The sequence below is a fragment of the Wyeomyia smithii genome, chromosome 1 (assembly GCF_029784165.1).
Source record: "Wyeomyia smithii strain HCP4-BCI-WySm-NY-G18 chromosome 1, ASM2978416v1, whole genome shotgun sequence".
Lineage (NCBI taxonomy): Eukaryota > Metazoa > Arthropoda > Insecta > Diptera > Culicidae > Wyeomyia > Wyeomyia smithii.
In genome coordinates this window covers 129030062-129102150 of record NC_073694.1, presented here as the reverse complement: position 1 = coordinate 129102150, position 72089 = coordinate 129030062, and the positions used below count along the sequence as shown (strand labels likewise).

The window sequence follows — 72089 nt, the reverse complement described above, 5'->3', positions numbered from 1 at the left end:
ACGTCGCAGAATTAGTTGCAATTCAGTACACCCTAGGGATTATCGAAAAAATGCCCAAGGACCATTATTTCATCTTTACGGACAGTCTCAGTTCCATTGAGGCTCTCCGATCGATGAAAGATGTTAAGCACTCTCCGTATTTCCTGGGGAAAATACGGGAACATCTGAGTGCTTTATCCGAAAAATCATTTCAGATTACCTTAGCGTGGGTCCCTTCTCACTGCTCGATACCGAGCAATCAGAAAGCGGACTCTTTGGCTAAGGTGGGCGCAACAAACGGTGATATTTATAAAAGACCAATTGCCTTTAATGAATTTTTCGCACTTGTACGTCAGAATACGATCATCAGTTGGCAAAATGCTTGGACCAGAGGGGAACTGGGAAGGTGGTTACATTCCATAATCCCCAAGGTGTCGACGAACCCGTGGTTCAAGGGGTTGGATGTAGGTCGGGATTTCATTTGCGTGATGTCCCGGCTTATGTCCAATCACTATAGATTTGACGCGCATCTCCGTCGTGTTGGGCTCGGGGAAAGTGGTATCTGTGCCTGTGGTGAAGGTTATCACGACATAGAGCATGTGGTTTGGTCATGCCCTGTACACCGTGACGCCAGGTCTAAATCAATAGCTTCCCTGCAGGCCGAAAGTAGGCAGCCGGCTGTTCCTGTTCGTGATGTCTTGGCGAGCCGTGACCTATCCTACATGTCCCTTATATACGTTTTCCTGAAATCCATCCACGCCCCAGTTTAATCCTATTCCCTTCCGCCTACATCCAACCAAACGACAAGAACACGTTAAGACCCCGGATCCGGAAACAGCAACTAGACCCGCACGATACTCTCAGGTCCCGAGGGAGACAACCCAATATGCCAGTCCGTAATATCTTGGCCCAGCAGCGGAACATATTCAATAGGCTGCTTACCTATGGCGATAGAAAACCATCAAACAACAAATCAGTGCTTTTAATGCAAAACATTCTAGCTTTAAGTTAGATTTAGTTTTAGCTCGTAGTCGGCAGCAAGGATAAAAAATTTGCTTTTAGTTATTAAGATACTTTAGAAAGTAAGCTACCAGATATAATTGGCGCCGTTAAACATTAAATTGTATTTGTGCCGTGTCAAATAAATTATAGATGAAGAAAAAAAAACACTATCGAGCTCTCAGATATTTTGCCTTTCTCCCGTTCAACGAATTACCGAGATTCAATAATTAATTTTAAGCTTGACCAATCAGACGAAATCCAAGCTACAGCTTCGAACGAACTTGCGATCAATACAGTGCTTTAAAGCATAATGGATAACTTAATTTTTGATATGAATTTCAGTTGTGCACGTTCAATTGTCGTAGTTAGATGAGGTTTTATAGAGAGTTGCTAGGCCAGTATCATTCCCAAATCTTTGACTTGCTTAACTCTTGGCATAATTTAGTTCCAGCTATATCATATCCACGATTCGGTGAACAATCAGCTATATTTTATAATCATCGGTCATCTTCCGACCCGGTTGATGACAATAGCTACATTTACTTTACGAACTAATTTCATTTTTGTCATATGACTTACATTTTAGGTTTAGTAAAGCGGGCAATGTATGCAGTTTGCAAGGATGCGAAAATGAACGGGAATAGAAGGTGTGACTTTTAGGCGTAGAAAAAATTTTCCCTCGTCTCGTCTGGATGAGGGAAAAAAATTTCTAAGCCTAAAAGTCACACCTTCTATTCCCGTTCATTTTCGCATCTTCGCAAACTGCATACATTGCCCGCTTTACTAAACTTAAAATAGCTACATTGCCAAAATATATCGAGAACAATAATAAGCCCAAGTTACTACCCTGTGGTACGCCAGCAGAATTTAAAATTACGGCGGAGTCATAATTCCCAATTCGTACATAAAGTTGTTTGCCAACTAAATAGAATTCCAACTACTCACACAATACAAGAAATGCGACTAAAACATAGAATTTTCTATATTTAACATGGAATGCGCGCTGGTGACATCGTGAATGAGTCGGAAAATTCTCGCGTAATGGGTAAAGTTTTAAGCTTTAAAAAATTCTCAAGAGAACTGGATTAGAAGATCATCATTTATGAAAGATTTGTCCGCTATGGAAACTGTTACCGTCACCTGTGAATCGGAAAGAGAGTATAATTCAAATGCAGTAGTACCAATACCGATCATTTTATTTGTCAAAAGAGCACTACTTCCGCTGCTGCTGCAACTAGGAAAATGCCCGAATTATTGCAAGTGAGATGAACTGCAAGATTTTTTGAAGAAGTGAAAGAAGAAAAGCAAGGCAAAAGGTTAAATTCAAATAAATGTCAGCAAGTTACAACCTATCCTCTTGAAGCTGATCAATGGGGGTTGATGGGGCAGCGCTCGAATCGTTACCCGAATACACAAAAGGTGAGGACAGTTTCGCAACATTGGCTGTAAAAAAAACTTATTTTGCCAAACACGTTTCGGCATTTCGCAGTCGAATTTGGTTATGATAAACTTGCTGCATTAGCTATAGACTACTTGAAAATTTCAGCATCTACCGCACAACTGTAACGTCTATTTTCCAACTGGGCTTTCATACACAAAGACATCCGAAACCGACTTTCGGATGAAACATCCAAAAAACTCGTCAATACTTATTTCACGTTCCCGATCAACCACTCTTTATGCACCTTTATGAAACGACAACAACTGAAATCAATCGATATAGGTTCAAACCTAATCGATAGCGATCGTTCTCGTTTCATGAAGAAACTTAAAGAGTGGTTGGTCGGGTTAAGATCAACCGACGAACAAGTAGTTGACTGCTAAACAAGACGACGATTAGTTTTTACACTTTTAATTCTCCTTCGTGCAACCTAGGGTAGGGAACGGCTTAAGCAGTAGCGCCTATTTTAATCAGTCGAAGAAAACAGGCCTCAAACTGCTGCATTTTGATCAATATCGACAATTTCAATGATGGAAACGAAAACTTTCATTGCCTAGCTGTCTTATGAATATAAGAAATACCGTTAATCAGAAAGAAATCTGTGAACAATTCGACCTATATTAACAAATATACCTATATATAACATAATACCTATATATAACATATATATAACAAATCGACCTATATTGCAGCCATTCAGGAGCTTCGGGTGCTGAAAAAAAACGCCTGCAAACAGATGGAAACTGCTCAAAATAGGTTCGGGGTGATTGGAATAGTGTCCCTCGATTGATAACTTTGATTGATTATTGTTAAAGTTTGCTAACTTAGTTTTACAATCTGAAAACAAGTTCTGACAGAGAAAAAGATAGAGAACAGATTGGTATACTACTGTTTGAGTTTCACCGAACACATTTCGAGTATTTTGTCTGAATACACAGGTGGTTCCTAAAGCTGCTTAGAATATGTTCCCTACCCTACATGCTTTCTACAAAGGAAGGTCTACAGCTTCCCATTCACTTGAGTTTGTTGATTTCTTCCTTTCTTTTATGAATAGAGGTAACTTCGTGTACACGGATTTTAGTGAAGCTTTTGACAGAGTAGATATTTCCATGCTGATTTTCAAACTCAAAAAAAGAGGATTTGAGTCAGGCTCACTTGAATGGATTGAATCTTATTCGACGATTAGGACACAAACGGTGAGATTGCAGGGGCACCTTTCTGTAACTATTAAAGTGACATCTGGGGTTCCACAAGGCTCCAATTTAGGCACTTTGCTTTTCATTTTATTTATTCATGATGTTACCTTTGTGTTGAGTCGTCTCAAAGTATAAGCGTTGTTAGGTTGCCTTATCAAGACATCCATCCCAATAGAATCGACTCCGTACAAAAGTAGTTTTCGTTATTTGCACTAAAGAAACTAGGTTCGACTCCATTTCCTCTTCCTTCTTATGAATCACGTTGCATGCTTATTAATATAGAAACACTTGAGAAAAGAAGAAAACTGCTTTAATCACATTAGTTAACGATTTAGTTTCACAATGCATATGTTCGTAAAATTTGTGAGAAAAACTTAACTTTCATTCTCCTACGCCCCAAAATTATTGTACTAAATACTTAAAGAACAGAATATGCTATGACAGGGCCAGTTAATAGTATGACGAATCTTTTTGATAAACATTTTATTGTTATTGATTTAACGATGTCACGAAATGTTCTAAGAAAAAATTTGAATAATATATATATTTGAAATTTTAGCAATAGTTTTAAGATGTAGTCTACAATGATTGACGCAAACAAATCTGAACATATAAAAATGCAGCTCGTCTGTCTGATCCATATAGGCTTGGAAACTACAGAATCGATCGGCGTGAAATTTTGTATATAGGAGTTTGAGGCCGAGAAAGGTGACTAAGATAGTTCGAGTCCTCTCACTCTTCTGGAAGGGAGGGGTCCCATACAAATGAAACACAAATTTCTTTACATCTCGAGAAATAATCAAGTATATGGAACCAAATTTGATATGTTGGGGTTTTCGAGTCTTTTATTTTGGTGGCTTCGATGAGGCGGTTTCTACTATGTCGTGTTTGGTTCCGGTGCGTCGTTGGATTGCTGCTGTCTGGGGAATAGAGGATGGATGGCGAATGTGAGGTTCCGTAAATGGTGAGCGGCTTCATGGAGTGCCGCTTAGATGTTCTATCATCCCAATTGCTGTGTACGGCAGACACGGCCGTGCTGTAAATTGCTCAGCAGTGACGATGATGTTGTACAGAGGGGCACGATTTTTTTTTTCCTGTGTGGACTCATCACTGCGACCAGAGATTAGATCTATTGTGATATTGCCCAGGTGTTTTCTGTACTCCGCACTCCATATTATTGGCAGTATCACTATTGAAGTAAGTGATACGCTTATCATTCATATCCGTGCTTGTGTGTAAGTTTTACCTTTCCGTTTCAAGCTTACTACTCTACTATACCGAGCCTCTGTGTATCCTAAGAATATCACCTGAGTACAATTTCCTGGAGAGAACTTTCATACGTTACTCACACCAGTTTTATTATAATAGGGACTTATTTTTGTTAGAAGGAGAATCAACATAGGTACTGTAGAATTTAGATTGAAGGAAGGGTACTTGGTGGGAAGCCTGAGAATAAACCCATGCTAAAGTCTTTTGGCCTATACCACAATAGATCAAACAATGGTCGCAGTGGTTCAATCTTCTACAAGGGAAAAAAGTCTTTTGGCAACCAAATGGCCTGATTCTACTAAGGTTCGAACCCACGACCACTCGCTTACCAAAGCGGACTCTGTAACCTTGCGGCCTCGGAGCTCCCCGAGGGGCACGATAGGCGCCCAACTTGACCTGTGCCAGCAGAGAAATTTTACTGAAGCGAGTTCGACAACACCAATACAAGAATACCCGTCGCGCTCATATACATCGTCGCAGTGAGTAATAATGTGTGTGTGAGACGAATGAATGCATTTACTGCGTGAGTCGAGAGTATGTAAGTAGGATGTGTGAAAGTAGACGAAGGTGATCACGAAGGTAAGTTACCTAAGTTTCCATATATCTAAATATTCTTAAACATATTCACATCACTCTATCTTGTCAAAATAGAGATCCTTGGAATATTACCTTTCCTACTAACACAACACGCTGATTCCTGTAACGTCTATGAAGGTAGTATTTGTTCCCTGCACCTTCTTAAGTAGACGTTGAACTAACATTCCTACTTCCTCTCCGCGGTGATTGTAAGGACGTAGCCAGGTATCCAATGAAAGGCTTAGTTTGCAACTCACATCATCTGTAAGAAGGATACTGGTCCCAAGTTTCTTTCTTGTGACAACAGATGATGTGTTTGTGGAGTTATTATTATTATTACTATATTTTTCCTAAGCTGATCATTGTATAGCCACCTACAATGTGTGCAATCCCTTTTGCTATGCTATGCTATGCTATGGAAAATGACCAAACACCACCTAAAAATTGACCCCAGGCACCATTTCGAATTGTTAGCTGGCAGCTTCTGGAAAACAGCTAAAAATGACCGAATAATACTCAATATGGATATTTCCAAAATCGAGATGATGCATAGAAACCAAGCATTGACCCTGGACACCATTTTGAATTCAAAGATGACCACTTTCAGTTTCTGGAAAACAACCAAAACAATCAATATGGGTATTTCCGTTTTCAGATTAATGCCAGAAAAAACAGCTGAAAATGACCGAATACCACCCAATATGAATATATTCAGAATAAAGGTGATGTACAGAAGCCAAAAGTCGAGGATGTTGTCATTCCGATAAAACCAATCATTTTCATCATATCCTATTCGTCGTTCTTTTGCAGACTATAAACACATCACAAGGAATCAATGAATTTGGAATGTTTAAAATTACTCAATTAATCACAAAAATGGGCAAGACAAAGTATGCCGGGACACCTAGTAGTTTATTAAAAACTAACAAAACAGAAATAGAGTACCACGTCTTCGACAGTGGTTCTCTTGGGCAGGTTTTCTGCTGCAGTATTATGCAACAACTGGCCAATGAAAACCACTGCTACTGCCACAGCAAAGTTTGGATTGATATAAAAATGAAAAAAAAAATATTTATTTCAAAGCATTAATTTTAATATTGAAGTGTATGTTCCAATCTATTTTACAAATGAGCCGTTGCGGAACAAAGTGGTCTATGTGCCATCGAACAAATTTTCAGGAGAGGCAATTTTCGAAAAAGCTCTAAATAAAATTCTGTTCAACGACTTTTTTTAAATAAAATTCCCCAATAGAAAGAGTCTGAAGCGGTTTAACATGGGATTACATAAAATGGACATTTTTTTTGCGAAATAATTGATTTTACCATAGCAATGTACATAAACCACTATGACTTCATATATATTGTACTGGAATCCTCGAGTCGTTTCGGAACAGAGTGGTCTATGTACACAAGCCTAGTAAATGGCAAAGAGAAAGACGTTAACTCGTATTAAATGGCTAGTGTCACATGTTATATGATACACATAGCATGCCACTTGTAACATGTTACGTGTAGCATTACATGTAACACAACATGTTACGTATTACATGTCATTTCACATGTTACCTTTTTCATGTTAAACTACGTGTAACATGTTACAAATCACATGTGATTTGTAACATCACATGTGAAAAGTTACATATGACATGTCACATGTAATATGTGACATGTTACATGATGGTATTACACCGATCTATGTACATAGGCCCAAGCATGGAAATTTTCACTCACTAGCAATATTTCATGCAAATGTGTTCTTTGATTCATCAGGTGTCGTCCAATTATTTCCACTCGCGTACAAGTTTTCCATAGAAACGCTGCTGATTGTTTTTCGCTTCTAAGAGTTCCGAATACCATAGAAGGAGACTGAATGATTCAAACACGATAGTATTTATTGTATCCAAGTTCACTTGCATTCAACGGTATCGCGAGAATCTTTTAGCGAATTTCTTTATTCCACTGCGTCAGGGCAAATCTGCCGAGCAATAAAAAACGGCATCGCGATTTACGACGCAAGTAAGAAAGAGATGCCGGATAATTGTTTACGAACTAAGCACGTGCGGTGGTGGGTTGAAGCTGACAAATTTTACAGTGCGCTTCGGGCAGCACGCCAAGTCAAAACTGGGTCAATATCGAGCAAATAAAGAAGGGTTTTGACAGCAGCTAGTGCGCTTCCAGGTCAAAACGAGGTGAGCTGGTGGAATAAAGAAATTCGCTATTTGAGATATTATCGCCAGTGATACAAAATTATGAATCCAAATGAACATTAGATTGCGTTTAACTGTTTGCTTACCGGAGCAAGTATGCTTACGGAAATGGTAGCATGGTGCATTGGCATGTGATATTTAAAAACACTAAGAATCATCGCAGTATATCATGGTGAAAGCACGACGTGGAGTAGCCGAATCACGCCTACAAACAACCTACATTTGAGAGAATCGTTGCGATCGGTCGAGTGCAATCGTTTACGATTCTTTCGTGAAACACTCGCTATTTGTAGCTCGCTCCACCTAAAGCAGGCAATTCTGAAACAAAATCATCAAAGAAAACTACCATATATTTCTTTGCTATAAGTTGTCTCTTGCATGCGTGAGAATGTGTAACTTTTAATAGCGATTGTTCGTCGACGTTTGTATTTCGGAATTCTAACAGCAAACTACTCGATTTTATCGAATAACCAGCTAAAGCTAAAATAGGGTTTATTAATTTCCATCCACCAAATTATGTTTATCTACTTACAATCTAGTGTCCGAATTTAATTTCTAACGAACAGAGTAACAATTGTAAATAATTTTAAAGCAATTAGGTTTCTAAAATATAAATGAAATATTGAATATATACTTCTAATGAACGATCTTTAAAGAGATTCACGTGTATCAATCTTCAGTCTTCCGCCACTTGGATGATTGTGCAATCCTAAGCTTGTGACAAGTGGCATCTCACAATCCCTGACATCTGCTAGTTAGTGGTTTCAGTTCAGTGGCTATTTGTTTGTTTGTGAGCCAATATCATCAAGGGGCCTCACTAATATGTTATGCACTGAACATTCTCCCCCACGTGTCGCCTGAGTCTCTTGGTCGGCGTCACATACTCCAACATCTAACAGGGCTAATTTAGCGATGGGTCTTTGTAGAATACCTCCTGTAGTTGACACTTCTGCACACCGGACAATCCCATCACGACCAGGAAACGTACGTAGCACACGACCCCGAATCCATCTGTTTCTAGGTTTCTCGTCTACTATAATCACTAATTCACCTGCCTTGAATTCCCGTACGTTGCTGAACCATTTGGTTCTTCGAGTGAGTGTTGGTAGATACTCCCGGATCCACCGTCTCCAGAATTGATCTAACGTTTTTTGGATCAAGTCCCAACTCCCCCGGATTGTAGCTCCCTCATCAACTGGACTCTTAACCGACTGTTGGACCCCATTTGAACTAAGCATTAAAAAATGGTTTGGGCTTAGTGACTCCTCATCTTCCGAACCCAGTGGAACGAAAGTCAAAGGGCGAGAATTTATCATATGTTCGGCTTCCGCTAATACTGTTGCAAAGGATTCTTCGTCAAATTTGTTCTCAACCGGAATAACTCTCAATGCCACCTTTACCGATCGTACCATTCTTTCCCAGCGGCCTCCCATATGCGGTGCAGCTGGGGGGTTGAATCGCCACTGTGTATATCCGTCAGTAAAACTATTACCTAGTGTTGCGTTCATTTTATTTAAACTTTCCTGGAGCTCACGACTCGCACCCACGAAATTAGTTCCGTTGTCAGTGAAGATTTCTTGTGGGGCCCCCCTTCTAGCGATAAAACGACGTATAGCTTTCTTGCATGAATCTGTGGATAGACTTGCTGCTACTTCTAAGTGGATGGCTCTGATGGTTAGGCATGTGAATAATACTGCCCAGCGTTTTACTGCACTTCTACCAATTTTAATCAAGTACGGTCCGAAGTAGTCGATGCCAACAAACGTAAATGGTCGGACGAACGGAGTCAGCCGTACACGTGGCAGAGGGGCCATTTTCGGCACAGCAGGAACCGTCTTTTGTACGCGACACCACATACACTCTTTTTTAGCCAGTTTAATCAGTACTCTGAGCCTAGGGATGTAAAACTTCTGTTTAATCTCATTCGCTATAGTTTCTTCGTTGGCGTGGCAGTATTTCCGATGATACCAATCCAACAACAGTTTTGTCACTCTGTGATTTTTTGGCAATATTACGGGATATTTTACATCAAACGAAATGCAATCAGCATTCTCCATTCGCCCACCTACTCGCAGAACACCGTATTCATCGATTATGGGTGTCGCTGACGCAATTGGACTACTTTTCTCAATTTGCTGCTCCTGTTTGTTTACCTCCGCATTATGCTTCAACGCAGCTACTTCATCCGGAAACTCTTCTGCTTGTGCCAAACGCCATAAAGTGCGTTCCGCTCTTTGTAGTTCATCCCTTTGCAAATCTACAATTCCATGAAGCTTATTAAATCCCTTATGCAGAATTTGTTTTGTAAAACGGTGCACGTACGCTAAGCTTCGAAGCAAACGTTCCCATTTTGAAAACCTTTCAAATTTTACTATTGGTTGCAACAAAAAGTGTGCGGAGACGTTTGCAGGTCGTAGCTCTTCTGTAGTTTGGTTTACTTCTAGTGAATCTTTGGGCCACTCATCTTCTGTGTCGTATAGAAACTGTGGACCGTTGAACCATCTTCCATTGCTTTCAAAAATCGGATCTTTTTCCCACTTAGTGGCTTCAACAGAAGGGTTGAGACGCGTCGGAACCCATCTCCATTCATCAGCGCTTGATAGGGTCAAAATTTCGTTCACTCGAAAGGCTACGTATGGTCGATAGCGCCTCAAATCCGATTTTATTCACGCTCTAACAGTGCTAGAGTCGCTCCAAAAACAGGTACGCATGATACGAAGGGTGTGACTTTCCTCGATTGTTTTTCTCAAGCGAGCTCCGATTACGGCTGCCATGAGCTCGAGTCTAGGGATCGAAAGTGGTTCTAGAGGCGCTACTTTGGTTATGGAAGCGACTAAGGTGCATCGTACTTGACCCCGATCTAGGATTCTGAAATATGCAACAGCAGCGTATGCCTTCTCACTGGCATCCACAAATATATGGAGTTCCAACGTCTCGAAACTTTCAACGTGGTATGCCGGGAAATAGCAACGTGGTATTTGCACCTTTTCCAAACTCTGTAGCACCGCGAGCCATTTTTTCCAACGAAAATAGGTTCCTTCTGGTATTTTCTCATCCCAACCAATATTTGCACGCCAGACCTCTTGTATGACAACTTTTCCGTGAATCACAAAGGCAGCGACAAGCCCCAGAGGATCGTAGATGCTCATAACATATCATCGAAATTCAAAGTTTGTTCCGGAAGGCCGAGATTAGTAACTGTGTACACGTCTGATATCATGTGCTGTTTTCCACCATCAGCATTCGATATTCGCATTTCGACGCGTCTTGCATCTGAAAGTTTCTTATTTATTCCCCCGGTCCACTGAATGCAAAGTGACTCTTTGTGTCCCTCTATACCCAATGAATCAACTATCGTTTGCTCCACCAATGTAACGGATGAACCGTCATCAAGAAACGTCAAAGTTGTTAACTGTCCCTTTACTCCATATAAAGTCACGGGAATCATCCGGAACAAAGTTTGCGTCATTGTCTGCCGGTGAATGGTAACTGTTGCATTAACCGACTTCGATTGAATGGATTCTGCTGGCAGTTGGTCATAATGTAGAAAGCGATTATGTCGCTTTTGACATCCATTTATTCCGCATATTTCACCTTTACACGGCCACTTAGCATGGAATGTAAGACAACGTCGACAAAGCTTACGATCCTTAACAATTTTCCATCTATCATCTATGTTCTGCTTTTTAAAGGTAGCGCAGTTAATCGCTATATGACCCCCACCTCTACAAACCGGACATTCGATTCTTTTCGTCACTATGCTCGAAGACTGCCGGGATTGTCCTGCGGAAAAATCATATTTATCAACAAATTCTCGTGAAGGTATTTCCCCTTTCGCCATGGTATGTGTATTCAAGTAACCCTTTCTTTCGTTTTACGGTCATCTCGCTGAGTGTATTTTATATCGGCTGTACTGGATGTTATTCCACTTGCAGCAGACGCAACATTAGCCATATAGTCACTAAATGTGCCTAAGTCAACTGACGGTAGCTGCTGTTGATGTAAAGCCCAGTTAAACTTGACCGTTTCTGGCAACTTATCGACCAACTCTTGTAACAGCACTGAATTAGTTAGATGCCTTTCCTGTCCAACCGCCCGTAGGTGTGCAGTTAGGTTCTGAACCATCAAACCGAACTTCACTAAAGTGTCTAGCCGATTCGCTTTTAGAGCGGGAGTTTCTCGTACCTTTGCAATCATTGTTTGTACAATCTTTTCCGGACGTCCATATAGCGTTTCTAGAGCAATCAAAATTTGCGGTACGGTAGAGGGGTGGAGAAGAAAGCTGCTCACTGCCTCCTTCGCACTTCCCTTGAGGCATTGTTGTAGCCGGAACAAATTCTCCTCATTTGATAGACCGCAAACCTTCGTTGAGTGTTGATAGCTGCTGATGAACAGCGGCCAATCAATTGGACCTCCACTGAAAATTGGCAACTTCTGTGAAACAACCTGCCTGGCAGCTAACTGTTGTGTGTTTGGTATGTTCGAAAATGTCGAAGTTATGTTACCCGTACGAGATTCGGGCACGAACGGTAACGGTGACAAAACGGGCTGAGAATGCGGAGTATTACCAAGAGTATTCTCAGCTTTATTTTGTGAATAACCTGATGACGACATTGATAATGTATAGTTAGTACGACCTCCAATGGGAGTTTCTGCGGATGCATCACTGGGTTGTCGGTAAGGAAACGATACGCTACAATTTATTTCAGACAACGGGGGGAGATGGATAGATTGATCACTTACCGAAGCGGCACCACAACTATATTCAATATTGTCAATGTTGAATTGGTGCTCACCCTCTTTTCGTGAATTTTTATAATTTCCCATGTCCAAGTGAACTCGGACCCACTGACACTTTTTCACTTTGTGTATCATTACCAGATGCACTTGTGTGGGTCGCTGCGTGTTGATGATATAGTTCGAGTTGTTTTTTAAAATCGTCCTCTAACGCACGCAAACGCTGCAGTTCACCGTTCTGCTCCTCATATAGTCGCTGGCATTGTTGCATACGCGCAAGTTGCACCTCCATTTCGTTTTCTTTGCGCTGTTGATCATGTAAGACATTTATTCGCTCTACTTCCAACATTTTCACTCGTTCTTCCAGAGCCAATTCCCGTCTTATCCTTTCTTCACGTTCTTTTCGATCTTGTGCCTCTAGATTACGCAAAACTTCAGTCTGCTGACGCCAAAGATCGTATGATGGTACAACTTTCCCAGTTTTTGGAACAAGGCTTTCTTTAGAGGGGCCGGCTTCGGCTTCCGTCAATATAATCCAATAGTGGTTGTACATTAACTGGCGGTAGGGCGTGGATGATCTTTTGATCCGATTTGCCTTTGAGAACGGCATCGGCATTACTCACGCTCTCGTCTGCCACAGAGCTTCCCATAGTGCGCTCGAGAGAACTTATATTTTTACCTATCTCTGAGTTTAACGATATAAGTGGTGGTGCGGTCTTCTCATTATTTTGTTTCGTCAGAGGAGTGGATGTAAAGTTTGCATCCAACATTTCGACCGGAGTCGCAGTGGTTGGCAGAATCGGATTAACTGACTTGGGAACAGTCACTCGTTTTGCTATCACGAGGCCAGTGTCGGAGGCAACTTCTCGCTGACTCAAGATCCATTCTTGTACCCTATTCCTGCTTGTTCGGTTAGAACAAAAGCTGTTTGTACTCGCATTATCATCGCTATCATTCTGCTGACTTTGCAGATCGTATTTCTTGGCCAAATAGAGTTTCATACGTTCCAGTTTATCCAATTTGACCTTCTGCAATAAAGCTTTCTCCTGTGCCAACTGTTCATTTTCCAGTTCATTCATCAATCTCTTTTCCTCTTCGAGTCGCTCTAGTTCAAGTGCAATCTGAGCTCTTCTTGTGCTTGATTTACTCGACTGACCCGCAGCCGAGCTTGACGGTGGAATCAAGATCTTTCTAACACAAGGAACGCATGTGAATGGAATATCACGAATAGAAGCCGTTGTCACATTACCACACGAGAAATGGTACCATTGATTACAGGTACTACATTGCACCATATAAATCTCGGCATCATTTGTACGATCGCAGCCGGCACAGTCATGTTCCTTAGCACGATCGGAATCGATCACTGTCCCTTCCAAAGGCACATCATGAAAATCTTTCTCTCTAGATTGGAGGTTAGATTTCTTTGCCTTCTTGGCAGCGGCTCGCGTCATTGAACGTGTTTTTCGCACATTAGAACGGTGGAATTCCATTATCTATCCGTAGATTCTTTAGTTTCTGTTCGTCGACGTTTGTATTTCGGAATTCTAACAGCAAACTACTCGATTTTATCGAATAACCAGCTAAAGCTAAAATAGGGTTTATTAATTTCCATCCACCAAATTATGTTTATCTACTTACAATCTAGTGTACGAATTTAATTTCTAACGAACAGAGTAACAATTGTAAATAATTTTAAAGCAATTAGGTTTCTAAAATATAAATGAAATATTGAATATATACTTCTAATGAACGATCTTTAAAGAGATTCACGTGTATCAATCTTCAGTCTTCCGCCACTTGGATGATTGTGCAATCCTAAGCTTGTGACAAGTGGCATCTCACAATCCCTGACATCTGCTATTTAGTGATTTCAGTTCAGTGGCTATTTGTTTGTTTGTGAGCCAATATCATCAAGGGGCCTCGCTAATATGTTATGCACTGAACAGCGATAGTTTGCTGGGATTGAAAGCTTATGAATAGCAAATTCAGAAATGATACCCGAACGATTGTTATGCGACACGATTTTTTCCATCCTTGCATAGGCCACTCTGTTCCGAAACGGGATGTAATTTCAACATGGTACAAATCAGTTTTCAATTTCGATTTTGTTAAATACTTATAATTTCCTAACTCCAGCTTTTAGAGCAGGTGCGGCTTAGGCAAAAAAACTCATTTTTGAAAAAAAAAGTTTTATATAGCACTCTGTTCCGCAACGGCTCAAATGATAAATTTCGTTTGAGAAAGGGCATATCTCACTGCTAAGTAGATAGTTTTTGACGTGGGACTACGTCTTTGTTTACTATACTGGGATGCATTCTGTAAAATTGGAAATGAACCTGGCAAATGTTGCGTCAGATTTCAAACGTTAATAGCAGCATAACCACATGATGGATAACAATAACCAATATGTTGTTGGATAGATAAAATGTGTAACAATTTTATAAAACGCTAGTTATCATTATTACTTCACTGCTCAACGGTGAAAATTGATAAAAAGTTACAGGAAAACTTACGCGAACAATGAACCAATTACATGCGAGCATCCCTAGCACAGACGGCGTGAATGGACACCATCCGTTCCCCGTGATATTGTCTGTATCAATATTGACATAAAAATTGACAGAGTCTCCCCGTCCCAATAGGTCGATTAATTTTTGCTTCCATGAGTTTAGACTAAAATGATGTCTCGAAGGTAAAAGTTTTCCGAAAAGTATGAAACAATCTCCATTCATGAACAAATTCTAAACCTGGTTTCAAAACTTCATAAAAACTGATGTCTTGAAAGAAAACATGCTGGTGAAAGCAACAGTGCCAGTGGAGTAAAGAACCGCAGGTCTCTCGTCGTCTATGATTGCAGCGGTACTCTTCTATTCGTACATTTCAGCGGTACACTTCTATTCGTACTGCAACGGTACTATTCATATTGCAGTGGTACACTTTCGTTCGTGCATTTCTATTCGTGTGCAATCAAGGAAAAACTGTAATGCTGCTGTTGATGGTGATTGAAAGTTTATCTCATAACTATGATTACCATAAACTATTCCATTCGAATTGTGAATTTTGCAACGGATATTCATTCAATTTTATCTTCGATATTCACTAAATAATCGTGACCGGATAGTATCGAAAGAGTAAATTCCACATATACACATTTATAGAAGAGTGAAAGCCTGCGAATACTTGTGAATTTTTGGTTTATTTTCTTGATTCATTAGAATATCCTTTTACATTTCAAAATTGTTAGATGATATATTATTATTCAAAGCTTTACCATAACAAACGTATGTATATCAGCTGTCTTCGTAATACAGCGAATGTACTTGTGGGTAAATGAAAAAAATTGTCAAGCAAAAAACAAAAACGGAATTTTTGATTGTTATGGTTTTTTTGCTGGAACTTCCTAATAATTTTGTTTTCGAGGATATAGAGTTAATTCTGACTTTGACGCATTACGAGAAATTCTTGGTGCTTTTTCAACAAGAATGATATGCTTGTGCCTTGTCAAATACATGTTGTTTGCACAAAAAAATACTACAGGCTAATACTAATATCGCCAAATATATACGATTTTCTTTCGAGTGTTGTTGAATATATTTCAAAAAATTGATTTCCAGAGGAGGCTGAAAATAAAAATACGAACAGTCACTGAGCAAAAACCTTAATTCTGTCTACAGGTTCTGCATATTTTGTAACAAAAATCCCCTAATTACAGTGTTTAGTCCCACGTCACCATTTCATACAACCCTAGGGCTGTATACCTTGTAGTATTTTCAATATATAACACAAGATTCCTTATCAAAATATGATTCTTGTGCTCTTCGAGACATTTTCTTTCGAACCTAACGAGAATATTATTAAGAGTTTGGTATCGAGTACAACGCAGCGCAGTTGAGAAAATAAATTTAAATGCTGGTACTGAAAAAGTTACCATTATTCATTCGGTTCCAGGCGACATCGCATTGGCTGTAGTAGCTTGTTGGTAAGGGCATTGCAGGTCCTTGAGCTGTCATGGTGCATCATTTGAATAAAGTGGGATGATGCAGGCAGCAACGAAAAGAAAAATAATAGCTACTGCTTAGAAATAATACTCGAACAGCAAAAATAAGAGGAAGAAACGAACCATCCCTGTGCATATAAATGCAAATGATGTTTCCAAATAGTATACTCCTCCGGTAGCTAGAGCTCGTTATTCATCTGAATGATGTCCTGAATGCCAGGATATACGAGTGTAGCTGAGCATGGAAATCACAAGGATTGATGCTGCACGAAACCAGATGCATTCATTCACTGAATCGAAGGATGCTGCTTCTTGCTAGGCTAGGACCCAAGGATGAACAAGTTTTTGCAGTCTGAAAGTGCGAAGGCGCGGCAAGGAGAATGTGAAAAAACGTGAAAGGCGGATGGGAATGCGGTGGCAGGTTTATGAATAACCAAATTTCTAAAAAACACGATTTAACAAACCGGAATTTGCTTAGTTCTACGATCGTTCTTCTTCTGGTTTGAAAGGAACGATGATTTAGTTGTCTGTATACGTGTAAAGTTTTGTGTCATCAGCAGACAAATTCAAATTTATTTGATACATTCAATTAAAATCGTTATACAAACATTTGGAATTACACGAGTAGCAATTTACCTCTGAAAGAGTATCTTTTAGCTGACTTTCGAGAAATCGTTGACTTTACTGCATAAATAAATGAATAGAAAAATTATTATATCAGCACAAAAAATTTCTTCAATGCATCAAGTTGATATTTCTTTGTTACTAACTAACTACTTACTAACAACAATTATTTTTTACTATCCATCCAGCACATTTGTGAAAATAACAGTTTCAGTTAGACACGGATTCCCATCATTCAGCATCCTTTGAGAATCTACTCATAGGGCAAATACCTACTGTTCCGGAATTTGTGCTGATTCGTCCGAGGGTCCGTTATTTGAGAACAATGTTTAAATAGACCCCGAGTTGGTCTTTCCGAAATTCAATTTATTGTTCGCTATGACTGACCACGATACACGAAAGGCGAGATTTCGTAGTTGCAAAAGGTATGTATTTTATCTTTGAGCGTTTAATTGCGACTGACTCTATACCCTACTCCTATGACTTCCTTCTACTCCATAGCTGCTAAACGTAGCGCAAGGAGAGATCTATTGATCTCGTTAAAGAGACTGGTAACGAGAGCGATAACGAGGAATGTTTCCTGTTCAGCCTAGCTTAGACTAGTCGTTTTTGTGATAGGAAGATTTTGGTATTCACATAGGGTAATGCGTTTAAATTTTGTACGTTTATACTAACTTAACTTGTAACTTAAATCTAATGCCGCAACATGCCGGGCCACGTTGAAAGGTACTTTCAAAATTACTCAGCAAAAGGATTTCCAATAGTGGCTTCAAGCTGGTTACATTGGTGGTGAAGATTGTGACGTCTCAGATTGCGGTTGTTGTGCTGGTTCATCATCTATTGGGAGTGGGCAGATTTCGGTGACCGCCCGTCGATACACGCCGTTTGAAGTCCGAACATCAACCACTCTCACGTGGCCGTCTCGCCCAGGAAATGTCTGATCGACTCGTGCGAGATTCCATCGCATAGGAGGAGTGGAGTCCTTTTTCAGCAAAACGAGTGTTCCCACCTTGATGTCTGGTTGCACCATAGGCCAACGTTGTCTGTTTTGAAGCTGTCCAATGTAGTCACGAGACCAAACCTTCCAAAACTGTTGAACCTTTTGTTGCATCTTCTGAAAAGAATTTAAGCGATTAACAGAAATGTCGCTCAAATCTGGTTCTGGAATAGAGTATAAGGGTTCTCCCACAAGAAAGTGTCCTGGAGTCAATGCGACGACGTCAGCAGGATCCGACGATAACGGTGTGAGGGGTCGCGAATTCATCATTCCTTCGATTTGCGTCGTAAGGGTGTTGAAATCATCGATGGTTAATTGCGTATCCCTCATAATGCGGTACAAGTGATGTTTGTAGATTTTGACAGCCGACTCCCACAATCCCCCGAAGTGGGGCGATCGAGCTGGGTTGAAGTGAAATCGTATGCCAGTCTCGCTGCAAAAGATGGCCGTGGGATGTGAAGAATGCATTTCGTCAAATTGTTGTTTATGCTCCTGAAGAAGTCGGTTGGCTCCGACAAACGTGCGAGCATTATCGCAGTACAAATCTAGTACTCGCCCGCGACGCGAGGTGAACCGCTTAAGAACGTTAATGAACGACGCCGACGATAAACCGTATACCACTTCGATATGGACCGCTTTGGAGGCCATGCACACGAAAATCGCGACGAATATTTTAACCGACGTTCCGCGGCGACTGGGCGGACGGACGAAAAATGGCCCACAATAGTCCACGCCGGACTTCAGAAACGCGCGCGACGGAGTCACTCTAGCTGCTGGTAGCGGTCCCATAATTTGAGTGATACTCGATGGCTTGCAATGAAAACATGTCAAGCACTTCTTTACGATATTTCGTGCTAAATCTCTTCCTCTAACAGGCCAGAACCTTTGACGCAGTATAGACAGTAGCAGTTGTGGGCCTGAGTGGAGTGTTTTAATGTGCACGTTGGTGGCAATTAAAGTAGTTAGGTGATGATTCTGTGGTAGAACGATAGGATATCGAGTGTCGAACGGAATTTCATTATTACACAGGCGGCCATACAGCCTTAGTAGGCCCTGCTCATCTAGAAAGGGATTCCGAGTTTTCAAGTGCGATTTGAAATTGAAGTTCTTATTTGATGGTCCATTATGCAGTTTCAAGAAGCGGATTTCAGCGGCAAAACATTCTTCTTGCGCTTGCTTGACAAGTAAATTCAGAGAATTATCCAGCTCAGCTGGCGAAAGGGGACCTTGCAAACGATGCTTGGTGCGACAATTGTGTATAAATCTTAGTATCCAAGCAATCTTGCGTTGTAATGGGACTAGAGTTGAATGAGCAGCAACAAATGAAAGCATTGAAGGCTGAGAAACGACGACAAGTGATACGATCTCTTTGCTTTCTTCCTCTCGAGCTTGCAAATGCAACGGCGAAAGCTCCACAATGTTTTGTGGCCAACAGCTTGAATCATTGTTTAGATAAGAGGGACCGTGCCACCAGAGTTCTTCGTTAATTATACGAGATGGGAGTACTCCACGAGAAATATGGTCTGCAGGGTTCATTTCAGTTGGAACATGACGCCACATAGAGCCTCTTGTCAAGCGGTGTATTTCAGCAATTCTATTGCTAACGAAAACCTTCCACGGCGCGGATGATGTGGCTAGCCAATGCAACACAATGCTTGAGTCCGTCCAAAAGGTGATGGGGCAATGAATATTAGTAGAGCCTCGTATACAGTCAGCTAGCTTTGATGCCATGACCGCTCCGCACAGTTCTAGACGAGGTATCGTAAGCTTGTCGGGAGGACAAACCTTTGACTTTGACATGAGAAGATTCGTTGTGGTAGTTCCATCGCGATTTGATGATGTAACATAAATGCAGCATCCGTATGCTCTATCGGAAGCATCTGAAAAACAGTGCAGTTGAAGATCAGTATAACCGGTTAACATTACATGCCGAGGGATTCGGAGATTGCTCAGCTCCTGCATTTCCTCTCGAAACATTTTCCACCACGTCTGAAAGGCTTGTGGAAGCTGTTCATCCCACTGGAATTTGTTTAACCATAGTGATTGCAAAAAGATTTTCACAGAGACAATGACCGCCCCGACAAGTCCCATCGGATCAAACAAACGGGACATTTCGGATAGCACAATGCGTTTAGTAACTGGATTCGAATCAATCAGTACAGGAACTTTGAAACCAAAAGAATCAGATTGCGGATGCCACAGTAAGCCAAGTGTTTTCACGATGCATGATTTGTCAATTTCGAGATTATCTTGTTGGTCATGAAGTGCCTCGGGAATGTGCCGTAGAATTTCGGGATCGCTGGAGCTCCATTTTCGTAGTACAAAACCTCCTGCATGAAGTAGATCATTAAGCTGTTTACATGTTTCACTAAGCCGATCCTTGTCGTCATCTCCGGTCAAACAATCATCCACATAAAAAGCGCGTTTCAAGACGCGCGAGGCTAGAGGGTAGTTATCTACTTCGTCGTCTGCAAGTTGATTCAGAACTCGTGTGGCCAGGAATGGAGCGCAGGCGGTGCCATACGTCACAGTTCTGAGCTGATAGGTTTGTAAACGGTCCGTTGGATTATTCCTCCAGATAATCTGTTGCAACGGTCGGTCCTGCTGATGTACAACAATTTGCCTGTACATCTTTTCGATGTCAGCTGTGATGACATATTTTGGTAATCGAAAATTGAGAATTATGGAGATGAGTGTAGGTTGTACTGTAGGGCCTACGTAGCATAAGTCATTCAGGGAGAGGCGATTTGATGATCGACAAGATCCATCAAAAACAACTCTAATTTTAGTTGTTTTACTGTCCGGTCGAAAAATTGCATGGTGTGGGAGGTAAAAATGCGGCAATGAGAGGTTCGGTGACACTTCCTCCATGTGTCCCAACGCTTGATATTCAGACATGAATTGGTGGTAATCTGAATGAAGCTGAGTGCTAGCCGATAGCTTTCTCTCGAGTGAATGAAATCTTCTTTCAGCGATCGGTAACGACTCACCCATAGTCGATAACAATTCCTCATGAATCGGCAATCGAACGACATATCGACCGTCAGGTGCTCTTGAGTGAGTCTTGCGAAAATGGTTCTCACAGTATTGCTCATCCAGTGAAAATGATTTTCCTCCGTCAAAACTTTCTACTTCCCAAAACCTTTGCACGGCTGCCGTTAATTTGTCGACCGTCATTGCAGCATTGCAGACTGCCGTTCTAATCGGACTACGCTGTGTGTGATCACCAGCAACAGCGTAGCCAAACACTGTTTTGTGTAGAATAGGTAATTGTGGCCCAAGACTAATTTGATCGTTTTCCAATAACGAGAAAAACCACTGGATACCAATTATCATGTCTATACCGTGAGCGAGATGGAAGGTTGGATCGGCCAACGGCAGGTCCTTCGGGATTTTCCACTTAGAAACATCCACATCAACAGACGGCAGAATTCTCGTCAGACTGGGAAGGATTAAAAATTCGATATTTGCGTTGAATTGGTTCACTCTTGAGGCAAGATTGATCGTAACCGACTGGGTTACACGTTGAATACTATTTCCAATTCCATATACATCAATTTCCGATACTGTGCGCTTTAATCGTAGCCTTTGTGCGAGATTTTCGGTTACGAAATTGCGCTCAGATGCAGAGTCTAGTAGAGCACGAGCGAGAATATAGGTTCCATTGATATCACGAACCTTGACATAGACTGTCAACATAAAGACAGTTGTGTTAGTCTTTTTCATAGTCATGACTGGATAGCTAGTAGTGTGTGAAGAACCATGAGCCGAGCCTGACGGTCCCGGCGACGACGGAATAAACGAAATCGATTTATTTTGGCCCCCCGACGACGAGCGATCGCGTCCCATTAACCGAGGGATGCCGTGCGCTTGATCGACAATGCACGGATCTACCGACAACGACGACTCGACGACCGCAGCCGATTGTGAGGATGATCGAGTTTGAGCAAGGGTATTAGTGCTAGTTGTGCTATCAGCTACTTGAACAGTCAGCGCGGCAGAAGTGTTTAAATGCAACATGGTATTATGACGTTTGTTGCATATTCGACATGATCCAGCAGAGGTACAATCTTTCAATAAATGTGAAGGTTTTAAGCAGTTCAAGCAGAACCCGTGCCTCTTCACCAAGTTGAAACGTAATTTTGGCGAGAGCTTGACGAAACTCTCACAGCCACTGAGAGCGTGTGTGCCTCTGTGGCAAGCTGCACACGCTTTAGCATCTTCATTTGCTATGACAGGATGAGATGATACATTTATTCGATGATACTTTGGTTCTGGCTTGCCGCTTGCATTTGACGACTGGGAGAGCGTTAGTGATTGGAGAATTCGAGAGCGTTTGTGTATAAATTTGATCAAATCATTATAGGTTGGTCGAGAATCATCATCCAAATGATTTTCCCACTCCTTTTGTGACACAGCATCGAGCCGACTGCTCAATAGCTCAACCAAAAAGGAGTTCCAATGATCCTGTGGGTCTTCTAATTTGTTTAACATGCTAAGATGTTTTTCGAACGTGTCCGCCAAATCCGAAAGCGCAGACGAAGACTCTCTTTTGAGAGATGGAGAGGAGAGAAGTGCAGATAGATGTTGTTTGATCAGATAATGTTTGTTATCAAATCGTTTTTTGAGCAAATCCCATGCAATCATATAATTGGCTGAGCTCACAGCCAGTGACTGTACCAAACGAAGAGCATCTCCCTTCAGAACAGCTTTCAAGTATTGAAATTTTTGTATTGGCGACAACTGAGTGTTACTGTGTATGAGAGTATAGAACAAGTCATGGAAATTCATCCATTCATCAAAGTCGCCCTTGAATTCTGGGATTTTGATCTCAGGCAATCGGACACCAAACGTTTGAGTAGGTGGAGCAGTAGGCGAGGTTGGTAGGGGGGAGGATACATCTGTAACTGCTGCTAGTTTATTCGACAGGGATCCTTTTAACTCGAAATATATTGTTTCAAACTCGACACGCTCATCAGCGAGCTCGTCACTGATCTCGTGTTCACATTCGATTTCAGCTTGGATTTCATTAAATTCGTCCCAAAGTGAATCAAGCTTTTCGATGCGAAATTTGATTTGCGGAAAGTCTCGCTCGAACACGAAATTAGCGTCATACTCCTTTATCAATTTAGCCGAACCAATGATGTTATTGCGGCGCACCAAAAGCCGCTTAACCTTCTTTGTATCCCCTTTCATAGTACGGCAACCTTTACGAGTTTTAACTCCGCCGGCTGGTACTTTAGCCAACATTCACTCTTTTTTATTCAGTGATATACGTATAGGCACTCACCTGAATTGTAGTTGGGAGTTTACCTGTGCTCACTTGGCTAACCTGTTACCACGTGTCCTACTACGCTCGGTTTTACGTCCAAAATCCTCCAAAATTATCCAATGCGTTCCGCGTGTGGCGAAGTAATTGGTTCCTGCGACTGATCCGAAATAGGCGTCAAGAGCCTTGTTGAGTATATTCCAATCCACTCCTGTAGTGATGATTGGCCGAGTTGACCAGCCGCTAACCTCCAAAGTTTTACACCAGCGATGAATCAGCAAACGAACAATTCCCGGGTTTCGGCACCAAATTTATGTTCCGGAATTTGTGCTGATTCGTCCGAGGGTCCGTTATTTGAGAACAATGTTTAAATAGACCCCGAGTTGGTCTTTCCGAAATTCAATTTATTGTTCGCTATGACTGACCACGATACACGAAAGGCGAGATTTCGTAGTTGCAAAAGGTATGTATTTTATCTTTGAGCGTTTAATTGCGACTGACTCTATACCCTACTCCTATGACTTCCTTCTACTCCATAGCTGCTAAACGTAGCGCAAGGAGAGATCTATTGATCTCGTTAAAGAGACTGGTAACGAGAGCGATAACGAGGAATGTTTCCTGTTCAGCCTAGCTTAGACTAGTCGTTTTTGTGATAGGAAGATTTTGGTATTCACATAGGGTAATGCGTTTAAATTTTGTACGTTTATACTAACTTAACTTGTAACTTAAATCTAATGCCGCAACACCTACAAAAAACCAGTTTGTTACAATCAACTTACCCCAATTCGTACAAGATAACTCAAGATTCGAAATGCACCGTGAGAAAAGCAAGATGATACAAATAGTACCACCGAAAATGGTCAGTTTGTTATGGGTCTTACACCTGGACCCTTTCCTATAGAACTAACAGTGCTGCGAAAACTTGTTTCTGGTCAACCAGAGAAAGGAAACTAATCAAACAAGTTTAGATAAATAGATTTAGATTAAATTTTCAGTTGCTGCCAGCCAATATCTCGAGTCTGTTGCTCTAGCAAACCATTTCCCATAACCGAACTGCAATTTTCGAAGCAGACAGACTCCGGTTTTATTTTTTTATGTCCGTTCACAAGCTATAGTCCTACTATCGCCACGAAGTAGAATAAATATATGGAAGAAACGAGTCCGCTTCTTCAGCCCTCGTCGCTTGCGTGTGCTTGTATTCTGTGTGACCCAGGAGTTCGGGTGAAAAAAGTAATAATTTTATAAATTGCATGACCAAACAGTGTACCGGACGCATCATTCCCTCCAGAGTGTGAGTCTTTTCATCCAACCCAGGCGTACTTTTGTGGGCTTGGGTAGTGGTTTTCAGGGCAAAAACGGTCGAATGCGGGTGGTCCGGTTGTATCCTGACAGGCAAGGTGTTGAGACGGTTTAGAAATGTTGTTGAGTGTTGATTCAGTTGGTACAATTAGGGTATGAGTTCTGTAGTTGGAGTTTTGTTCAGAGAATGGGATAAGTGATGATAAAGCCGTTGCTACATTGACGGAAAATTGTAATCCAAACGTGCGATCAGAAAAGAAAATCAGATGTTTTACGAACGCTTGTAGATAGGGTGCGAGAAGCGACAATCAGATCTTTCGACATAAATACAGTGCATTATTTTGCTTAATATATGTTTCATTGTGAACAGAAGTCATTTAATAAGTTTTTTTTGTTTTGTCAAGTTTAAGACTAAAAAATCTATTTCCGGTCAGCGGCAGGGCTTAAAAATTTCATCTTCTCGAAAATAAATCCTTACGCTGCTCACTCGGACTTCGGAAGAGGGAGCACTGGTATTGAAATCAAAACTTTATAATACCAAATGTCTTACATTATGCGACGCGACGCGAGACCAGACAAACAACACTTATTGTTCTTACAACATACAACATAATATGTTGTAAGAACAATAAGTGTTGTTTGTCTGGTCTCGCGTCGCGTCGCATAATGTGATCGTCGGTTCTTACGTTGCACAAAACATCGAAAATACACCAAATGTCTTATCCCCAAAAAAAATTTTTTTTTCAACATTTAAAATATAGATTCTTGGTAAAATTGTGCTACCTATTTAATAATAATCATGTATGGCGACATCAAATAATTACGTCAAATTACTTCTTTGACCTCCGATACACCGCCTCTCAACCTTTTTTGTAACAAAACAAAATTCCATCGGATTGATACGAAAATTGTAATGTTCATTCCTTTATTATCTTCTGTTCATCTTATTCGCAACGAAATATTCAAGCGAACCTCAACACAAGGTAAGGTATTACAAATCCCTTAATACTGGCTCTATATATTTGACAATTGTGATTATTGGAAATAAGTTGTCCATCGCTTCGATTCCTAGATAGTCTGTATCATCTACATTATTCGAGATGATTTTCATGATTGTTCTCTTGGTAACATTGTTTTCACAGTGGTTTCAGTTTGTTAAAATTGACCAAGCAGTTGCTAAATAAATCACGTAGGTTCATTTTTGCAACAGACACACACAGTTTGCTCGTTTCTTGTTTTGAAATTATGGCCTCCTCGATGAGGAAGGTGAGAGATTTTTTCGTTACTTTGAAGCATTCTGAATAGAATTTTCAAAGGTTTACCAAAACCAATAGTCTTCAAATAAATAATACTTCACATTTCTTTTATCTTGCAGTAATTGAGATTGAACACCACATATACCCAGCCAACATACTAGTGCAGCCCTATTTTCTCCTTTTCACATGATATTAGATTTTATAAGTGTAAACACAATTTCATCAGTTTACTTTTTACGCTCGTATCTGACAGGGAGCTTCTTTTGAGCTTCATCAACTTATAACTATTTTCATGAAGCTTTAATATTGTTTGGAAAATGGCAATAGCTTCCCAACTCTCAACCCCTTTTCCATGCTGCCAGGCACATATGATGATGGCAGGCAATCCGAAGTAGTCCAGCACCGGTCAGCTATCGGCCGCACGCTCTGTGGTAGGCGAAAAAACACCTCCTTAAATATCTCCCAACCAGCAAAAGCCAACTAAGCATAGATAAACTTTCGAATTATACCCCAGTCTCAGCTCTGCAATATTATCAAACTCGGTCGAAGCCATCGACAAAGTAAATGTGTGTGTGTGTGCTTTTATACAGGAGAAGGCAAAAGTCTGATATCCTCTCAACCCAACTTCTTTTCCCAATTTTCCTTTTCCTCCCTCTCTCACACTTCCCTAGTTCATAATAATCTTGCATATATAATCAACTGTTTGGTTGAAAAATTTCATTGCTTCATGCTGTTGTTTCCACTGCCTGTTATCATATTCCTTAAACAAAAGGCAAAGCGAACGATTGAGGCAATGAACAAACACACACAAACTCTTGTTGTTTAACTAAAATGTTGCGTAACTCTGAGTAATTTCTGTTGTACAAATTATACGTAACAAATAATTATATACGTATACGTAACAAATAACTTTTTGGGTACTAAAGGTCGGACTCGATTATCCGGAACATCAAAAAAAAAATTATTGCGGATAACCGAGTTTTTCGGATAATCGAATCCACAGAGAGAATATTCAAATTTGCTATAACGAACATAAAATAAATATTTCCTTTTTTTTCATTTTTTATTTTTTTCCCGTTTTTCGCTTCAGAAATTATTTCTGAAGCAAAAAACGGGAAAAAAATAAATTGGATATTGATTATTTTCACTTAATTCGAACATATCCCAAACATGCCGGAAGTGACATACCTAAATTGTACCAAATATGCCAGAAGGGATGGTAAAGATAAAATTTCGAAATAAAAATTGAAAACGAACACAAAAACTTAAAATTGCCGGATAATCAAGTCTGAAATTCCGGATAAGGGAATTCCGGATAATCTAGTCCGACTTGTATTATAGAATCTAGAGAGAAAAGGAAATGATGAAGAGAATGACGCAAATTCATCGATGATCTTGTAAGTTTAAAGATTAGATTCATCAGTCACCATGATCTTGGAGAAGTGTTGCAATATCAGATGTTTTTTAGAATGCGAAGAGTTCTGATGAAATATTAATATTTTCTAAACGATTTTTCAAAAAAGGGGTAGGGCAAGGAACGGCTTAAGCAGTAGCGCCTATTTTAATCAGTCGAAGAAAACAGGCCTCAAACTCCTGCATTTTGATCAATATCGACAATTTCAATGATGGAAACGAAAACTTTGATTGTCTAGCTGTCTTACGAATATAAGAAATACCGTTAATCACAAAGAAATTCGTGAACAAACATCGTTTGCAACAAATCAACCTACATATATTGCAGCCATTCAGGAGCCACTTCGGGTGCTGAAAAAATAGTAGGAGGGTGGTATCCAAGACACGACCGCATAGTTGACGTAGGCCTACAATAGTTTTATATTTCCCTTTGAGGCTCTGTTTGATTTGAGCTTGTTTTACTTCTGGCACGGTTAGATTTTGGCACACATGTGCCAAAAACAAGCGATTATGTCTAATCACATTTCTTAGTTTTATTGATTATTTCAAGTTCAACATCCTCCAAAAGAAGGGTATTTGGTTCTTTATGTTGTCAAAGCGGATGACCGAAATCGGTAAAACGGTTCCTGGAATATGACCGGAACATATACCGGTAATATAATGATCATGATCTAAGCAGTACTAAGCCTCTAATTACTCGGGTAGTAATATCAAGTATCTAGTTCGTCAGCCTTAATTCATAAAGCGACACCTCAAACGACTTGGAACTAAAACTAGTTCATTGGTGGAAATATCTATGAAAAAGTCATGAATAGAGAACCGTTCAGTTTTGGCATGGTTCAATCTTGGCAACAGGAAAATTCTGCCGTGTCGTGTTTTGCAAAATCGAACGGGGTCTGTATTTTGATTATTTATTTGTAGTACTCTATTGTAGAAGAAAAAATATTCTCTTTAATATTGATGAATACCATTCATTTTGATACAGTCAATACGCGAAAAGGCAAGCTTCTATACAGACCTAAATTGAGTACGATTTAGTAGAAATTAAACAATATTTATTTGTCTTATGAACGATGGCTCACTCTTCGATCACCAAGCGGCAAAGATGTCACATAATAAAATTTTCCTGCAGTTACAAGTACATGGAAAAAATAACGATAAAGAATTACAGTTTTTAAACGAAAATGTATTCACACAGAAAATTTAAAATGGACATGAGAAAAAACACAGTGTAGAGTTTAAAAATGAACAACGCATTTTATCTGTACAATGAACCTAATTTATATACCCTGCTATCTGCCTCTACTGACACGCACAGAAATTTGTTGTCCCAGGTGGCGCAGCGTATTTGGTGGCACCCATTCATATTATATTAAATTTCCATTCAATCATATTGAATTCTGATATTTGCTACTATACGAAACAAGAAGAAGAAGAAGACAATTTAAACGCCAATTTGATTGTGTTCCAGATCGCAAAACGATACCACGATAGACGAGGAGTGACCAGCGCTCTATTCATACATTGCTCGGTGCAGTACTGTTGCCTGTGCCAGCATGTTTTCCTTCAAGACATCAGTTTTAATAACATTCTAACAGCAGAACGTAAAACTGTCTGATAGTGGAGGTGGTTACGAACTTTCCGAAAAAGCTTCACCTTCAAGACATCGAAATAGTCTAGGCTCATAAAAGCGAACATTAGTTGACCTATTGGGACTGGGAGATTCTGTCAAATCTTTTTTGCCACTGCTATACAGGATATCACAGCAGGCAGTTGGTGTCTACTTATGAAGTCTGTGCCAGGCGTGCTCGCATGTGATTGGTACATTGTTCGTGAAAATTCGAACTTGAAACTTTTATGAAATGTTCACTGTTTAACAATTAAATGATAACGATAACTGGAGAATCACAAAATTGTCCATCATTTTATCCATCCAACGACATATTGATTATTGTAATCCATCATGTGGTTACATCAATATTACCGTTTGAAATCTTTCATTCCAACGTTACACCTTGGTTTTAGTTTCCGCAGAATGTATCTCGATATAGTGCGGTTAGACGTAGTCCTACGTCAAAAAAACGCCTGCAAAACAGATGAAAACTGCTTAAAAAAGGTTCGGGGTGATTGGAATAGTGTCCCTCGATTGGTAACTTTAATCGATGATTGTTAAAGTTTGCCAACTTAGTTTTACAATCTGTAAACAAGTTCTGACAGAGAAAACGATAGAGAACAGATTGATATACTACTGTTTGAATTTCACCCAACACATTTCGAGTATTTCGTTTGAATACACAGGCGGTTCCTAAAGCTGCTTAGAAAATGTTCTTCACCCTATATAGAATTGCAGAAAAGTCTGCATATTTTCAACAAAACTCTTTAATATTATGGCAACTACATTCGCTCATAAACTTGTCCTAGTTTTAAAATTTTAATGTAGTCCTATAAATGTGAATAATGATATCAAAACAATATTTTAATAGTCATGAAGTACTGATAAAAGGTCATTGTTTTACTGTTTGGGAAATTTCAAAAATAATTTTGGTAACTGTGATCACAACTTCATTTGCATACATTGTTCTACTAATAAAAAAACAGAAAAGTGAATTTGATGTAAAAACAATTTTAGTTTTTTTAGTTGTAAAAAGTAGTTGTATTAAAAAAATGATTCTCATTTGTGTCTTATCTCCTTATTACATGCGTATAGTGTTATGATTGATCCTCACCAAGGAGCTGTAATTGGCGATGTTGGCAGAGGCATCGAGGCTTCAATAAGACTTATTCCTCTTGAAATGATAAGTCCCTCTTAGAATAAACCTGGCCAGAGAGGAACGTTAGGTGAAGTCTCACTCCAGTAATATGTAATATGTCGATATTGGTAGGATTGAAAGAGGCTCGGTATAGTAGAACAGTAAGCTTGAAACGGAAGGGTAACACCTCACACACAAGCACGAATATAAATGATAAGCGTATTACTTACTTCAAGTGTGGTTCTGAGTACATAAAACACCTGGGCAATATCACAATAGATCAGAATGTCTCTGGTCGCAGTGATAAGTCCACACAGATAAAAAATAGTGTGATGAATTCGATTTAATTGCTCATTTTTCTGGATAGGACTAACATGCTATTTGAAATTAAAAATCGTTTTTATTAATTAAAAAATTTAATTCATTAAAAATTCATCACATTAGAGAATTGTTAGAGTCGCTTCCTTGTTACTTGCATGCCTATCATTACAAAATCGTGAATCTCACCATAAGCTAAAACATATTCATAAATAATATAATTTGTTAGACATTTAGACTTATTGATTGTGTTTCAGGTTGTTTTTTTTTTTTTTTCAATTGGAACAGCGGTTCTCAACCTTTTTTTGCCCGCGTACCCCTTGGCGATATTTTCCAAATCAATTCCTTGTATTAAAGTAAAGTATTATAAAAAATTGCTTTGTCCGCCATTACTGATTTTTCCTTCGCGTACCCCCTGCAGGCTCTCGCGTACCCCTAGGGGTACGCGTACCACAGGTTGACAACCGCTGAATTAGAATGATTATTTGACCACGGTTTGATGTCGTTTCGCTTATGACGTTGTTGTATTGTCACTGTTATGAATTTTACGAGGTGCTGTGTGCGCATTTATCTGTTATAATTTATTTTTGTTCAATTTTGCGAAAAATGAATCATAAAACCGGTATTTAATTGACTGGTTAGCAGAAATTACGTACTATCTGAGTAGAAGAAAAGAGATCAATTAAAAGCCAAAATTGTCCAATAATTTGGTGTTCATAGATAATAAAATCTAACGATTTCACACTTCCACATAAACAAACATTAGACTCTCTTAACTATATTATATGCCACCAAGATCAAGTTGACGTCGCACGTTGCCTTAAATAAAGTTTACGGAAATGCTATGGAGAAAAATATACTGTATTTTTTCGTTGTAATATCTTAAATCTACTGCTCTCACAAATGACAATAAAATCAGTTCAATAGAGCACCTTGAAACCTTCTTTCAAACGCCAAACAAAATGATCTCAGACGCCTACGATAGTAGTTGCCCGGTCAAAGTCTCGTCTTCCAACACGGGTGTGCCGTGGTGGAAATCGAGGTACTTCGGATTGGGCGCAGTACAGGAAAGCACTCACGATTACAATAAAGAAATAAGAAAATCAAAGAGGAAAACTTGGATTCAAAGTATAGACAACACACCGACGGTTGCTAGACTTCACAAAATGCTGGCCAAAAATCATACTATGGAACTTGTTAGCCTAAAATATCAGAATGAAGCCTTTACGAAGACTCCCCCTGACACGCTGAATCTGATGATGGAATCCTATTTGCCGGGTTCGGCTGTATGCGAGATTTCCGAAAATTGTGAGGTGGGAAACCCCCTAGAGATTTTATCGGAATCTTTAAGAGAAGATGTCTCAAATTCTAACATTTTTGACGAAATTTTCACGTCGACCAGAGTGGAAGATGCTGTGAGATCTTCCAGTCTTTCAAGTCTGCAGGTGTTGCTGGAGTGTTTCCGGCGTTGCATCAAAAAGGTGAGGCAACCCTAATACCGCTACTAACGAAGGTTTTTAAGGCTATAAGATTTGACTACATTTCGTCGAAATTTTTATACCAAAAACGGGCAATAGAGATAGAAATAACCTCAAATCTTTTAACCCATAAACTTGTCTTCGATCCTGCTGAAAACAATGGAAAAAGTACTAAAGGAATATCTAAATACAACTTGCATGCTTGGATACCCTTTATCTAAATTTCAATTTGCATATAAAACAGGTACCTCTACAGTTACAGCGCTTCACACAGAAATAGCGTTATGCTCTTTCCTGGATATTGAAGGTGCTTTCGATAACACGACCTACTCTTCCATGGCGAATGCGATGAAGAAGAGGATTTTTCACACAAGCATAGTCTACTGGACCCATACCAAACATGCACAAAGAACAATCTCTTCGGAATTGAGGAGATCATCTATAACTGTAAGAGCTACGAGAGGATGCCCTCAAGGCGGAGTACTTTAACAGCTCCTGTGGTCTTTAGTTGTGAATAACCTTCCCAGAAGCTTACATGATAAAGGTTTTGAAGTTGCAGGCTTCGCAGACGACATTGTCATTATGGTAAAAGAAAAGTTTGACAATGTAGCCTCGGAAAGAATGCAACTTGCTTTGAACGTAACCCTTCTGTGGTGTAAAAAAGAGGGTCAAACCATTAACCCGGCAAAAGTTACAGTAGTACCTTTCACTAAAAGGAGGAAACTTAACCTAACGCCTCTTAAGCTTGAGGGAAGCTTTATCCATTTTAGCGAGAGGGTTAAATTTCTGGGATTAACTCTAGATGCGAGACTTAACTGGAACGCCCATCTGGACGGTGCAATAAGCAAAGCGTTCAGTGTATTCTGGTTATGTTCCAAACCGGTTGGCAGAAAATGGGACCAAAAACCAAAAATGGTCAGATGGATCTACACATCCATCATACTCCCGATAATAACGTACGCTTCCTTAATGTGTTGGCCTAAAACAAAAGAGGCTACTGCAAGAACAAAGTTAGCAAAGCTTTAGAAATTGGCGTATATTGTCACAACTGGAGCAAAGCGCAGCAGTCCATCGAAATCGTTGGATGCGCAGTTATCAGTGGCAATGAGCAACTGGCATACAGTAATCCAAGCAAAGATTTGCGCTATAATCAAATGAGTCAACGTTTGCCTGAAGAGAAATTATTAATATGCGAATATTTGCATTTTCTTTGAAAGTCAAGCGGCACTAAAGGCTCTATGTGCTCACGAATGTACGTCAAAAATTGTCTGGAAGTGCGTTCTCTCACTGCGAAGGCTGTGTCATATGAACTCTATCAATTTGTACTGGGTTCCAGGGCAATGAAAAAGCAGACGAACTAGCCAAACAAGGCCCCAACTCGCAATCGCAAACTCGCAAATTGCTGGTTCGGAACCCTTATGCGGTTGAGATACCGCATTATAAAATGGTACTTACATACTGGGGAAAACAACGGGTGATAGCCAACTGGAGGGCTAGCAGAGGATGTCACCTGTCGGAAAAGGTAATTACGCCAAACGAAAAAAATTTACTAAAAAGCTTCTAGAGTTCAACAAGTGGGCTCTTTGTACTTACACAGGACTAATAACTGGGCACTGCTCGAGTAAGTATCATTCAAAGAACATTGGTCGAGTTCAGGATGACACTCGCTTCTGTAATATGGAAAGCGAAACCTCGGAACATCTGCTATGCAGCTGGGGTGCATTATACATGAGCAGAATCAAATTTCTTAGCAAGGGCTGCTTGCAACCGAGTGAGATTGGGTCTGCTAATCCTGGACAAGTAGTTGACTTCATAAAGCACATTCTACCTGACTGGGCGCGTGCGGAGGCAACCGGCCAGTCACTCGATCAATAGTGGGTGACTTGTTATCCTACATGGTACGTATAGTAATGAGGATATACTACAATAGTTCTAATTAATGGACGCAGTAGTCTAGTTCCACTATCAGAAAAAAAAGGTAGACCAATTTCTCACATAGTTGACAGGGAGTCATTACGCAAGTCCACTAAAAGCTTGGAACTTTTTTTATTACACTCAATAGAGATAGATGTACTTAAAAAAAGATTATTTCTCATAAAGATACATTCATAATTACCAAAAAATGGACATTTGAGAAATCGGCTTTCCGATAGCTTTTTTCTATGATGCCGGAATAAGAACGGTGTACGGCCTTCACGTTGACTTTGCAATTCGTTTTCCAGTTGTTTTTGTTCACTAAGGAACTCAAAATTCTAAAGAAATCTTCTATTATGCGACACTAATGCAGATTCGTTGGGTTGCATGTTATGGGTACGAATTTGTCTTTGAAGAAATGAAATCTAAATTTTCTTCCAACATTCGCTCTAGTACACATCTTGATTGATGGTCCACATAAATCTCTGAGCATAAACCATGATTTAGAAAAAACAAGGTTCTTTCTCCATTACATAATCAAAACCAGAAGATTTTCATTTTCAAAATGGTGTACTGTGAGTTGTGAGTAACAGCCAGATCAAAAATAATTGATTGAAATGTTTGCGCTATGTTGCGTGGAATTGCACAGGTTTTTCAGTTGATCCACCAAGGATATTGCAGCGGCAAAAGTACCGGGAAAATCCGCCTGCATCAACTAGCTTGGAGTATTGGAACCGAGCTGTGACAATTCCTTACCTTGATTCTCTTGTAACCTCACTGGAAACACGGTTCGATGAAGATAGTGCACCTGCCTACGCGTTGTCCTTGCTCTATCCCGCTAACGTAATACGCATGTCGTTGGAAGAGTAATTTTTTATGAAGTGGACAATTTTGTTGGAGAGGTGGAAGTTTTGTATTAACATTGCAGCAGTATGAGAGCAGATCGTAAGAACTTGGAAGAGTTAGATCTTATAGACCTGCTAGCTAAAGCCCGTTCTTTCTTCCCTGCGACTGAGAAGCAGTTAAAATTGCACTTGCTCTAGCATGGAAACATGCACGATTGAACGCTCGTTCAGCACATTACGTCGGGTGTAAACCCGGCTGAGGTCAACAATGTTTGATCAGCGGTTGAGTGCTCTCTGCTTGCTGAGTGTTCATCGGCAGATGGTCAACAAAAATCGTGAAAAGACACATGAACCTCTTCCGGAACGTTTGACGTTTGATGCCCGAAGATTTTATTGAGAATATTGACTGTGTCTTCAATTTTCACGTCCTTGGGAAGCTTTGACAGGATGTAGTTGAGATAGCGGCTGTGCGAATGGGTGTCCAGCTTCCGTAAAAGTAAACGTACCTTCGCCGCATCATTCAGTAGCGGTTAAACAACAACGTCCGAACGTAACTCCGTTTTCTTCGTCGAAGACAAACTCGATGATGTTCGAAGAGATGGACTCCAAAATCTGCTCCGGGGTTTGATACTGACGCTGCAGCTGCTGGACCGCTATCCGCTGTAAAATTTGGGCCATCTTGTGAATCATATCTTGAATCCCCGGTTGCGGCTTGAACAAAGAATAATCAAATTTTCCACTCTGATGTCAAGGACAACTTTTCACTGGTTGCCTTGATGTAACAATCACTAAAGACTAGTATTTATTTCTATTTTTCAAAACACACTAAAGTCGCTTTTTACGCAAGGGATACGTGTCGCGTAAAAAAAACGCGTAAATTCCAGAATCCGCGTAAAAAACGCGTAAATTTCGAAATCCGCGTAAAAAAACCGCGTTAACTCCGGAATCCACGTAAAAAAAGCCGCGTAAAAAACCCACGTAAAAACAACCGCGTAAAAAGCGACCTCAGTGTATCATTTTTTTACTTCTAAAATTTTGAAGAGCTTGACCCCCCGCCCCCCCGCCTCCTGCCCTAATTGAAATTCCGGCTACGCCCATGGCCCTGCAATTGTCCTGTACATTAAACAGTTGGCTGCGAAGTCTGTGTATAGGAAACAGAAGGTCGAGTTCCGAATCGGAATGTAGCACCCAAGGCTTTGGCTTTGCTTTAGGGAACTGGTCAATACGCTTGAGAAAGGCTTCTTGAACTGGCGTAAAAAGGAAGTTGAGGAGGTTGAAGGCTTGGGAGGAACTGTTAGTGTCAATAGGATCGTAGCGCTAGCCCCTGTATACTGAAACAGTTGGTGAAAAAATGGACAGTTTACCCTTTTCTTGTGCTGATTTGGACAAATCAACCAAATACTGACTGCTGTTATTGTTTGCATTTAAAATAGTTTTAGGTAATTTTTGCAATGTTATGCATATTATTTGTTATGTGATAGTTAGTATATTTGTGATAGTTAGTTTGTTACAAGATTGAGTAAAGTAAATTTTGGTAGCAGATGAAGTGGTTTGCTGGTGAACTGTGCAGAAATGAATGTTCGTTACGACAGAAAGCTACCGTGCCAGTCCCTTGGATTCCTTACCAGGCAGAAAATCACATTACCTCGGCAGCGATCGCTATCACGGACAAAAAAGTTAAGTATAGCAGAACAAATGTAGTTTCTGAAATGGTTTAGGTATATGCACTTGTGATTTTAATCACGTTGACTTTGCTTTTTTACAAGATTTTTCCGTACCCCGCAAGCATTACTCAGTTCAAATAACTTTATTTTCCGGTCTGAAATTAAATCGGACTTTGGAGGTCTTTGAAGGGCTACTAATATAAACCAAAAAACGGTAGGAAAAGGAGGCGGGGGGGGAGGCAAATCAGTTAACGCCTGCAACTCAGGTCACCCTTCGTCCGCCTTTGGATTGAGACATTAGTGTTGAAAACTTGTTCAGTATTGTCTGTTTCTTTAAACACAAACGCGCCGAATTCGACGCAGAAATCGTCGCCATACAGTTCATGTAGCGACGAATTTGACGCGTTTTGTTACAAAAGAAACAGACAATATAATAGCAAGATTATGGGCATTTGAAAATGATATTACCAAACATGTTGCCTCACTTTTCAACAATTAACTGTTGCAAATATATGGAAATAACTGTACCACAGTTTTCGGGCAAACTTCAACGTTTTCGAAATCCGTTCAGTGATAGTAAGATCACATGCACTTGAATTGGGCTCATTTTCATTACACATTCCACAATATGCCCACCACCCTACTAAAGTAAAAAAAAACACATACCTAGATATTTACTTTGATTTAAAAATTCGAGTCAATTAGAACTCTACGAGCATTAAAAAAGTTCCTTTTTGGAGCAAAATTATGGCCTTTCTACCCAACTCACAATTGTGTTGTGTAACAGCTTATTAAGTTTTAGTTCCACAAAAATCCGATAAATAGTAGCTTCATGAGCGGTAAATTGTTTATTGAGTAGCTGGGAAATGCAAAGAATGCTGCTGAGTTACAAAAAAAAACTTCTTGTCTGCCAAGAAACTGTTCCCACCCCAAATTTTCAGCAAGCGTAATAAAGTATTGTAGTTGTGATTGTAGTGGTGTACACAAACCAAGTACATTGAAACTAATTTGACTCATGCGGCCAACGCACTTCTATCGAGCAACAAAAAGGGATTGCTTACTAGAATTCCACCCTCTGTCACAGGCGACGCTGTGCAGTTGCTTATAGGCAACCTACTTGTGAGTTTCAATGCGGCCACAGTTCCCCTTCGGGACATGTTAAATTCATGGAATGGGAAAGTCGTAAGATGACCCTTCTCTCCGGTCGTTCGATGTTATTCTCTCATTGCGACAAGCAAGCAAAAGGATATGTATCCCACTGCCGTCAGCAGCCATTTATTAATGTGGCATCCCGATTTCAAGATGGAAATCTATCGATTTAATATGCTGATGAGAATAAAAATACATATACAAGTTTACTAATCTTAAAATACGAAATATTTAGTATGCAAATTCCAAGGTGCCAATTCCCAGAAAATTAATTTCACAACATGATTTCTGTACATATCTGACGCCAAATTTTGAAAATACTGAGTAGATTTCTAGCAGAAAGCAATATACAGTACGCCTTGTACGCCCGAATAATATCTTTTTAGGATGGAAAGCGCAAATATAAAAAGAAAAATAAAACACGCGAAAACACACATCCTTCGCTTAACAAAATGGTTCAATTCTGCAGACTTCCACCATCCCCATTGTCCTGTACTTACAAAGCAAAATGTATATTTACGAAAAAGTACAATCTATGGGGTGAGGGATCAATCCATTCCAACCTATCCCGAAACGGGACGGTTCACGGTTTAAGGTTACGCACTAGTTCATCAAAAGGGTACGACCCTGAGGCCATAGTTGTTGACCGACATTGGAAACATCCCATTGCGGAATAATTTTATGACATTTGAACTACATATCTCTAGCAGAACGCACTCTGATGGATGAGATTAATCCGTGAAAAGTGCCATCGTGAATATATAAGGGTTCTACAGCATATCCGAATAATTCGAACCGCGTTTCAAATGCTTGCAGCTGTCTGACGTACATAAAGCAACTCAGCTGGCACCTTTCCCCTTCTGACATAGAACTTACAGTGCATGCCAAAACAGGTTTCGATTAAACTCTACTGGTAAATAATTCTATCGTAGTTAACCGAACCGAACATGTGGAAGAAACTGGTTCAATCAAATGCTTTTGATTTTGTGTGACAATAAAAAATAAAATAACGCATGCTGGATCGATCTTAAAACCTATGAACTTGTTTTGAAAAATATCTGTAACGTGATTTCTAAAATGTGACAGAATCTAATATCACAACAACGAACTTGTTTTCTACATTATAACAAGGTAAAAATGAGTTCGAAAGTAACTTTTGTGATGTCGTGGTTTTTGTTACTCTTTCAATTGAATTTGTTTATTAGGAAAACATTGTGAATCTTCATTAAAATGTATCACGAAAATCCAATGGGAAATACTTCAATTTCCTACACTATTTTGATTGTTTTCGATCAACCGGAATATTCTGAGTCTCAATTGAAACATACTACCTACAGTGCTGAGATTTTGGTTTCGACTGTTTTTCATTCGCAAGGATGCAAAAGGATTTACAACGAAACGATGCATCCAAAAAAGCGCATCCAATAATCTTTTGTCAAAATATCATTGTCTAAACATACAAAAACAAAACATCAACCGGAACTCAAAAGTATCTCATTTTTTCATCAAATTTTACAAAAGGTGTGCTAACCATTAAAGGTTGGTTGATCATGGAGAAATAATAGAGGTTGGTTGGTCATGAAGAAGTAATACAGTTAGACATACAAAAAATATCAAAACTTTTCTTTTTTGTAAGTCTCTATTTTATTTAAATTTAGTTTCTTTTACTGAAACTTAGCTAAGTCATTCAAACTTGGAGAAATAAAAAAATTAAAAAGGTAAAATAAAATTTTTTACAGTGTATATTTTTTAGGATGGTCGAATTTATTTTCGACTACTTTGCCGAAGACTCTAAATATTGTATGTATTCTGCACTAAAAATAGATAAATAAATGAAATAGGTCAATCAAACAAACAGTTTTCAAACAAAAATATTTTTAATTACAATGAATGGCACTCGACGCAGGAGATAACGAGTGACAGACAACTAAAAATCTAGATTTTTTTTTTATTTCTTGAACTACTCATATTCAACAACAGACGCGCTCAGAGAGAAAGGAAAATATTTCTCTCTCCTCTTGATGCCAGTATTTTCTGGTTTTTATGTATGCACAATTTGTTCTTTAACCCTAATAAAGCAGCGGCAACTATATTGCCACCAACAAACTATATTTCTCCGCTGCACTAATAATATTGTCTTGAAATTTGTCTCAACCAAAGACTTCTAAAGGTGTCGTAGAACACTTCAGTTTTTTCTAGGACTTCTAGAAGTGTACAATATTCATTTTGGGTTCATTTTTACGTAAACATACCGTGATTTTAGAACATCTTTAAGGAAATTCATTTTTAAATTGGTGGTAAGTTTTTCACCAGAAACTTTCTATTTAAGACCTACTGTATTAGATTATGCAGCTTTTTGTTAAAATACATGGTTTTTTTTTTTCAAGGTACCACTTGAATAATTTTTTATTTCGATTCGAAATGTTACATGATGTTTGATTTTTTCATAATCACAAAAAAGCAAGCTAATAATGCACTGACCTTCAGTGTCACCCGTCATTAAAAGAAATGAGATATCCTATTTAACATCGAAATTATTTGATCTGAGCCGAATTCATTACAAGATTTTTTTTTAATCAATTAGCATTTATTTGTTCATTACAAGATGTTGAGGAACCAGATAAGCATCTAAATTCTCAACCGCATAAACATCGCTAAAGCAAGACAGCGAAATCACACAAATGCTACTAGCCAGCTGTCAACTGATTGGAGCTGAAAATTTCTTTCATTTTTAGCTCGTTCGTTGAATGTTGAAATTCAAAGATTTCAATTTGAACTGAAAATCCTTTCATGACAGTGAAAGCTTGCCGCGCTAATTTACAACTGTACGGAAGACTTCTGTGTGTACCAGAGCCTGTCAAAGTCATTTTTTATTGACAATTATTGTATTGGACGACAGAGACTAGTCCTTATGCCGAAGACTGGGAAACCACCAAGTAACCCATCGGCATGTAGGCCAATCTGTCTACTAGACACGGCGGGCAAGGTTCTTGAGAGGATTATCCTCAATAGACTGGTGGAATTCACGGAAGGTGAAAATGGTCTATCATGCAACCAGATTGGTTTCCGCAGGGGTAGGTCTACGGTGGATGCTATTCTCTTTCATAAAGACAGCCGAGATAACACTCCAACGTAAATAACATCCGCTATTGCGCAATCGTCACGTTCGACATGAAAAACGCGTTTAATAGCGCTAGTTGGAACTCTATAGCTCTCGCGCTACGGAGTCTTAACGTACCGCTGTCGTTGTGTAAGATCTTGGAAAACTACTTCCAGAATTGTCCCAGTCACCGCAGGAGTACCGCAAGGTTCTAACTTGAGCCCGGTGCTGTGGAATGCCATGCATGACGGCGGTGTGGTGAAACTTAAACGGAGTAACGTGTTTTGGCTTTGCGACATAACATTAGAAGTCTATGGCGAGGCCATAAAAGAGGTCGAGTTGGAAAATGTGCTTTCAATTAATATTGTAGAAGGTTGGATGCGCTCCGTGAAGCTGGAGCTAGCGCACTACATGGTCATTGTGGTAAACAACCGCAAATCGGAGCAGGAGGCGAAAATTGGTGCCGGTGAATGCGCTATAGCGGTCACGGAAACTCCTAGGAGTGATGGTCGACGACAAGCTCACCTTTGCGAGCCACGTTGACAACGCCTGCAAGACGGCCTTCAATGAATAAAAGCTCAGCGGTATACGGCAGCAAGCGTGACTGCATCCATACCCAGGTATGGAGTACTACAGGGGGTAGTCAAAATGACAGGCAAAATTTGGTCAATTTTCAAACGGCCAGAACTTCACGGAAAATGAATTAATTTTGATGAAACAGGTTTCATTTTACTAGAAAACTATCCTAGTTTCCTAGTATTACGTGAGAACTTAATGCGGCCAATGGACACCGGAAATGTTCCGGATTTTAAGAGTGTGTGTCAAAATGTACATTTTTGCAACGCTCGGAACTTTTCCTGACAGCTTGTTTTTTTTAGGTTTATATATTGCCAATAAATAAGAACTCATCACGAGTTCATTGGTACCCGAAGGTTGAAAATCCGTCAAAAAACCATCGAGATACGAATTATTTAGGTATGGGTGTTGTTTTTGGCATGTTTTTTTCCTGTTGGATGCATACATATGTATTCCATTGTGGCCAGTTCGTAGCCATATGCGATATCTGAGGTTCTTAATACTGTAAATGTACTTGTAAGAGCGGCAGACCTCATGAGTGATAGTGTAGTTTCATACATACAGTGTACAAGGCGCCCGACTGGTTGGTAGTTGCGACGTCACAATCATAATTTTTGTTTGATAAGTTCGTGATTGCGAAGTCACCACTTTTAATCTCCGGAATTTACGAAATTGATGCCTGACTAAGCTTGGTGTAGTAAGCGGATTTTCAACAATCAGTATACAGTCAACTCTCCTTCATTCAATGTTATGTATCTCGATACTTTTCTTAACTCGATGGAAATCCAGACTACTTGGACCACTTTACCCATGAATTTTTCTCAAATTTATCTCTCTAACACTATACCCTCGCTAGCGCGATGGTCTTTGTCCCTTCAAAATCGAGTAAGGTAGAGTTCAGGGCCGGATTTAGGTGCTGGAGGGCCCGAGGCAGATATTTTCGAAGGCCCCTCTTTTCTTAAAAAAATTTCATATGACCTCACGTTTCGCTGAAAGCTGACGAACAAAAAAAAGGTCTGCACTCCGTTTTCCCGTCCGGCCCAGGACTAGAGGGGGAGGGCTCATGACGAAAGGCCCGGCGCATTTGCCTCCCCTCAAATACGGGCTCGGTAGAGTTTACTGTTTTAACATGGATGTTAACTTGTGTAACCCTTGGTTCCAAATCCAAAGTGTTGACTCTGCCAACAATAATAAAAGCTAACGCTGCTCAGATATACCTTTCACTCCCTTAGTACGACTCTGCAAAAAGCCCCCTAAGTGAGTGATATCACTCCAAGTCTGGCGCTTTGCGTCTTGGACGGAGGGGTCACTCACGGAGGCAAGCTTTTCTTCACAACCACGACTACACCACTCTGTATGGGTGATATCCCTCCAAGTCTGACGCTTCGCGTCTGGGACGGAGGGGTCGCTCATACCGGTCTGCGAGCAGATGCACTTTGGCAGATTTTGCCACAAGGGTTTCGGGCTATCCTAAGTAACGACCGGGAAGTGTTGCCAAGAGAGAGAAAGACGTCAAAATGCGGGAAACCTGAGAGGGTTTATAAGGCTCAGCTAAAGCTGTGAACGCGCTTTTTACGTTGAACAAGTAGCGAAGTTAGAAGTGCGCGCGAAGTCAGTTTTATTTTAAAAGACGAAACGAAAAGTAAGGGTGTAAATCCGTGTAAATTAAGAAGAAAAGTACAAAAGGAAAAGTCAGGACATAAAAGCTAATTGTGTGAAAAAACAAAAAAAAACGATTTAAAAGTTAATTGTGTGAAAACCTAAAGAAAAAGTCATTTCAGTAAAAAGTTTTTTGTACTAGCAACGAATACAAAGAAGAGAGAAGCGCTGAAGAGGGTGTTTTAAAAGTTAAAGAAAAGTCATTTATGTACAAGAAAAAGGTCCTTGGAGGGGCCTTTTTGTGTTTTGTTCTGGTTTTACCCCAGATATTCTTCCCGACAGTGGCTCGTCACCAGGTCGCCATTCGATTTGGCCCAATATTCCCCACCCCGCAGGAGCGGTGCTTTACAATACGCCACAGTCGTGCGGAGTGCACGCGAACGTGATCCCGCCCAGGTTAATCGGCAGAGATACCCTGATACGAGTAGCTGCCAACGCCGGTGTACCCAACCGGTGGTCCGAAGCCGGTGAGCCAAAGCAGGGGAACAGCAAGCAGAAAAAACCGTACAGCGAGGTCGACCCGCGGAAAATTGGAAAGAGTACAATGAGAGTTACACAGGCAGAAAAGCGCAAGTAAACCTAGGTTAAGAGCAATATTGTATCGAATCGGGATGAATATATTATAAGTTAAATGTATGTACGCAAGTTTTATAATCCACACTAATTTACACCCGCCACTTAGTCCGGTATTCGTAACTCGAAAGGAGTTTCCACCCCTCGTCGCTACTGATTTAACGAGAAGGTGCTCTGAACAGAAGCTTTTGAGCAAGTAATAGTTACCAAGTACATGTTTGGCAAAGCTTTCCACCATGGTCGAGGTCCGCTAGGTGGTTCACTTTCCCTTAGTTCCTGCTCGCAAGAATAAGAGTCGCGTGGTTGGTATAGAAGCAGCTTGAGGCTTACATTCACTCCCCCATCCGTCATATTTCCTCCCAACTCCTGAGCAGCAAGGCTAACACTTGTTTGAGTAACACAAACGATTTCACATATTTCTACTCATGGCGTTATTTAAATAAAAAGGGAACAGCACAAACAATATCGCACGCTAGCCTGGAGGGCTCAATCAACTAGATTAGATTAGTTGAGAGAATTCGTTATCGATATGGCGCCGCGCAAGGGCTCTGTCTGACGAGAGCAGCAATAAGATGCCAACGTGGTGATCACGCTAGCAGATCTTGTTGGTTTCTAGGCCACATGATCACGACCACCTATAGGAGACACTGTCAGCTCGGTTTGGTTACGACCTTAGAGGCGTTCAGGCATAACCAACGAACGTAGCGTTATACCATAGTTCGGTTCAGCAATGTCAAGTTTTCCCACCACCAACATCACTTAAACAGTTGGAGAAGACTCTGATTGATGAGTGGCCCAACATACCGTTGGAGGAAATTCAAAGACTGTACGAATCGATCCCTAAGAGGATTCAGGCGGTCCTTGCGGGTAATTGTGGAACTACTCCGTACTAATAAATGGAGTACAGTAATTTGAGATTGCTCTTTAACATATCTGAAATCCTAAAACCTTCAATTTTACTTTTCAGAAGTCTTTTTGACGGCATACTACTTGTGCAGAGTGGTGTTCATTATTTCCGAAAATCCTTCTTTCACAAAAATGGTTACATCTCGATGGTTCCTTGACGGATTTTCATCCATTGGGTTCCAATGAACTCGGAATGAATTCAAGTTTATTAGCAACATATAAACCTGAAAACCAAGCTGTCAGGAAAATTTCTAAGCGCTGTAAAAATGTACATTTTAACACACACTCCTAAAATCCGGAACATTTCCGGTGTCCATTGGCCGCATCTAGTTCTCACGTAATACTAGGAAACTAGGATAGTTTTTCAGTAAAATGAAACCAGTTTCGTCAAAATTGATTCATTTTCCGTGAAGTTCTGACCGTTTAAATATTGACCAAATTTTACCTGGCTCAATCATTTTGTCTACCCGCTGTAGTTTGGTCTAAGGCGTTGGGTACTACCGGCTACAGAGGTAAACTGGAAAGTACCTACAGGCTCATGTGCCTGAGGGTTGTGAGCGCGTATCGACCCAAACGTCGACTTAGGTCACTATATCAAACAGGAAAGACGTATTCAAGTCGAGCAAATCGAGCAAGATAAGGTTGGACAATGAGAGGTTGTCAGCTGACGAAATTGCTACCGAGTACACTCATAAAGCTGATGAGCGAACTCGTGAATCTGTTGGAGACCTGAAAGAACAGTGGAAGTACATCCGCGATACGGCCAGTAATATCGCCTGAAATAAATTGGACACCATCACAGGAACCAGACGCAACGCGTGGTTCGAGAATACCCGGCCACGTGCTATTTATATGATACTAGCTGATTCCCGGCCCGCGTTGCTGCGCCATTAAGTTTACGACAACAACCGCATATCTCTCAAATATACATTAGGGTTGCAGCGAAAATGATCATGTCACCGACCATGTCTCAAAACTATTCAAAGTTTTGATGTTTTGACTCTCGAAAATAGACATCCCCAATAAAAAATCTAGTTCAAAATGCCTACACTGAAAATAAACGCTAATCCCTAATGCTCTTCACATATGGATGTCAATAAACGAACCTAATCATTCTATTATGTCGACCCATATCGATTTTTATTGGAATCCATGGTATTTTAACGTGTTTTGGCATTTGACGTGTGTAAGCTTTGACATCTGAGTGTAAAATGATTGATTTTTGTATGCATGATATGGCAAACCGAAGTGTAAGACAATTGATTTTGTGCTGTGAACTGAAATGCAAGTGTATTCCACGTAGATATGGAATGTTTCATCTATTAGCACAGAAGTAAGTGGAATCCACTTGGCAGTAACGTGTCGATTTTTTACAGTGTAGGGGTACTGGGGGTAAGCCCGGCACTGAGGGTAAGACCTTCACCCCTAGGATTTTACTAGAAAACGCTAATTAACTGTGTTTTGGAATATGTGAAGTGTTGGTATTTAATATTCTAGACATTTTAGGACACATCGAAACCACCATGAAACGTCAAACGTCAAAATAATAGACAAAACATACGCTACTGCAGCAAATGCGTAAACGGATGTAATTTTTCGTGAGTGGTACGTAAGCTTTTATTCATTTGGAAAGACTAAAATAATTTTTCGTTGCTCTACAATTTATTGCCTGTATTGTTAGCAATCACAGAAATTCGATCTGAAGTAAATTGAAGCCATCACAACGGACCAGCTTCAGGCTGTCCGGACCTCCATCCTCGATCACATTGCGAACCAGGAAAATCCAACCACCAAGCCCAAGTTTAACGGTTGCCATCTAAAAAATGGCTTCCTGCAACTTGCCTGTGCCGACAACGACACAGTGCAGTGGTTGGAAAGGGAGGTACCTTCTCTCGTACCATGGGAGGGAGCACAACTTCGTGTATACCACATGAAGGATCTGCCGAAGGCCAGACGGTATGTCGGTTACTTCGCGGACAGTGCGAACTCTCCGGACGAGAAGATTCTTCGTTCACTCCAGAATCAGAACGACCATCTCTCTACCAAAATGTGGCGAGTCTGTAACCGCAAATTGGTAAAGACCTTGGTCGAACTAGTTCTGGATATTGACGAAGAATCGGCCAAACTCGTTGAGAGTAGAAATTATGAACTGCACTACGGTTTCGGCAAAGCACGCATCCGAAAGGTAAGCGGAAGGCCGAACGTCACAGGCGGGAAAGACTCCGTCGCAATGTCAGGGAAGGTACGTGCGGGTAACTCCTCCGGGAGTACTCTGCCACCACCCAGGCAAAACGATCCTGCGAATGGGCTAAAGGTTCGCGTGGGAAACTCCTCCGGGAGTGCCCCACAACCACCCAAACGCAACCCTGCGATTGGGAAGGTACGCGCAGGATGCTCCCCCGTGAGTGCCCTGTCACCACCCAAAAAACGCAACCCCGCGGCTGCTCGGACGGTTCCGCCGAAGACTCGCAAGAGTGTGAAGCATCAACCACCGAAAAGTCGCACCCCCCGGAGTCAAAAACCACCACAGTGTGCGCGACGACCTTCTGTTGCCAATCGACTGCTGCAACCGAAGCCGAACAGTGAGGAAGAGCAACTTCCATCAACCAGCCAAACCGCTGTTGGCAGCCGTCAGCCAATACCAGGATCATCTTCCGATCCGGACAAAGACGGCAACTTCACTGCAAAGTGAGCAGCCTTCGCTGCGTGCAAGCGAATCTCCATCACGCAAAAGGCGCCTCGGGTGTTCTTTGCAGGAGATTCGCCAAAGAGCAGCTAGCGGCTGCTTTCATCCAGGAGCCGTGGATCAACGAATCCAAAGTTCTCGGACTTAACGCTCCTAACGGTAGGTTAATCTACTGTGACACGCAGTCCAAACCAAGGACTGCAATTCTGCTAAATAGAGAACTAAAATTTTTACCTATTACAGAATTTATCCAACGCGACGTCGTTGCCGTCACGGTTGAAGTACCGACAACCAGAGGAAAGCAGGAAATGGTTGTCGCGTCGGCCTACTTCCCGGGCGACCAAGGTGATATACCGCCACCCGTAGTTGCTGCGCTCGTGCGGTACTGCAAGGCCATCAACAAGCCGTTTCTGATCGGCTGCGATGCCAACGCTCACCACACGATCTGGGGCAGCTCGGACACCAACACCAGGGGTGAGTACCTACTTGAATACCTTACTTCTAACGATGTCAATGTATGTAATGTAGGGAATAACCCCACGTTTATCAACGCTATTAGACAGGAGGTCCTTGATCTCACTCTGTGTAGCGCCTCTATTTCTGAAAGGATTAAAAATTGGCATGTCTCCGATGAAACTAGTTTGTCGGACCACAGACACATCGTTTTTAATATAGAGGCTAACCCTCTGAAAAGAGAGCTGTTCAGAAATCCTAAGAATACAGATTGGGAATCCTTTAAGGAACGCCTGATCGATTCACGAACTTTCAGTTACAGCAACATTCGAAATTCTGTTGACCTGAATTCGGCAGCAAATGATCTACAAAACAGAATCATGGATGCTTTCGACGCTAACTGTCCACTAACACAGCGGTCAGTATGCCGTGACGTACCCTGGTGGAATGATCAACTTAGTGACCTTCGTCGGGAAACTAGGCGGTTGTTCAACAGGGCAAAAGTCACGTCTAACTGGGACGACTACAGGGCGTCCCTCACTAAATACAACGCCGAGCTACGCAAGGCTAAACGGAAATCCAGAGTTAGTTTCTGTGAAAGAATCCAAACTCTGCCGGAAGCTACGCGGCTCCAAAAGGCGATGTCCAAAGACCATACTAACGGTTTAGGACAGGTGAGGAAAGAGGATGGATGCCTCACTGTCACTACCAAGGAAACGCTGGAGGTTCTTATAAACACCCACTTTCCTGGATCGACAGAGACCGAAGAACTGAATAGTGATGGGTCGCGGCAGGACAATTCGAGACATATGGCGTCTCGGGAGTCCATCCTGCTGGCCCGTCGACTGTTCACGGAAGCTTCAATAGGTTGGGCTCTAAGCTCATTCGACCCTATGAAGTCTCCTGGTCCAGACGGCATACTACCCATCTTTCTACAAAAATCGGCCGCAGTTATCATGTCCGAACTCATCAACCTCTTCAGAGCCAGCTTTATCCTGGGCCATATTCCGGATAACTGGCTGAAGGTGAAGGTAGTGTTTATCCCCAAAGTTGGAAGAAAGGACAAAACCCTACCTAAAACTTTCAGACCCATAAGTCTGACTTCATCGCTTCTCAAGTTGATGGAGAAAATAATGGATAAATATATCCGTGATGAGTTTCTTAAAGACTCCCCGCTGAACAGGAACCAACATGCCTATCAAAGCGGCAAGTCAACAGAAACTGCTCTTCACAGCTTAGTGACGTTGATTGAAAAGTCCCTAAGTTATCAGGAGACGGCGCTATGTGCCTTTCTTGATATTGAAGGGGCCTTCGATAACACGTCCTTTGCATCAATCGATACGGCTCTTTCTAATAAGGAAATCGACCAAACTTCAAGGAACTGGATACACGCAATGCTCTCTAGCAGAGTGATCACAGCAACCTTGGGAGATTCGTCTGTAACAATGTCAGTGATCAAGGGGTGTCCGCAAGGAGGAGTTATCTCGCCCTTGTTATGGTCACTAGTTGTCGACGCACTTCTCAACAAGCTTTCACAGCTTGGTTACGAGGTCATTGGATACGCCGATGACATCGTCCTCATCGTCAGAGGTAAAGATGACGCAACTCTGTCGAGCCGAATGCAAACGGCTCTGAATACCACCATGTCATGGTGTTTACAGGAGGGTCTAAACATAAACCCCTTAAAAACAGTCCTAATTCCATTCGGCAGACGAAGGACGATCTCCATCACTCCTCCAATACTGAGTGGAGTTAGACTGGGCTTCAGCAATGAAGTCAAATATCTCGGAATTATTCTGGACAAGAAACTGAACTGGTCTGCACAACTGGATCATGCCGCTAAGAAAGCGATCTCAGCGATCTGGGCCTGCAGAACTCTCTTCGGTGAGACCTGGGGACTGAAACCAGACTTGGCACTCTGGTCTTACAAGACCATTGCCCGACCAAGAATCACCTATGCTGCCCTAGTGTGGTGGCCTAAGGTGAACGAAGTGACTGCGCAAGCCAAACTCAAAAAAGTTCAAAGACTTGCATGTCTTTCGGTTACCAGCGCTATGCGAACAACTCCAACTGCAGCCATGGAAGCTATGCTTTGCCTACTACCTCTACATCTTCATGTGAAAAAGGAAGCAGAGCTTGGCGCTCTAAGGTTGCAAAGGAGGAAAACCATACTTGAAGGGGACCAAATCGGCCACCTTCGCATACTTAGGGAGTTCAAACTAACTCCGCTATTAACCACAGTCTCCGACTGGATGGACGTTAGGTCCAACATGGATATTCCATATAGAGTGATTGAAACAAACCGCTCTATGTGGAACAATGGAGGGCCTAATCTTCCACCTGGCATCGTCAATTTTTATACGGACGGCTCGAAAATGGGATCCCTAACGGGATCTGGTATATACGGACCCGGTATCAGGGAAACGTTTTCCCTGGGAAAATGGCCCACCGTTTTTCAAGCAGAGGTATATGCCATATATATCTGCGCAAAAATATGTCTGCAACGCAACTACAGACATGCGAAAATCGGTATATTCTCGGACAGTCAAGCAGCACTACTAGCACTTAAGTCCGTCAAATGCGCTTCCAAACTTGTTTGGGAATGCATTGAAACTCTACGGGAACTTTCCCGACAGAATTCAGTTTTTCTGTTTTGGGTGCCCGGACACTGCGGAGTCGAGGGTAATGAACACGCTGACTACCTAGCAAGACAGGGATCAGCTCAGCGGTTTATTGGTCCCGAGCCGTTTCTGGGTACGTCCATTTCCGCTATCAAAAGCGAACTATTAACTTGGGAAAGGCTAGAAATAGTATCCCAATGGCAACAGGCACAGGGTTGTAGACAAGGCAAACAGTTTATCTATCCGAACCCTGGAACCGCCAGAAAGCTACTTAGTCTAAATCGTAGTGACCTACGGATAATCACGGGACTCCTCACCGGACACTGTCCCGCTTTTTATCATTTAAAGAAAATCGGCGTAGTGTTGAACGACACCTGCCGATTCTGCAAATCTGAACCAGAGAGTTCAGAGCATTTGCTTTGCTCTTGCGAAGCTCTTGCTTCCTCTAGGTACAACTTCTTAGGAAGTTACCTTTTAACTCCATACCAAGCATGGAGCTCCAATCCCAAGCAGGTCATTAGTTTCATCAACTATGTTGTACCTAATTGGGGTACAGGTTTACAACAAAACAGTTCTACTCCATCAATGAGTACGAACAATCCGTAACCTGTGCACAGCAATCGGGGCCCGCCACAAAAGACAATCAGCAAGAATGTCGCAGTGGCATTTCAGTACCCAGTGCCCTTCAGGCATACAGAGGAAAAAAAAAAAAAAAAAAAAAAAAAAAATTTAAGCCATAAATTTGTAGAAATAATCTTTTTAAACATATGAGTGCTGTCGGGGTAACACCGTCATCCAGTGAGTGGGGTAAGCCCGACATGGTCTGAGGCTATCCGGTTGTTACTGACACATATTTCTCATCTATAACCGATGTCTTGCTGATAAATAAATTAATTAATTGACTTAGAACCATGCACTCAAGCTCTTCTGTGATTTATGAATGATTCCAAGGGTTATTAGAGGTGACGGCTTTCCCGGTGGTATTTGAAATATGCTCCGGTGTGGTCAATGTGATCCTGGCTTCGATGAAACTAGTAAATAATATGATTTGAAGTGCCACATGATAGGCTTGCCGAGTATCAAATTCTTTCATTAAACAATGAAAATACATAATGTTCACCGGAACTTGTTCCGGTAATCTGCCCAGAACCAGCTAACCGACAACAACCAAATTCAACAGTAACTTACAGAAATGTAAGATATCTCATTCGGCGTTTTCCGAATTCGAATTGGTTCAGTTAATTCGAGTAAATTCATGAACAAACTTATTAACCATTCCTTGTAAAATAACAGTTTTAAAGTACTGAAAACCTTCATATCTTGTAGAAAACAATATGGGCAATGATTTTGTGAAAGAAATATAACAATATTCGCCATCAAGTGCTACTGAAGAATCATTTCCCTTAGGGGGCCGGGCTTTCCCCCAGTACCCCCAATAAACATTAAAATCTGTTTTCGGTGTGGAAATGTTTTCTTTTTCGGTTTGGAAATATCCATATTAGGTGGTATTTGATCATTTCTGGTTGTTCCTCAGAAACTGGAAGTTGCTACCTTGTATCTAAGAAATGGGACCGATTTGTGGACTCTGATTTTGGAAATAACCATCCTATTTGGTATTTGGTCATTTTTGGCATTATTGCAGCAACCGGATGTCACCATCTTGGATTTCAAAATGGGGTCTGGATTTGATTTACGGTCTCTGAGCATCATCTCGATTCTGAAATGACCGTTTTTGGCTGATTTCCAGGTGTTGAATTTTGGCTCCCGTGTATCATATTGATTACGGAAATACTCATATTGGGTGGTATTTGATCTTTTCCAGGAACCGGTTATCGCTACATTGGATTGTCAAATGACGTTTGGATTTGATTTCCGGTCTCTGGGCAACATCTTGATTCAAAACACTGATATTGGATCGTGTTTGACCATTGAAGGTTGTTTTCCGAAAGCCGGAAGTCGCCATGTTGGATTTCAAAGTAGCATCTGGATTCATTCTCCGGTATCCGGGCATCATCTCGATTCCGAAATGAATATTATTGGTGTTTTTTACATCAGGGTTGATTTTTGGCCTATGTGCATAATCTCAATTGCGGAAAAAGCCATTTTGGGTGGTATTTGGAGATTTCTAGAAACCGGAAGCCACCATTTTGGATTTCCGGTAACTGGATGTCGTCATTCTGTATTTCATCTCGGTCCTGGGATGACTATATTTCGCTGTTTTCTAGCAACTGGAAGTTGCTACTTCGAATTTCAAAATGGCGTCCTGGGACGATATTTGGCCATTTTCGGAAACCGGAAGTCTTGGATTTCGAAAAGGTGTTTTTAGGTCCCTGGGCATTACCTCGATTCCAAAAATACCCATATTAGGTGGTATTTGGTCATTTCAGGCAGATTGCTGGAAACCGGAAATCGCCATTTTGGATTTCAAAAATAGCGTCTAAACTCGATTTTCGGCCTCTGGGTATCATTTTGGTTCCCAAAATAACCGTAATGGGTGGTATTTGATAGTTTTCTGATACCGGTAATCGCCATATTGGATTTCAAAAAGGTATCTAGATTTGATTTCCGGTCCTAGTACTATTCTGGTTTGAGTAATATTTATATTGGGTGGTATTGGGCCATTTTGAAATGTTTTCCAGAAACCAGAGAAAGTCTTCTTGATATCTTGGGTTGATTTCCCGTCTCTAGATATAACCTTGGTTTCGAACATACCCATATTGGACTTATTTTCAGCTCTAATTGGTCGAATTCTGAGCTCAAAACATATCTCGACTTTTTTCAATAGTTGTAGTCATATCATTACGAATTTGCCGCATGTTGGTGGAGGCGTGACTAATTTCCCAATCGATTGTTGCAAAAACAAAGGAAATCCGATGGAAACCAATATCATGGAAACGCCCTTTAGGTTTTAAATCCCTTACAATAAAATGGAAATGATTATAGGAATTACCGATCTCTACTTTGTAATACGAAAAATTCGCTCCCCAATAAAGCGACACCATAATATCATAGAAACACCTCCGATACGCAAAAACCCCTAGAATCAAATTTTTAAGATGAACTTTTAGAAGGTTCGAAAATGAATGTTATCGTAGCTCCCCCTCCCTTTAACTACGCTTATGAGAGAGATATAATATAATATAATAAATACTCACCTCCATTGACGAGTAATGGAAGATACACAGTTTACGGCCGGGTATTCGTATACGAGCTCGATGTGAAGAGCCCTAATATAATTGAGACATATACGCTGATATACGACGTGTATTTACCGAATTAAATGATAATCGGCTAGGCGGTTCTAAAATTAATAAAGCTTGACAACATTCATCTACCCTCCTCGAATGACAGAGTTATGTCCCTAAACCACATCTTATACTGAAAAAATCACAGGAGGGTTGTGTGCAAAGCCACGACCGCAAGGTTGAAGTAGAATACTTTTACACAGCTCTACTTACGGCTGTACATTAACCTACAACAGGGCGAATCGGTTCGCGCCGCTTTTCGCGTTCAGCCTGGCAGAGGCCTAATGCGCACGGCCAACACAATAGAAAGATGTTTTCACATTGAAAATTAGACACGGCTTTACTGGAGTAAGTATTGTCAAATGAATCTACCGCTAATACCACCGCTATCGTATGAAAGCGCGTCGTTTCATGTGGGGAATAATATTAACAATGAAAAATGACGCGCGTCTAAGAACACCCGAACTGTTTCTCCGTGCCGCTTCCATTCATTTCCTTATAACATCGGCCTTAGGGAAGTACCGGCTGCACCTACCGCTGAGGCTGTTACAATACTGCTACAGGTACCCAAAGCTATTAACTCTTCAAATTGAGTGTTTTGTTTGTCCTCAAAAGAACAATTGTTCAATTCCATATCGGATATAATGCAATCGCATCTCTGTAATATTACCGACAGTAATATTCTTCTGAACAAAATGATCCAACTTTGCCATTAGAGGAAGTGCCGGCTGATGCACCGCAAAAATCTCGCCCGATCGCTCGCGTTGGTGTTCAGCCTGGCAGAGGCCTGAGACGTGGTGACCAACCACAGGGCAAGTGATTTGTTCAATTTGAAGGCAGCCACAGGCGCAGCCCGCTGCTGTCAACGTTGTGGACGGTCCATCCAGCTCACCATCCGACTGATGAATGTAGTTAGTTTTCCCAAAAAAAAACTCTTTAATAGCCGAAGGGTGCTACGAAATAGGCCACGCCTTTCTGTTCAGTTGCACCATTTACTAATGTTCTTCAGACGAATTATTCCACAATTCGCATTTGATTTTTTGTATCCAGCGAATAAACACCGATGGTGCTCTCACACACGCAACGATTTTACCCCTAAGTGTATTGCGGCTTGTAACATCAAGCGATTTCGTTTGCTTGCTGTTGCGTGTTGCATCATGTTGCAACTTGGCAGCTGGGAGACGACGAAATTCTATTCATGCTGATAAGCTCTGATAAGCTCTGCATAGTCGAACTAACTGCTTTTGTGAATGCGTTCTAACAGGGCAGTTTGTTATTCAAAATCGGTTATGCTGATCACAGCCTTTGCGCTACCCCGACAGGGGGGGGGGAGAGGTAGGTTAACTCAATGAAGTAAAAATTAGACAACTAAAACAGAATTTGATTGCATCCCGCACAGAATGTCTGCTTGTGTTGATGCCATAAAATAATTAACCTTCAATTATTTGTTTATTTACCTTGAAAAAGGCATTTTGCGGTTCAAAATCGGTTGCTGATCGCAACCTTTGAGCTGCCCTAACAGTGCGGGAATTAAGATTCAGTAAACTAGACGGGTGCGACAGATTTAAATTGCTAGGATCCAACACAGAATGCTTGCTTGCGTTGTCAAAAATTATTAACTTTCAATGACTTGTTTATTTGCCTTGGAAAAGGCATTTTGATTTCCAAAATTGGATTTCCTGATGGCAATCTTCATGCTGCCCCAACACGGGGGGAATAATGGCAGTCTGGTGACACACGCTGAGGAGAACCGCGCTGCTCCTGAGACGTGGTGACCAACCACAGGGCTAGTGCTGCTGCTAAGGAAGGACGACAGCTGTTGTCGCTGTATAGAACTATTATGAGCGGCTTCGGCTAAAACAGGCTCTTATATAGGCCAAATAGCATGTTTTCAATTGCAAGGTATATGATTCTGTCGACCGTGCTTGGGAAGCAATCATATAACGACCAATCAGAGGCCGATTTTTTCGTTTTGACAAGGCTTGACTATTTTCAATAGTACAATAGTGTGAATAATAAAATTACAATTATCTTCTTTTGGGAAGAATCTTAGAAGATTTTCCAATCTATTGCAACAAGAACGAAGGAAATCCATCGAATACTAACCGATTTATTAGCATTTGAAATTGGACATATTTTTCACTTTTTTCGGTTTTAGATTTTCATTTCACATCCCTATGTAGCCGAACTTCCTAAAAGAAGTATTCTACTTCAAAACAACTGTATATAAATTTTCATGATGAGCGTTTCAGTAATTTACAAATGATGAAATATAATACACCCTCCTCCTTACTACGCTACTGAGATACAAGAAAACCGATGTTATAGAAACATACTTGAGAACTTACTTTTTGGAACAACAATACAAATTGGAACGGTGATCAATTTATGTGTTTAGAAGTTTACAAATAGCAAATTTTGGCTTCCCTCCCTTGCCCCGCTTATGGAATAGGTAAAATTTAAAGCCATTTAAATACATCGGCTACTACAGATTCTACAATCATCAAAGGTTGACATTGTTAAACCCCCCCTCATCCTTACAACTCTGAGATACAGAAAGGTCGTCGGACTGTAACGTCGCAGAAATACATCTTAGACTCAAAAACATCTGTTTATAAATTTCCACGGTTGTCGGGAAGGAAGTTTTTACGTTCATGAACCACAAATTCATCCCCCCTTGCCAACGCTTATGAGATAGAGTAAAACTAATATTTTAGGATTACTCCTCGTACTCGAAAACCCCTATGTACAAATTTTCACGGTAATCGGTCCAGTAGTTTTTGAGTCTATAGGGAACAGACAGACAGACAAACAGACAGACATTCGCATTTATAGATATAGAAGAAGATTGGCAACAGAGTGTGTGATACGCCAGATAAGAAAGTGTTATCGAGAGGCTAGAGCGGCCGAAAAGAAACTGCATTCACACGAGGAACGCGAGCACTAACGATCTCTTGCAAAGGCGAAGTTATGCTTTTCGAGGTACGACACGAAAAGCTTCTATAAAGTGGTAAACGGAATCAGGAACCGAACTGTGCCAATCCCTGCGATGTGAGACGACAGAAAAGGGAACCTGATAACTGTTGAGACACTCCGGTGGCGTTGTAAACAACATTGCGAGGTGTTATTGAACGATGGAAAGGATAGAGCCGTCGACAGAAACAGTGGATCCACCAAACCGGGACGAGGTCAGAGAAGCTTGTAAAGTGCTAAAAGCCATAAAGCAGCTGGAAAGGGCGGGTTCAAGCGATGTGCTGTATTTTTAATAGTGTATACCATTTATTTGACTTCTCCGTTTCATTGGAGCAATTTAAGAACAAAATTCTTAGAAGCGATATCTTAGATTAGTTTTACTGTGTGTCATTGTTGTAAATCGTTTATGATATTCATGACTGATTCGTTACTGTTTAGTTATGTAGTTTATAACATCCCTGACTGATTTACTGTGATTTTATATGTTCATACTATTGTAATTTTATATGTATAAACTTTGTGAGACCGTACTTAAAATGGGTTTTTATGCCGATTTGAGAATGGTTTTGATGTTGTTATCTCAAGTCGGCTTTTCCCATTGTTACTTCATTGAGACTATGTCAGTTGAAGTTAAATCAATAATTAAATGAATAAAATAAATAAACTTGTCAAAACCGGAAATGAGCAGCTGTTGCGGGAAATCCATCGACTCAATCTATAAAAATGGACATTGACTCGATTACAGTAATTATGGAGGCATAACACTCCTCAATTCTGCTTATAAGATTCGCTCCCATATACTGTTTCATAGACTGAAGCCGTTTGTTGGAGAGTACCAATGCGGTTTCCAGAAAAAGGGCGATCTGCAATGGACCAAATATTCACATTGCGTCAAATCCTGAACAAGTTCAAAGAAGTAAATATGCAGACTCATCATCTGGTTATAGACTTCAAGGCAGCATATGACTCAGTTAAGAGCAACGAATTATGGCTTTAGCACGGTTTTTACAATAGAACTGATTAAACTGGTTCGTGTCACACTTGACGGTTATTTCAGCATGCGTCAGGATAGCAGGCGTAACTTCAGATAGAAACCGCAAACAGGACCGTTATGGTCCACGTATCAAACTGATATCACGCAGCATGCATGTCGACGGAGCAACCAGCGAAGATAGTATCCAGCAGAGAGCTTTACAGAGGTCGGCGACTCCGCGGTAGACCCCGTGCTCGTTGGATGAGGACGCTCGATCGGTGGGTATTAGGGGAGATTGGTGAAGACTAGCGTGGTCCCTATGGTTCTTTGGTTAGCGATGTCGGTCGGCTAGCTCTCCCACATGGTTGTGATATCGGGTTCGATTCCCGATCAGGACGAGGAACTTTTCGAGCTGGAAATTTTCTCGACTCAGCACTGGGGCACGGTGTATCGTTGTACTTATCCTAGAACATGCAAAATGTGCCGAATACAAAATCGATAACGAATTCTCTCAACTAATCTAGATGATCGAGACCACATTAGCCCCCAGGCTAGCGTGCGGTATTGTTTGTTGGTGAACGTAGGTTAATAATGTGTGTACCACACTTTGAACGCACATGGGCAAACTCACGCCAAATAACATATGGACCATTTTTTATCCCAATAAAACATTGTACACATATTTGGCTTAGCAAACTAAATATTTTTCACAGATGGAGAAACACCCTTTTAGAAAATTACTCTCGAGTCTAATAAATTTCTCCATCTATAAAAAATACTCAGGTTGCTTAGCCAAATACGTTTGCAAAGTTTCATTGGAATCTAAAATGGTCGAATAAACTTTTGCGTATTTCCAGGTCATTTGGAGACCTGATGTTGCACCACAGAAGATTTTCTAATAATTTAAGTGAAGTTAAAACGTTTTGTAAAGTGTTGGTACAAGTACCCCAAGTATATTAAAATCTTTTTTCACGATTTAAAAATCCAAATTTGTATGGGACCACGTAAAAATAAGCTTTTTTTAGTTGAAAATATAACGCAGAAAACCGTTCTTGAATGTTTGAACCTTGTTTGAAAATGACAGTGGTCAATTTTAATGCAAAAATGCAATATTCAAAGTTGTCAGTATTTACACCAAAAACGCGATGGAAATGAGGTCGATATCTTGTGTCGTTTTTGAGTAATGGAGGAAAGCAACCCGCGTAAAAAAGATCTTAAGCAGGTATTAGACGAAGCAAATATTTGCTATTTTTGGTACGATTCTTATTTGCACAAAATTAAATCTGTATCGAAAAATAGCAAATATTTGCTTCGTCTAATACCTGCTTTAGTATACTAAATTTTTTTCCTCGTTCATCTCTAAACCAGCCAATTTTACCAGAATTACGCCTTTTGATAGCAACTTATAGTAAAGTAAGCAAACATAACCATAGTAATGCCTCTTGATGACACCTTACTGTAAAATATTCAATATTGTCTGTGACGGATTTTCATACTTTTACTCTTCCCTCTTCACGCCTATAGGTAGATTCTACTGCTCTTTTTTACCGAAAGCGAACAAACTTTCTTGTTGTGTGGAACATATTCAAAGACATGAAAACATAAATATTCATGATAAAATCTCATTTTTATGTGGTCAAAACGTGACTGTATTTATTACAGCTATTTGTTAGAGAAATCACGAACTGTGAACAAGCGTGTGACTGTAATCGTCCGAAAATAGTACGAAGATGAACCTGTTTTTTATGCATTCATTCAAACTCTAGAATGTCCAAAGTTCCCTTTATTGCACTTTGCCCAAGCCAACCAACACCGCCGAACTAAACTACATTAAACATTAATCGCTGCTCGGTTATCATAATTCTCTTCCCGTGCACGAAAGTTGGGTTGTGCTTAATAATAAAATGTTGCAGCATCCTGTCCGAAAGCCATAGTCCAGTTTCAGAAACGACAACTATTGGGAGATATAGTCGTTGAATACTTTAATACTTACTTGGGGAATACGAAGCAATAATTTTTCTTCTTTATAAACGAGACCCTGGCTCTTAGAGATTTGGTTTTTGGCAATGAACCATAGTAATACTGCTCCTGCAGCTGCCGTTGGGTTCCCATTCGATGCTTATGCTATATTCTATAACAGAACTAAGGATGCGACGCTGCTGGTCGAATGAATTTTCACATACAGATTTCCTCTTTCATATACTTATATCTACCTACACTCTGCTCTCAGAATAAATGGCTTGAGTTTTGCTCCTACCAGACGAGATTATTTTTCTTTCATTTCTGTCAAGCAATTTATAGTTTGATTCATATATCGTCCATGGAGAGTGCAACTTTATAAAATGTAGTATGAATAAATATAAGTTTTGTATATGACAATATATTATTAAATTCACCAGTGATGAATATTTTACCATATGCTCTTAGGAGATACCTTCCTTGGCTCACACCATGCAGCAATCCGTCCTACCCAGAAATTCTTCTTTCTAGTATCAGCTCTTCTTGTATCGAACGTTACTAGAATCTGAAAATCCTACCTCCTACAGCACTGGAAAGTCAAGGATCGAATAACACATACAAAACACATACAACGTTCAATTTTAGATTGTGTGTGTTTCATAAATGGCTAGAAGAGACCCCATTTATTGGATATATTCTAAAGTTAGAGTCGTTCGGTTACGAGAAACTATTAGAAAGTTTGTGGAATGCTACTCGTTTCCCCATTCCTCTCCGTCATTGGTCCTAAATATGAAAAGAACTATATTGAGGCTTCAGTGAACTTGCAACGATTATGGTAGAGTGTTTAGTTATTGGTGAATTTTTTGCTTCCACTTTAATTGACCAGTGGACTAATGAAGTTTTCTCACTAGGCTGCTAATCATATTCTATTGATTTAGCAACAAACTGTACGAATCATCAATAAGTAACTCCACCCTACACCTCGGGGCGAAACTAGAATCGATTTGTTCTCCCTCCTCTATCTTTGATGAAGGTATACATATACCCTCTTCTAAAGGAAGCATGGCTTGGAGACCACGGCGACAGCACCCTTATCTCTCCCACTTACTTTTATATTTCATTTCTTTCATAAGCTATTGCAGTCCGCTCTAGTAGATACGGCAGTAGGAGGGTTTATGGGTAGAAGTTGGCAAAGAATGGGGCACCATCGAAGCAAGGACGGTTTAGGATATAGTTTCCTATTTCAACTATGGAAGCTCGATAAACCTGGCAGCTCATGTGTCTTGAAGGGACTGGAGATTTACGTTAATGAATAAATTTCCAATCATGCTGAACTGCAGAATGTGTATAAAAGTATGCTTTAGGTGATGTGTTCTTCAGGGCATCCCAAAGGTAGCCCCAATGAAGCCAGTGCGTGTATGCACATGGAGATATGCCAACAATATTTTATAGCCATTAGGTTAATTTAGTTAACGTTCAATCTCGTACCTGATGTAAGTCTCAATTCTGGTCTGCTAGCTTAAACAGGAATGGGTAAAGTTTTCCATGCATGGCATTAAACTTCTCGAACAGTTTTCTTTGTTTGTTTCTGCTTGACAGGTCGTAAATTTTGCCTTTTGGTGACAAATCATTAGCCTTTATTCAATCCGTGAACCGCAATTGTTGACATCCATTTGAATTGGTGATAATTTAACTTCCTTCTCTAATGACTATATCCTTTCATCAAACGCGACAATTTTTTCAGAGCTGTTGAAATATTATGTATTATGAAAATTGTTCATTTTTTATTTTTTCTTAATTTTAGTCACAAATATTAGTTACAGTTGCCATGCAAATTGTTACCGCTTGCTTCAAAAACCTTGACCTGCCAATCGATGCAGCAAAATCTTTCATGTGATCAATAGGATTATTTGAAACGAAATTTAGTGAAATTCAAAATTAGTGTGTTAGTATGGGCTAATTTGGTTTGACAAAAAACAATCTGTACGTGGATAATTCTGGGTTTAAAACTTTCCCAAGCGAAGCGTTTGTTCCTGTTAATAGCAGTAAATCTGAGATCATTCCTAGTTTAGTTGTTTTTGTTCTCCTTTGAACATCATAAAATTTCTGATTATTCTGGCCACAACCCCACCGAAAACTAATTGGTCCAACTTGGTGAAACGGCAAGTATAATGAGAAAAAAGATGTCAAATATGCAAATTAAAATGAGCATTTTCCTTCATAAACCACTATAAATTTTATTTTAATGACTTTCGGAACCCCCCTAGTAAACATTAAATGAAAAATCAAGTTCAAGATTCCTAATAAACATTAAAATAATTTTCATGTGGTTTTGAGCGAGTTCAAAGTCATTTTAGAAACCAATTCTAAGACATTCCATCTACTCTGGAAAGTTAAAAAATAATAATTTCTCATGATTTGTCTTTCGGATGTTTAGGGTAAGGCTGTTGATTGAGGTATGTTTGAAGATGTATTTTGCATGTCCTGGGTGCAAATATAGTGAGTATTACGCTGTTGACAGCGTTTTTCTCGAAGTCATGTTTTTTCAACTGGTGGTTTTTGTCAGCATCTACTGAACCGATTTAGCTGAATTCTTTCCCGACATATAAAAATGGATTATCTAACTTGTTACATAGCCGTTTTTAAATATCTGAATTTTTCAATGTTTTATGATTTTTAAAATAGTGATTTTTAATGAAAAAAAAAAGTATTGTTTTAATAAAATGATCGTCATTTTGGCAATTTTTGGAATTTTCAAAAACGGCTGTGTAACAAGTTAGATAATCTATTTTAACATACTGAAAAAGAAATTTCATCCAAATTGGTTCAGTAGATGCTGAAAAAAACTTACCTCCAGTTAGGTACTATTTTAGAGAAAGCTTCCACGCTCCCAGCTGTCAACTGCGTCTTTAAATATACCTTAATAAATAGCCAAAATAACCGAACACCTCACTTCACTCAAAACATCTGAAAAAAGTCATGAAAATTTATTATTTTTCGACCTTCCAGAGTAGGGTCCTCCCTTAAACCCTCGATTACCCAAAAAAAGACTAACTTCCAGAAGGTCCATTTCCGGTTAATGATTTCCATATAACACAAGATCTGTCGATGTATTCTTAAGTCATTTGACATCGACTTTTTTCCGATTTTCTCAATTTTCATATATGTACTTGGTAAATATTTGAGGGTAAACAAATCACAACGCAGCTCGCAACTATGTTCGATTGAGCTGATATTTTGCACAAGTCATTTTTTGGGCCAATAATCAAAATGTAGGGACATGGTAGATTTTTGACATTTGATATGACCCATTCTCGCTGTCACCCTATGTGCCTATCATAGATGTTTTCAAACAACCTGTTTTTAATATTCAAATTTTCACCAATTCCAGAAGATAAATAAAAGTAGAGCGTATTGAAACAAGTGCTTTCGGAACCCGGAAAAGTCCGGTTTAATTTCGACTACCGAGTTTATCATGATGAACCTAACTAATGAATTAAACGAAACTTTTTGTAGTGTGCAATAAGAGTGGTACACAAATTACGCAGCGCATGAAGGGGAAAAAGAGAGTTGAGTAAATAAAAAAGGGGTAACCATTTTAATTGATCATCTTTGATCTGGCTAGACTTTTTCATAGATGTTCCTAAGAGCTTAAAGTGTATTAAAAGTATTTTGTGAAAAAAAAAAAAACAATTCTTTTTCGATAAAATGCATAATTTAGTGTTCATTTCCCATTTTTTTAGGTTAAAATTTAAAACAAATTAAATTGGATGCATCTACGAAGTTCACTATTGTAAGCTTTCCGATTTGGAATGGCCATTCGAAATGTTTAAAAACATTGGAATACAAATATTTTGTAAAATTTTAAAATTATGTACATATTTTATTTTGAATTATATGAAAATTGGTTTTTCATTTCTCCATCTTGGACTTTTTATCAAAAGTTGCTCTATAATTTCAAGTTTCTTTGAAAAATTGAAAAATCAACAAAGTTTTTAAATTTGAAGTAAATTTTCAATTTTTCCTAGACACAAAAATTTTAAAATAATATTTCACGTGACTTTGTGGGATTCTTGTCATTTGTGAATCGTTTTGAAGAGCTCACTGCTCCTAACTTAAGTAAAACAATTTATTAACTTAGTAAAAATTTATTATAAATATTGAATTTAAATGAAATCGACTTGTTTCGATATTTTAAACATGATACAACATTCATTAGGAATAGAATTGAAATGAAGCCCAAATAGGAACAAAATAGTATATTTATCAGATATATCTTCGCTGAAAAATGGTATTCAATTATGTTTAAAAAATTGAAGAATATTTTAGAACAGTATCATTCCAATCATCTGTGGCATTTTCACCACCAGAAGCTAGAGAAAGCTCAAACTTTCAAACTTGTGAAAATATTAAATTAAGTTAAATGCCATAAAGTTCGTGTATCTTCTGGTAAAACTTCGAATGGAAGATTGAACATAACTTTCATAATTTAATTACCTTTTTTATAATCAATTTTTTCTTCACACTAATTAAGAAAAATTTTTGTCTCTATTACGCACTTGATCAACATCCAAAAGTCAAAAGACAAAATAAATGCCATTTGAAAACGCCGATGAAGTCCAGTTTTCAACATGACTCGATTAATACACTAGGGATGAAAAGCCTTCAAGTCTGTACAGCACATAGAGCGATAGTGGGAGTTGACTTCATATAGAAAAACAAGAGACCATAACGTCAGAGAAACTGCACAGCAGGAGTAGTAAGCGGAACTTTCTTAATTAAAATGCATAAATTGAAATACCTCTCGAGTTCTTTGAGAACGAGTGGGTGTGGAATAGCTGACTCTAGAAACCTAAGACATTATGGACGGACATTCCAACCTACATTGGCGATATCGCAAAAAAGCATCCGGTTATGTTACTATCGGCATACAACAAAATAAGTAAACATGCAATCCCTGATAAATATATTTTCGGTTACACTCACTTTATTTTGAAAAAATTTAAGCCCACGTTTGCTATCGGTTAAATTGATATCAGAATAATGTTTCTGCCATCATTACAACATAAAGTTTCACGTATGAATATCATTGGCTGGTACATTTCATTAAATTTTTCTAAGCTATTCACTAACAATGGACCGCCAACTTGTTTTCTGTCATCAGTAAAGTCCTATAATCTTCGTAATAAATAACGTACATTTTTGCGAATTCAATTTGGACGGCATCAACCTATTAAATAAAAAACAACTGTGAAAAGTATCAATCTATTGCTGAGCAGTGACTTTTTATGAAGTTATTGTTTTCAGTTGCTCACTTTAATATTGAAAAAAAAAAATACTGTGATGTCCGTAAACTATGAATGCAAAATTTTGGTAAATATTCTGATGCGACCTCAAAGTAACATTCTGTACAGTCTTATAATGGCCATATGTTCGTTCGTGTTTTAGACACGTTCAGCTAACGGCAGTGTCTGTCGGGTAGTTTTCTGTTTTCTGGGATACAACTTTTACATTATATCCACGTCAAAAAGGGTAAAACTCTTCTACTACTGTCATGATGTAGTTATGTACAAGCAGGAGTGTGAGAAGTTGAGAAAAGTCCCCCTTTCTTGAACGTGGGTAGTATGAGGACTTGTTTATCTGCAGTGCGCCTCGTCCTTCAGGGCATCCTGCAAGTAGTGTTGTATCCTTATTGAAAGCGAACCCAAGCAAGACAATAGACAGGCAACACTAGCTGTCGGGCAGTTTGACCACATCAGCAAGCAAGACTCGGACGTACCTATTATTAATTTAAGAAACGGCAGCTTCTTTCACATGCCAGGGACGCCAGCTTAAAAAGAGAGAGGGTTGTGTTATGTGTACAAAACACATAACATGCCAAAGTAGTCGTGCGGTATTTACTCTTTACTTTGTCTTCTACAGCAGTCTAGCTCGAGTTTTTGAAAGGGGTATGACGAATTAGGCAAGGGTCGAGCGTATGTATTTATCTTAGCTTTTCTGAGATGTAGAAAAACTAACGCTACAGAGACATAACATCAGCAGATGAGCACAAAAATGATCAATTTTGGTGTAGAACAGTAATGTAAGACGAGCGCCTATAATATTGACTGAACAGTTCGTACTTTGGTAACTTTTTCTGATTGTTCATGTTTTTGTGTAAGCCGGAAATCGGTACAAAATAATATATTGAATTTCATTGTGTTTCATAACAGATTTTGAAGCTAAAAGCCTATTGTTTCAATATAATTTAAAGAACATGCTTCAAAATAAAATTAATACATAGTTCGAAGACACCGAGATTTAAAAAAAAATAGTTCGTTGCCATAAAACGCCTTCCCTGAAAACGGGTTTACCGAAAACGAACATTTGTTCACCAGGCACGGTTCGAGAAACTTTTACATTTTTGTTTTTTTTTAGAAACACATCGCACTTACTTATTTTTATCTGGAACTGGGTGACGAACTACCTATTTTCATTGTAAAGGGGAACTAAGGAACAACAGAGGATTGTGAATAAAAATCGTTGTTGCTAAGACAAAAGTGGAAAGCTTTGGAAGTAGTCTTTATACATTTAAACAATTAAGAACTGGAGTTTTCAATAACTATGCCATATAATCATGTAAGGTATCAGTCCTACACGCAAAAGTTATAGTGTGCGTAACCAGATCTTTCATGAGCTTTCTTAGAGCATTTAATGATCTATCTAGGAACCAGTACAAAACATGTGCGTTGGGCATAACGCATTTGATGCTCTAGCTTATTTTGAATGTATTTGACAGCTCAGAACCACTTCGCTTAGAACGATTTCATTGGTGTTGGTATCGTCATAATGATTTGTAGTGGTATTGTTAACGTTTTCAGGAGCCTGCTCTAGTTGATTCAGTGTATACAGCATTGGTTGCTGATAATTGAGGTACTTTTCTTTTAAGTTTATTGAAACATCACCTTATCGATTCATTTTCAAGAACCAGATCATTCAAAAACAACATCGAAGCAATAATTGAGAAGACATTGGATATGTTAAATTTTGCATTTAACTATGATGTTATTGTTTATTTGTTTGTCGACTGTAGCGGTTAATTCTGTAGATTTATCGGCTTACTGTTTATGTTGGTACCGATGCAGATAAATTAAGCAAAAAACATGTATAAACATCACGTAGAGAAAAATGAATAATCATCAGTTAATACATTTAACCTAAGACACGACGCGACAGCTGGTCACCGTTACATGCAACCAATTTGAACCGGCTGCTGATTGGCTGAATCCGATAACGCAATCGTCACGTAGAAAATACAACGAGGTTACTTTTCACTGTAAAGCAGTGATGCTGGAGAGTCATAATTTAGCTATTATAATTGTTCATAAATAATGATGCAAAAGTATGCAAGGTACATAATATTACCGAGTAATGTATTTCACTGTTATAACTTTAAAAATGCATTGATTAATCGTTTTTTACTATTTCGGTTGAAGTCCAAGAAACTTAGGAAGAAAAAATTTGGGTACCAAGAAACTTAGGAAGAAAAAAATTGATAGTAGAAGTATGCTTTATTGAACATTAAATAATAAATAAAAATTGTGTATTATTCGCCTATATATTGCAATTTTAATTTGTTTTATTTTCATTGATCTGCAGAAGTTGTTAAAAATAATCATTCTGGCATCAACAGTATGGAACATTCAAAAAAATTTCGACGGGGATGACGGCCGTTACGAAAAGAAAAATAAGAAGCCAGCTGTCGCGTCTTGTCTTGGACAGATTTTAAACGATTTTGACCCCCCCCCCCACCCCCGTGGACAACTGCTCATATAAATTTTAAAATTTTTGTATGGACCGTGGACATTACAACCTCCCCCCCCCCCCCCCAAAGCTGTCCACGTGGTATGTGGAAGGCCCCTTACTTATTGAAAGTTCAAGACCAAAAAAAAGGTCAAGGAATGGCGAAAAACACTAATATGTTTACATATATTCTGCAAGTAAGAATTTTTCCATCCAACATTTTTAGTTTGCTCGATACAGATTTATCGGCCCGAGATACAGAGAAACAGATTTTTTCAAAAAAAAAATACAGGTATAAATGTGGCAACCCTGCTTACACCACAGCTGAGCGGGAGAAGAGTGGTGAATCACTCTAGAGAGAATGCATAGCAGGACGCCGCGCAGTACACTGCTGAGACCAGGGGCCTATAAACGTCAACATTTTGCCTACCAATCATAAATTCATCACGGCGGTAATATTTCAATTCAAATGCTTACAAACCTTATCTTATTCATTGAAAGTGCACATTTTACTGAAAACAAATGTTGAGCTCTGTTTTTTTTTAATCTAAAACGACATTTATTCGAGAATAAGTATACCGACAAAATGGTACGTTTACTCTATTACACTTGTTTTAGGGCAAACCAACCAAAAAGTGGGTACCAGAAACGCTGGTACCAGAATCAATGAGTGGTAGATGGAAAGTGTATGGAGTTTGACAGCCACAAGAGCCCCCTGGCTGAGACCAATTCGATATAATTCGAAGAGCAAACATGCCTGACGTATGGCTAGATTATTTTTTTTCAGTTTCGAGATGCATAGTAAACACCGTTGTCTACTTGCCTACCTGGGTATATGTTTCTTTCACAAAGCACCTTCTGCAGTGATCTCTGTTGTGTTTGAGCGTATTGTCCTTTCGTGTGAAAAAGATTACACCAGTTTGCTATCTCTCTGTAGAAATATTTCAGCACGATTTGCTGCTTTCGTCAAGCCAGTGCGTCGCTTTGCTCGGTAGTGTGAGGCCTTTGTCATGCACACATGAAATTTTTTGCCGGGTCTCGGTAACTTATTGCCGAGAACGGCGCCACTGAGTGCTCGGTTAAAAAAACAATGACAGCTGTCACATTTTTTCGTAAATCTCGGTTCACCCAACTGAAATTTCGGCACAAAATAGCCGAAATCTCGGTAGTAATATTTTGTGCCGAAATTTCACTTAGGTTGAACCGAGATTTACGATAAAATGTGACAGCTGTCATTATTTTTTTAACCGAGCACTCAGTGGTACCGTTTTCGGCAATAAGTTACCGAGACCCGGCAAAATAATTTAAGTGTGTGTTGAATGCCAACGCGAGCGATCGGGCCAGAAGTTTTTCGTGGGTTAATGATCAGCTCTACCTACGGCTGTTCATTAACCTACGGCTGGTTTCTCGCCAGATCGCTCGCGTTGGTGTTCAGCATGACAAAGGCCTGAGGCTCTGGTTGTATTGGACGTGAATAACGAAGCAGGTCGATTTGCCTTGTCGTGTAGTAATGATACATATTTGGATTAAAATCATGTCTATGTATTCCCTGTGCAGCTTACCCTATATCACGCTAAAAAATCCTAGATGTATGTTTATTACTATTTTACCGATCTGTTTGAGCACATCTCGTATCGCTTACGTAGCTTTGATTAAAGACTCTTCGCAGCAAAAAATAGGAATAGGTTGTTTAGTTATACCAGCTGAAAGTAAAGCTTTGGCGCTACTTGGAGCTCGACCTTCTGTTTATAATACACAGACTTCACAGCCAACTGTTTCTAGTGTACAGGACAATTACGAGGCTAGCGCTATGATCCTGCTGACACTAACAGTTTCTTCCGAGCCGAGACTCGAACCTACGACGACTGGCTTGTTAGGCCAACATCGTACCTCGGGACCAACTAGAGGGAGTAATACCAGTTTTCATCACAAAAAGCTGCGTTTTCTGAGCAAAATGTGATTTAAAAATAAATATAGCGTTGTATTTCGGTATTTTAATCAAGAGTTAAAACTGTTCGAAATCTATTGAATGACAGTTCGTCTGTGTACCAACTGTCATACAACATTTTTCGAGCAATTTTTGTTCTTCATTTAAAATTTGAAAGGTAGCGATAAAAAAACTTCTGAAAATCACGTTTTGCTCAGACAGTCCATTTACTTACCCTGAAATGTTCTCGGAAAAGACAGTTCCCGGAAAATATCTGCTCCGGGCACCCTAAGATCCAAGTCCGGCCCTGCCCAGAGCCTCAATTTCTTGTATGATGATTCTTCATATTGCAGATCATCTTCCTGAAAAGATTAGTTCTCTATGAACTCTATGAATTGCCTCAAATTCGTGAAGATGCCTTTGGATAAGCGGTTCCATGTAGTCAATTCAAAAAAACTATGTAGCAACTGTCTCCGACGTGATCACAACAGTCCGGACTGCAATTCCAAGTACCGTTGCCGTACGTATGGCAAGAAGCACCACACTTTACTTCATCCGGGGCCGTCAGCACCCGGTTCTGTTTCTGCAGCTGCTACTCAGGTCTCTGATCAATCTCAAGCAGGTAGTTTTGTTTCCTTTACAACTACGACAGCTACAGTGGAAACTTCTCGGCAGTCTCTTCAAAGATCGGTGGCCACAATTCATGCGGCCAATATTTCAGCAGATTCGAGGTAGGCGCACATATTCCTGTCGACGGCTCCGGTATTAGTGAAAGATTGCAATAGGCGGTTGCATACGGCGAGAGCGCTTTTGGATATCGGATCCCAAGCAAATCTCATCTCGGAGAGGAGAAGGAAGAGAAACGGTTCTGTGTCTGCCGCGGTCGGTTCTCGAACATCGGATTTTTCGGTACTAATGGACTTCCTGGTCATCAAAAAAGCTACGAAGGACCAACCGTCAACAACAATTCCAATCGGTAACTGGAATCTTCTATCTGACAAGGCGTTGGCGGATCCTGGTTTATACAAGCGAGCATCGATCGATCTTCTCCTTAAGTCTGGAGTACTTCTACGAGTTCATGCTCTTGAATAGTGATCAACTTTAAATTCTGCTCATTGGCGAAAGATTTCCACTTTTTGTCAATATCGTTGTCGAGTGGATAGCAGCCGACAAGTCGATTTGGGAACCTTGAACCCTGTCCCACGTTGCCACGCGACGATCAACACAAGCACCTTGGAGGAGCAAATCGAGCGGTTTAGGAAGATTTGCTCCGGATCCTGTCGAGACTCACTAACGAAACCAATTTCAACGTACGAGATGTCCAGGGTCACTTTCGGGTTAGCGCCACCGTCGTTCCTCGCTTCACGGTGTTTACAAAAGCAGGGCCAGATCCGCTGAGCATCGATGTATCGGGTCTCACTGTAAGCAGACAGTGGACTAGGCGCAAGGTGTACTCCGTCATCGCCCAATTATTCGATCCTACCTTTCTCACAGCTCCAGTTATGACTTGGGCTACGATTAGAATTGGGTGGCTACTCAGGGTTAGGATGATCAGTTATTACCGGATTTGGAGAAGCAGTGGGAAGACTTCTACCAACAACTTCCGTCACTCGCCAACGTCAAGGTGGATCGACACGCATTCACTGATCATCCAGTATTGACAGATATTCTCCGACGCGTGCGAGGATGCCTACGGGGCATGCATCTATAGCCGTTCAATCAGCATGTCCGGGCAGATAATAGTCGAATTATTAGCAGCGAAATTTCGTTCTGCAAGCCTGAAGAAGGCCACACTCGCGAGGCTAGAGCTATGCGGTGCCCATATCACTGCCAAACTATATCGTGCAATCGTGCACGCACTCAAGATGGAAGAGATCAAGACTCATTTCTTGTAAGATTCAACGAACGTACGTCATGGCTAAAGCTGCCACCATACGTTTGGCCCACTTTTGTTGCTAACCGGGTCTCACACATTCAGGAGATTACGAAGGGACACCAGTGAGAGAAACAGAGAATCAGCCACCACGCTGGTTTCATGGTCCACACTAGTTATCGCTTCTCGATCAACATTGAAACACCCGGGAACATTCGAAGCAGCCTTCGGATGAATTGCTGAAGAAGAAGAAGAAGAAGAAGAAGAACGTGCTCGTGGTAACGGAGTACGGTAAACCGCATCCGCTGTTGGTGCGATACTTATTTTACTGAAGGCTGTTGCGGATTACGACATACTACGTGAGGTTCATACGGTGCTGTCAACGTCGCAGATCGCCCCATGCAACCCCGATACTTAACGTCAAGGATCTGCAAGAGGCTAAGTATGCATTGGTGCGAGGTATTCAACGGGAATCATTCGCTGTGGAGATACAGGCGCTTGTTAATTATCGTGCTATTCCTGCCAGTTCATCGTTGAAGCTACTCAACCCGTTCCTAGACCGGCACGGCATACTTCGAGTTAGTGGCCGGCTCAATCTCGTCGGAGAATCGTACGCTGTTCGACACCCCTTGATTATCCCTGGGAATCACTTTTTCTCACTCCATTCTGATTCTCGTGTGACGCCCTGGCCAATACCAAAAGTTCCGTTCAACTGCCTCTCGAGCTTTCACTGCCACTGGGGTGGACTACTGCGGTCCGGTCTTTTTGAGGCCCGTTCACCGAAACGCTGCAGCTCAGAAGGCATATGTGGGTCCACCTCGAACTGGTAGGGGACCTCACCACCGCTGCTTTCCTGTCTGCCTTGCGACGCTCCGTATCTAGGCGAGGATTACCTGCTGAGATCCATTCGGACAATGGCCTCAATTTCCAAGGCACCAGAAACCATTTTTGAGAGCCCTATGATCTACTTCGTGACCGCCTCAACAGCAAAAATCGGTACTAAAACTTACCAGCGTGGCATTGTCTGGAAGCACATCCCGCCAGGAGCACCCAATATCAGCGCCCTTGGGAAATTATTCGTAAAATCCGCAAAGACGTTACTCATCTAAGTCCTGGGTCAACGACAGTTCTCTTTCAAGAACATGAGATGGAAGCGAGTATGAACTCGCGCCCGCTCATCCCGCTGTCAGAATTTCTGGGTGAATTGGACGTGCTCACCCCTGGTCATTTTCTGACGGGCACTCCCTGTTGGCAATTCCCGACTCGGACTACACGGATGTCCCCACGAATCGACTGCAACACTACCAGCAATTGCAGCAACTGGTTCAGCATTATTGGAAACGGTGGAAGCGGGAGTACATCTCGCAGCTCCACAACCAGAACCACAATGTTGTCGTGGCA

General features: G+C 40.3%; 2 protein-coding genes across 2 annotated transcripts; one reads left to right on the top strand and one right to left on the bottom strand.

The window, feature by feature from the left end:
• Window positions 1-17808: 17808 nt before the first annotated feature.
• On the bottom strand, window positions 17809-23277 carry LOC129717192 (uncharacterized). Its single transcript, XM_055667042.1, has one exon. The coding sequence runs from the start codon at window positions 23275-23277 to the stop codon at window positions 17809-17811; it is 5469 nt and encodes a 1822-aa protein (XP_055523017.1).
• A 22701-nt stretch (window positions 23278-45978) lies between these two features.
• Window positions 45979-47240, top strand: LOC129719014 (uncharacterized). The gene is made up of 2 exons (XM_055670320.1): window positions 45979-47041; window positions 47126-47240. Exon 1 carries the CDS (start codon window positions 46127-46129, stop codon window positions 46886-46888), a length of 762 nt encoding a protein of 253 aa, XP_055526295.1. The 5' UTR covers window positions 45979-46126; the 3' UTR covers window positions 46889-47041; window positions 47126-47240.
• Window positions 47241-72089: the final 24849 nt, after the last annotated feature.

Bases quoted from the DNA above. Each gene is read 5' to 3' on its own strand.
- LOC129717192 (XM_055667042.1), bottom strand. From the start codon at position 23,277: ATGTTGGCTAAAGTACCAGCCGGCGGAGTTAAAACTCGTAAAGGTTGC.
- LOC129719014 (XM_055670320.1), top strand. From the start codon at position 46,127: ATGAAGGATCTGCCGAAGGCCAGACGGTATGTCGGTTACTTCGCGGAC.